Source organism: Perissodus microlepis, chromosome 2 (assembly GCF_051167445.1).
Source record: "Perissodus microlepis isolate ML-2025 ecotype Zambia chromosome 2, ASM5116744v1, whole genome shotgun sequence".
Taxonomy (NCBI): Eukaryota; Metazoa; Chordata; class Actinopteri; order Cichliformes; family Cichlidae; genus Perissodus; species Perissodus microlepis.
Window position 1 is genome coordinate 2941250 of NC_140462.1, and position 68840 is coordinate 3010089.

At 42.0% G+C, this 68840-nt stretch overlaps 7 protein-coding genes across 8 annotated transcripts; 3 read left to right on the forward strand and 4 right to left on the reverse strand.

Annotated features, from left to right (window-relative positions):
• Nucleotides 1-5776: 5776 nt before the first annotated feature.
• LOC146392007 (LON peptidase N-terminal domain and RING finger protein 3-like) lies at nucleotides 5777-17342 on the reverse strand. The gene is made up of 12 exons (XM_084940230.1): nucleotides 16459-17342; nucleotides 14358-14476; nucleotides 14128-14250; nucleotides 13868-13984; nucleotides 13541-13760; nucleotides 13367-13451; nucleotides 13072-13186; nucleotides 11907-12028; nucleotides 11299-11457; nucleotides 11041-11203; nucleotides 10317-10466; nucleotides 5777-10192 (listed from the first exon to the last, which is right to left on the reverse strand). The coding sequence occupies exons 1-12, from the start codon at nucleotides 17147-17149 to the stop codon at nucleotides 10034-10036; spliced, it is 2223 nt and encodes a 740-aa protein (XP_084796356.1). The 5' UTR covers nucleotides 17150-17342; the 3' UTR covers nucleotides 5777-10033.
• A 5421-nt stretch (nucleotides 17343-22763) lies between these two features.
• commd5 (COMM domain containing 5) lies at nucleotides 22764-26730 on the reverse strand. Its single transcript, XM_084940290.1, has 7 exons — nucleotides 26496-26730; nucleotides 26047-26207; nucleotides 25917-25945; nucleotides 25751-25801; nucleotides 25560-25655; nucleotides 25219-25294; nucleotides 22764-23565 (listed from the first exon to the last, which is right to left on the reverse strand). Exons 1-7 carry the CDS (start codon nucleotides 26617-26619, stop codon nucleotides 23464-23466), a joined length of 639 nt encoding a protein of 212 aa, XP_084796416.1. The 5' UTR covers nucleotides 26620-26730; the 3' UTR covers nucleotides 22764-23463.
• Nucleotides 26731-26740: 10 nt separating this feature from the next.
• Nucleotides 26741-38261, forward strand: fam199x (family with sequence similarity 199, X-linked). The gene is made up of 8 exons (XM_084940266.1): nucleotides 26741-26845; nucleotides 28900-29079; nucleotides 32145-32364; nucleotides 32536-32694; nucleotides 33129-33290; nucleotides 33394-33577; nucleotides 33713-33816; nucleotides 35430-38261. The coding sequence occupies exons 2-8, from the start codon at nucleotides 28913-28915 to the stop codon at nucleotides 35601-35603; spliced, it is 1170 nt and encodes a 389-aa protein (XP_084796392.1). The 5' UTR covers nucleotides 26741-26845; nucleotides 28900-28912; the 3' UTR covers nucleotides 35604-38261.
• A 1403-nt stretch (nucleotides 38262-39664) lies between these two features.
• Nucleotides 39665-43011, forward strand: smim19 (small integral membrane protein 19). The gene is made up of 3 exons (XM_084940304.1): nucleotides 39665-39973; nucleotides 40140-40264; nucleotides 41941-43011. Exons 1-3 carry the CDS (start codon nucleotides 39840-39842, stop codon nucleotides 42024-42026), a joined length of 345 nt encoding a protein of 114 aa, XP_084796430.1. The 5' UTR covers nucleotides 39665-39839; the 3' UTR covers nucleotides 42027-43011.
• Nucleotides 43012-43150: 139 nt separating this feature from the next.
• Nucleotides 43151-52007, reverse strand: pld7 (phospholipase D family, member 7). Of its 2 annotated transcripts, none has more exons than XM_084940233.1 (12): nucleotides 51643-52007; nucleotides 51059-51160; nucleotides 47911-48807; nucleotides 47494-47681; nucleotides 47207-47387; nucleotides 46989-47103; nucleotides 46774-46901; nucleotides 46002-46205; nucleotides 44769-44908; nucleotides 44294-44459; nucleotides 44099-44198; nucleotides 43151-43616 (listed from the first exon to the last, which is right to left on the reverse strand). In XM_084940233.1, the coding sequence occupies exons 1-12, from the start codon at nucleotides 51757-51759 to the stop codon at nucleotides 43420-43422; spliced, it is 2535 nt and encodes an 844-aa protein (XP_084796359.1). In that variant the 5' UTR covers nucleotides 51760-52007; the 3' UTR covers nucleotides 43151-43419. The 2 variants fall into 2 exon arrangements, with proteins under 2 accessions (XP_084796359.1, XP_084796364.1); XM_084940238.1 differs by lacking the exon at nucleotides 51643-52007 and adding an exon at nucleotides 51349-51590.
• Nucleotides 52008-52047: 40 nt separating this feature from the next.
• On the forward strand, nucleotides 52048-57764 carry gpr137 (G protein-coupled receptor 137). The gene is made up of 8 exons (XM_084940278.1): nucleotides 52048-52172; nucleotides 53248-53724; nucleotides 54259-54293; nucleotides 54398-54638; nucleotides 55433-55582; nucleotides 55678-55803; nucleotides 56402-56520; nucleotides 56635-57764. The coding sequence occupies exons 2-8, from the start codon at nucleotides 53344-53346 to the stop codon at nucleotides 56729-56731; spliced, it is 1149 nt and encodes a 382-aa protein (XP_084796404.1). The 5' UTR covers nucleotides 52048-52172; nucleotides 53248-53343; the 3' UTR covers nucleotides 56732-57764.
• A 1212-nt stretch (nucleotides 57765-58976) lies between these two features.
• On the reverse strand, nucleotides 58977-68425 carry syvn1 (synovial apoptosis inhibitor 1, synoviolin). Its single transcript, XM_084940252.1, has 16 exons — nucleotides 68224-68425; nucleotides 67394-67539; nucleotides 67218-67310; nucleotides 66933-67085; nucleotides 66490-66538; nucleotides 65717-65820; nucleotides 65056-65182; nucleotides 64857-64956; nucleotides 63467-63532; nucleotides 63235-63351; nucleotides 62882-63051; nucleotides 62484-62642; nucleotides 62248-62394; nucleotides 60354-60537; nucleotides 60061-60173; nucleotides 58977-59969 (listed from the first exon to the last, which is right to left on the reverse strand). Exons 2-16 carry the CDS (start codon nucleotides 67523-67525, stop codon nucleotides 59773-59775), a joined length of 1911 nt encoding a protein of 636 aa, XP_084796378.1. The 5' UTR covers nucleotides 67526-67539; nucleotides 68224-68425; the 3' UTR covers nucleotides 58977-59772.
• Nucleotides 68426-68840: the final 415 nt, after the last annotated feature.

The following is a 68840-nucleotide window of genomic DNA, read 5'->3' on the forward strand; positions in this document are numbered from 1 at the left end:
TGATCTACCTTCCTGTCCCCATCTATGCTGAAAATTATGTGTAGGGATTAGGTAGGGTCTCAAAGAGCAGCCGCTTCTTCCCCACAGTGAAAGGAGCCAGTGGAGATTGTTTGGGTTTGAGATCAGGATGTTTTCTGGGAACCTTCTAGGTACGGCACTGTGGGCATGTACCACCAGGAGGAGGACCCAGGACAAGCTAGAGAGAGAACGTCCTTCAGGTGACTTGACTTTCATCTGGAAGAGCTGGAGAAGTTGGGGAGGGGATGTTTGGGTGCCCCTGTTTGGACAGCTGCACCAACGAACACCACTGGTAAAAGAGCTGAAAATGGATGGATGGCATTTTACAATATTGCAAAGCAGTGAAATAACCTGTGAACACAAGATTTCCCTGTCATTATCTTATGACATTTGCAAATACAATGTTTCTGTCAAGGTACGGCTGTGTGGCAGGATGGAGGGCTCAAACAGGGGAAGCTGACTGAAAACAGCAGCTTTATTGCTGAAAATAATTCTACACGTTTACAGGAAACCAAACTGAAAACCAGGAACTAGAAATAAGAAACTAAAAGCAAAAAACTAAGGAACTAAACAAGGAAATGGAGAACTAGGAATTTAGTAGGAGCCCGCAAGTTACACACAGCAAAGAGGGTGTACGATGCAACAATGGACAGAGGAACGCTCAGGGCTAAAATACACAAGCGAGTAACGAGGGAATGGGAAACAGGAGGGAAACACAGCTGGGGCTAATAAGACATAATGAGACATAGCGGAAGCAAAACTCAAAACACTGAACACGGGACACGAAACTATCAAAGTAAAACAGGAAACACAAGACGGGCATGGAGACGCAGGCATGACAAGGAGGCGTGGCTGACTGGGGAGACAGGGAACATAGAGACAGGGACGACTAGACATGAAAAGTGGGACATGAGAACAGAAACGAAACAGGCTAAGATGAACACTGAGGGAGGGAGAACTAAGATTACTGAGAGCTTGAGAAAAAGGATAAACAAAGAATATTAAACCAAAAACACCGTGAGTTTCAGGTCCAGAACACTCAGTTTTGGTCTCCACCAGCCAAGTTCTTTATAGTTTTTCCTGATCAGGAGTCTGTTTTTGTTGTTGTTGTTTTTTCTTCTTAGTAACTGAAATTTTAATTTAATTAAATTTAATTAATCATGATATGTACTATTGTCACATGGCTGTTTTAAGTGACAGTTAGATACTGTTTGCTTACCTTCAGTGTCTGTTATGCTAAAGATGCTGAGGAGCCAGCTGTTGACTCCTCTAGCACCATCCTACCCACGCAGCCTCAGCTGCCACCAGCAGGAGGAGCTGGCAAGCTGTTTGGGAACCTCTTTGTTGCGACCAGATCGAAAGCTGTGTACCATTGCAATTTTGTTTTAAGGCTGTTTTTCACTCGGCCCCTACCTCAGGTAATGTCACAGTTTTACAGATGAACCCTGCAAAGCAAGCTAGCTAACAGTACCATTAGCTAAAATAAACCAAATAACAAAGACTAAGACTGCCAGCTAAAGACTTAAAAAAATAGTTCACAGACCAGTGGGTGACATCACAATGGACAGTCTATGCTATTAAATCATGTTTATTGCTAACAGCTGCCTGATTTCAGTGAAATCATGCTAATGGAAGTGGTGATGTTAACCCAAAATGAAAACATTTACAGAAAAGATGTGTAAACACCCTCCAGCGTTCTATACAAACCTCTGAAACTGCGGGTTTGAGTAAAACTTTTATGAAGATTCATTGCTACAGGTACTTACGAGCTTTTAATTTATTGTTTATCTAAAAATATTAAAGATTGCTGACTGCAGACGTATTAATACTGCTGTTTACAGTTTTAAATAAATCTGATATTACTCTGAGATCGTCACATATAAGCTGATACATATTTATAACGTGTGTTTGGATTTGTCAGACCGCTCTGACCTCGCTCAGACTTTTGTGTGCAAACTGTAATGAGCCCAGTTTGCATGAGGTCAAATTCTCTAGCTGTCATTTTTTCCAGTGACCTTATATCTGAGAATTTGATCACCACTGTGACTCTGAATTTCAATTAACACAAGTATGACAATCCTGGCTGGTTTACGCTTGCAGGGAAAGCTGACCTGTTCTCCTATCAGTGAACTCTTTGTTTCCACTCGTGGACCGAGGAGGTTAAATTACCTCCCCTCCTTCCAGTTTCTGTCTTTTTTTTTCTTTTTCTAATCATATTTCATCACAAAAAAGCTGGAACACTTAGTCATTTATTCAGAGGGGCTAAATGAGCAGTTTAACATACTCTAGTGAACTTCAGAAGATGCTACTTATATTGATTCAGGTCTGTGTCATGCTATGTTAGTGGCAAAATCTATGAGTGGAAGTGGAAACTAAATGGTAAACATAGTACTGTATCAGCATAAACAAAGGCAAAATGCAACACAGGTTAATACTCACTTATCATTCACGCACACATAACATCCCAGAGGAATCAGTGCACCCCCACCGGACCAACACTGCTCATCCGACATTAAACTGCCCACCTTACTAACCGGATGATGTCACCAGACGGTGGGCTGGCCCAAACTGACAGAAGACTGAATATTAAATGACCAGTAGATAAACTTATAAACACCAATAGCATTATTGTATGAACTTTGGGGCCTTTTATACACTCTATAACCCTATATTAATCTTGTATGACATAGGAAAAATTGTAGCACCTGGGTATCCATAATAAAAGGGATGGTTGAGTGACATTTACATATGTAAAAAGCTTTACTTACTTCATTTCTGATCTTTAAATGAAGTAACTGTCACGGACCCGGTTCCAGGGACTCGGATCCGTGAGCAGTGTGGACTATAATTATTATTATTATTATTATTATTATTTTGTGATGTGTGTGTTTAACCGGTGTGTTCCCCTTATTGTAGGTGTAGGCAGGGTGTGTGTGTATATATATGTGTGTGTCTGCGGGTGTGGCTATTGGATGGATGACAGGCACCTGCAGGCCTAATGGGTGTGGCCCTGCTGGAGGACTGGCCACACCTGAAGTCCCTGCCACACACCTGCTGCTGATCAGGGCTTGTCGGGGGAGCTATTTAGGAGAGTGTTGGAGCTCCCACCTACGCGGGATCATTGCGTTACATGCCAAGTTAGTGTGTGTCAGTGTACGGTAGTGCAGATCGTGTATGCCCGCGGGGGTCAGTGTTGACGGCTGCTTCTGTTGTTTTCCTGCAGGTGGAACGTGGAACCAGAAGGACAGCACGCATAGGGTGTGCAGAAACACGACAGCGGAGAGCACACACACAGGAGTCTAGGAAGCAACGGGGATTTAATGTGCATTTGTTATTTACCTCAATGTAAAAAAAACGCACTGTCTTCACTAAAGAGTCCAGCTTTCAGGTCCTCCTTCCCCACATCCCCACGACTTGCCTTGGCAAACCGTGACAGTAACATCCCTCTGTGACCACATGATGACAGCTCAGGCATTGGCATGAATTTTCTCCTGTCCAAGATGGCTTTAAATATATCATTTATGCTTGGGAACCAAATTACGATATTTTAGAAATCTCTAGTGGGCGGAGCTAAGATCAAAGACACTGAAGATGTCACAGACTGAAAAGGATTTAAGTTAAAACCGAGCCCATAAATACCCGTCTGTAACAGCGGATTTTCAAACGCTAGCTTTAAGAAAGAGACAATTTATCAGCAAACAAATAGATATTAAAATGGGCAATAATTCATCAACTGTCACCAACATGCAGTCAGGGACACAGGAGACAGCCCCTGAACCTGAATCCAAGCCCAAGAATCAAAAATGCAAAAAATTGCTTGCGTGCTTGTGTCCGTGCTGTGTGGGTACAGACGACTCTGACACAGAGGATACGAACCGTGGACAACGTGTTGTTTCACAACAAAACTTGCAGAATGCGAACAACATGGTTGTAAATGCCACTGGTATCACTATTCACACCCAATATAAAACTACTGCCAGTATTAATCAAACACACATCTTAAACAACCTGCAGATAAAGCCCCCATTGGGTTTGATGTAGTTTGTGTTAATCCTGGAAAACTAACTGGGACTTTAATTGGACTTTAATTTAATTTAATTGGCTATTCTTAAAATTTAAAAACTTCTGAAATCCCTTGGAGTGGTAGATGCGGCAGATGGCCGCCCTTCATTTAGCCTGGTTCTGCCAGAAGTTTCTCCCTCTTAAAAGGGAGTTTTTCTTCCCCACTGTCGCCTAGTTCTTGATAAGAGGGGTTTGCCTGTTGGTTTTTTGTTTTTTTTAAATAACTTTAAAAAAAGTTAACCTCAATAAAAGTTTTTAAATTTTACACTTATTTCTGTTTGTTTTCATTGTCTGTAAGTTATTTGTTATTCAGTTTAAACTGTGGGTAAAAAATGCTGTGCTGTCGTGTCATGTGACCTGCTCTCTCGTGTGTGTATTTTTCTTGTTTTGCATATATTTCTCCCCAGCTACAGGAATTTATATTGATAACTGCAACATGTGGAACAAACATGTGGAACAAATCAAACTGTGAACACAGTTGGTCACATCTAAACGCAGGCGCCTCATTGGTCAGTTCTACACGTCTGCGTGTAAAGTGATCTCAGAGCAGCAAGCTCTGCACCCGCACTCAGACACCTCCGAAAACCCAGTGTTTTATTTTGTGCAACTACTTCCGGTAGTTGCACAAAATGCAACTAACAGAAGTAGTTGCACAAAATGACAGCAGTTGAAATTACTGCAGCCATGTGCAATAAATTTGCACTGTTGTTGCCTACTAAATAGTCATTTTAAAGAAGGGCTTGCTCCACCTCTTTGAGACAGCCTTCTCTTACTTGTAATTACTTGTTATCTGTTTACAATATTGTGGTAATTAACTGTGATAAATCTGTGAAAAATCACAAATCTTTTCCAGGATGAAATAGATCTGAAACAGAAATTTGGGAATTCCTCCACAAATGGTGACAGAGTTGCTGCAAGATGCCGAGTTTAACTTCAAATTTATATGAAAATGACTCAGGCGCTTAGCAACCCTTCTTATATATATACAAATTTAACCATGTGGTACCAGCCGAGTTGAGTTCTGCTATTAAAAAGACATGTATCGCGGGTGAGTTGAGATCATTGGTTCAAAGTGACTGATTGGAACAACTCAGTGCAGCTACTGGGCAACCAGTGACTTTTCCCAGTTGCAGGAAGGTTGCAATCATGTTTTTACTGTAGTGTGAGTGAGCTAGTAGGTAAACCAGACAGAGATGGAAATTTATTTAGTTGAAGTGCTACTTTGTTAGGTTAGCTGTTGCTCCTGCTCCCAAGCCTTGTTATAAGTTACTATTTCACACTAGCCAGACTCACCTCTCATTTATACTTAACAGATACTCGAGACTTAGCTCTCTAAAGAAACCAGAGGAGCTTATTTTTTCAAAAAGCATATTCTTTTAGAGGGACTGAAAGCTGGAATTGTATGTTTTATGTCCTTCCAAACAATCATGGTTTTAAAGCAAAGCTTCTTTTTTTTGTAAAAAATAACTTTTCCCTATAATTTCCAAATTGTAAAAATTGAGCTTGAGTCTGATCACGCGGCCTTTGCTGTGTGTGCTCCTGCTCTGTCGCCCTCTCTTTCCTCCTGAACTGTTGACTAAAAGCGACAAGCCTCAGAACAAATCTTGCCATGTAACAAGTAAACTGAACTGCCATTGTCTAAGAATCACAGATGCGCACACACACACACACACAAAATAAAGAGACGTCAGACTTGTTGTCCTCACCAGAGTTTGTTCAGAATCAAGAACAAAACCTTTTTTAGTTTAGTCACGACTTCCTGCTTCAGACTGTACCTCTGCAAATTATTACATACTAAATTTTTACTATCAGTAACTGACGTGAACAGAAAACATCAAAGAAATGTCAAGACATACATACATTCATCTTGCTTCACCTGGACAAATTTAGAGGTTATGAAGTTCTAGTTTGACAACATTTGAAAGAAGTAGGCCATAAAGTAACTGAAGTCTGTTCGTACATTTGAAAAGCGAAGGAGGGCTTGAACATTTCTTGAGGTTAGCAACAGACAGGATACCAAGACAATGATTTCCTTCCTGCCCTTTTTTTCTGGACACCGTCTGTGTTTTAGTTCACAAACAGCCTCAGTAGCCAGGTATTTTTCCAAGAAGCTTTCGATCCATTAGGGAAGACCAATTAGGTGCTACTTAAATCAGACCAAACATTTGGAATCACTTTTCAAATACATCACACAGAAACCTTTGATATTACAGCTTTGTAAGCTAACATGTTTCATGATCTGAAGACTGATGGGCACAAATAAAAAAAGAGTAGACTACTGATTAAAGTCTCACAACTGTACATGGAAGAAACAACATTGTTAAGAAACTAGGAAGCATTTTTCTGCCTTTCTGCCTTGTATTTTCTTCTACATGTTGAGAACCATTTCTGAGCCTACAGGATAGGCCTGTCTGCTCTGTTAAACTAGTAAAAAAAGTTTTTATTTGACTGGTATAATCACAGTTTTTGGATTGCTACAATATATCAAAGTGATACAGTTAAACTCATCTTGACCTTTAAGGATTCAATCCCTGACAATGGGACAATGTAACCGGTGCTGTTCCATCTTTTCTCATTTCGCTTCTGTGAATGACTGAGCGTACAGAATCTCCATGGTGACAAAACCATCATTCAATTTCAAAATGTTCAAAACCCACAAAATATTGTAATAATTTGAGTACCTCTAGTTAAAGTTAATGTGGCCATGAGGAAGCTGTGTGCTTTAAAAATAATAAATTGGGCTGTAGCATTTAGCTACTACTGGCTAAGTCACAACAATTACCCCATCACTGACGTTAACCTCATTTAGACATTTTTTAAATATATTTTATATTTGCTTTCTTGTCATGACTCGTTTGAAATGTTGTTTGTGTGTTAAAAGTTAAAGCTAGCAACAGGTCATCTTAGATTTGAATAAAAAGTAAATGGTGGGAATAAATTAATCAGGGAGTGCTCAATTTATTGTTAAAATGTGTGTTTAACACAAAGTGTGAGGCATATCAGGAGGGGGGGTTGTGTACTGCTAAGCTAACGGTTAACTTTGTAAATAGCCGATTGCCAGAGGAAATTGTCTGGTTTCACTGAACACTCAGCAAGAAAGCCAAAATATACATTTGCCAAAGTATATAAAGAAAATAGAAACATAGCCCACATGAGTAGTTATTGCTAGTTGGTTGGTTTTTGTATGGACAGACGAGAAATGTTGGTATTACATCACACTAAGTTCTACTAGATGCTAAAAATCAGCCGTGGAGCCAGTGGTTGGTTTGCAGAGCTTTTCACCTCCAGACACCATCAGTGGGGCAGCCTGCTGAAGAAGCTAAGTGACCAAAAACACCAACAGAGATTTGCCCTACTCAGTGTACCGTCCCAAGGTAATGCTACAAACTGCCTTGGCCACTCTTCTTTGTTCTTTGTATGGGAATAAATTAGCACAGTGCATAGCATTATCTCAAGTTAAATGCACCAGCTGTTGAAGGTTTTACTGCGAAGTGATACTTCAGTTTTCAGGGTGAGATTTACAACAACATATGCTATGTTATCAAGAGAGACCCAGGTTATTGCACAACACATCACCATAGTTGCCACTGCAGTTTAAGTAAAAATGGAAGAATTCAAAGTTAAGGCACTAAAACTGCTGCCAGAATGAAAGAGCGTTCAGAGATATCAAACCAAAGACTATGTTTCTGTGATTTTTGTTTTAATGTTTTTTAAAGAACTGGCTCCTCATGCTGTTTTAGAATATGTGGCTTCATTTTAGGTCAAATTTCCCTTTATTTAAATATTCCAGACTGATTAATGTGAAAAGGTTCAAGCATGACACCTTCACACAAATGCATGATTATATGATGACTATTCCCTTTCCTGTCCAGTTTGAGCTATCATTTTTAGTAGTTACCATTCATAACAGAGGGTCAGTCATTAAACATGACTATATGTTATATCTGTTTGTACAAATATCTGTTCAGTCTTCTGTAAGAATTAAACATAACATATCACAATGCCAGACACAACACACAGCCAATTATTGCTGTTTGACTCTGTCATATTGCAAGTGTTTCAACGCCTTATCGACAAATTATTTATCAGCCACATCGTATTAGCCTCATGACAGGGCTTAGGCCTTCCCAGTGCTCTCACACATGAAACGCAGAAACATCGGTAAGTGAAGAAAATCATCAAATACAACTGACGTAAAAACATGTAGAAATCAAAACACACGTATAGAAAACAAAAGAACCTAAAGGCAAAGCTCGACGGTCTCCGGCGTTTGTCAGAGACCGGCTTTTGCCGTGTAAAAGCAGTCGCGTCGCAGAGATCAGCAAGGCCTCGATGTTCGTTTGTTTTTCAAACAACCTTTTTTCTCAAAAATATGATGGCGGGTTTCCAGACAAGCTTTTTGCTTTGTTTTTTTATTTTATGCTGCTGTGAATTTATTATTTGGAAGCAACAACTTTCCATTAAAACTGGTTTAAATGGTATACAACTGGATCCACACCATCGTCTTTGTGTGCGGATGGAAGGCACTGGCCTTTACAAAAAACATCAGTTGTGTTTTGTTTTGTTGCGTCACCCTTTACCAAAGAAAAAATTAATAAAAAAACAAAAAAACAAAAACAGAGAACTTTGCTTTTTTCTGCCTGCACTGTTCGTTTCCCTTACTTGATGTAAAAGTGCAAATAAATACTGAATAAATACATTTAGCAGATAATGGCATCAAACTCCAAATATTGTTGGTAATGAGTCCATGATGCTGAATGATGCTTCTCACAGCACGGGGATCCAAATATGTTCAGGTCAACACACATAATCAATGTGGATCACCAGCCATCATCTAGAAAAAGGTTTGGCTTGAGGGCGTGCCAGCTTCACGTTGGTGCCATTTTGATTGTAAAAGCTGCGTATAGGTGGAGTTTTAAAAAATTAAATTAAAAAAAAAGGAGGACTTTGGAACGTGAGCAGCTCTCTTTTTGGGAAATGTAAACAACGTCACTGCATGCATAAATAAAAACTATGAATAAATAACGTAAATCAATGTCAAAACATAGAAAAAAAAATGAATAAAACAAAACCAAAAAGCTTTTAAAGCACACCAATGTAAAAGCTGATTCTCTTGTTATTCGTTTGAATGAGAGAGGAAGAAGGGAGGAGCCATGAAGGAAAGACGGAAGAGCTGATGGACTAATTACTGCAAGATACACTAAAGGTGGTAAGAGAGAAGATGAAGTAAACAGAGTATATTATGTACGGAGAGTACATTTTTCATATTCATACTAAGGTTTGATCTTTCTTCATTTGTACACTTAAAGACAAACATGGTCGGTTAAATGACTCGCCATGTCCAGCTATGATTTGATTTGCAGGCTGTTTCGTTGGGAGGATCATTTGTCTTTGCTCTGTAGGCGATGTTCAGACAGGAAGCACATATATGACACTCGTATTGGGTTTTTCTGACAAATCTTTTTAGAAGACGCTCTGACCAAACTGCAAAGTGTGGCAAAAGGAAGAGCAGAGAACTGCAAACATGGCAGACAGACAGAAAGGTGAGAGTGGCAATCTGGGCAGATTAAGAGATCGCAGCACAGCGGCTTTTTCTTATACAAAAAAAAAAAAAAGTACACCTAGCATGTGCATATTATCAACGAAATACAGCGATGTAACAGCGTGACGACTGATGGTTTCAAACAGACAATTGTGATGCCAGACTCCCCGATCTGTCTGAACACAGCTCGAGTTGGTGGGTCTGCCAGGACTGCTGCTCTGTGAAAGTGATGACGGAAGGCGTCTGTTATTCATTCAGATCCACGTTATCTCAACTGTTGCTTAGTTAAAGTTTGCTGTTGATGCTTGGATGACATCGGCGGGGAAGGTGCGACGCCATCAGCGTCAGTTCTTTGTGCATCAAAGAGGAAGAACAGCAGGTCAACTGCTGCTTTAGGGTCAGGCGCGCGCATCACCGGCTCCTGTTCTGCGACATGAAGAGCAGCACCTTGCGGATGCCGCTGAGACGGTCTCTCAGAGACGTGAGGGCGAGGAACGGTAGCTGAGCTCGGCCCTCTAAAGGAAGAACTGCTAGTAACCACCAACACCACAAGGGACCGTTAGGGCTGGCCTGCAAGCAAAAAAACACACAAGTGAGATGGTTTTAAAGGGCAAAATGAAGTAGAAGAAAAATTTGGATACTTTAGTCCCACTATATAAAAATAGAAGCTATAAAAGAAACAGACTTTGTGTACCTGAAGTTCAGAGTCTTTGTCAGGCATTGGTCCGAAGTGGCCTTCAATGCGAGCTTTCTGCTCAGCTTTCAGAGAGTTGACCCAATACACCGCCTGCTCGTACACCACGTCATGCAGACACTGCAGCTCGCGCTCTGCTACGCCCTCCACCTGCGGACAACAACACCTCTGAGCTTTAACATCTTAGCAGCAGCTCACCGTCCTTCTCTAAATAACTCTCCAGGTGGAAAACTTCACCTTTGCTGCATACATCTATAGACTAGTTCTTAAAACCATAAAATCTTTTGAAAGCAGATGCAAAGCTTGACTTGTGCTTCTGGCTGAGTAACGGAGGGACACTGCATGCTTGAATAATCCCAAAGTAGCCACAGCATACTGTATCCTGCTTTATCATCTCTTTTTTTCTTGTAAATGAAACTATATTTTAATAAATGAGCATCACACTGGATTAAACAAGACTTGAAACTTGCAACTGGGGCTCTGAAATAATCGGAAAATGTTTACTCAGGTTATAAATCAATTATGAAATTGGCTTTTCTTTTTCAGTTGGTGTTGGTTTTGCAACAACATGTGTTGCCCCCTGCTGGCCATTAGAAAGAATGCTAGTTTCAGACACTTGTGCATCAACTTGTTTTCAGACCGGGATGTTAATAACACCTTATAAAGTCTAAGCTCATCCTGTCATCTCTCACTCTCCCAGCCCACAACCCCCACCACCTCATACCTTAACATCTTCCAGGTACTCTATGTCAGCTGTGTTGTAGCCGTCCCTCTCGCTGTGCTGAATTACTTTAAACCTCCGTTTGCCTATCGTGTCCACAACCGAGCGGCCGTCGGAGAAGAACTTGACATCGCGGATCTCCAGTAGGCACCCGTAGTCGGCAAACCTGGAGGGCGAAGGACAAAGCGCAGGGAGCAAGTTAACATTATGTGCATTCATAGTCCGACACCAACCCCACACAGCTGCAGTCAAAGTACTAACCCTTTGAGGTCATCTCCCAGACACATGCCAAAGCAGTTGGTGCCCGTCTCCATGCATCGGCGAATCATCAGTCTGTAGCAGGGCTCGAAGATATGGAGAGGGCACGGCACAGTAGGGAAGGCCATGGTGCACACGAATATAGGCACATTCTTGTTAAGACTAAGGGGAGACATGGAAAAAAAACCTCTTTATTTTCATTAAGGAGGAGATATCGTGTAAAAAAAATCCAAACAAAACAACAACTTTCAATTAAAAATTCAACATGAATGAAAATCTTTTGTAAAAAAAAAAACAACAACAAAAAAACTTAAACTCCAGGTGACCTTTAGGCCAAATGTAAAAGACACTGGTTAACGTGAGAGTGAATTAATTTATGCATCGGTCGTCAGGAAAGTGACACTTGAAGCCTGAATGACCAACACTCAGAGCTCACTGTGTCGGACACGTGTGCCGTCAGTTGTAGGTCAGTAGGTCAAACAGCCGAGGATATTATCAAAATGTTAATGTCACACATAAGCTGCAATCCATCAAAAGACTTGCTGGGAGAAAGAAAGATAAGCAGAGCCTGATAATAAGACAGTGGAGAAGAGCGGGAAATATGAACTTACTTGGAGAGCTCAGCCATTTCCTCCAGGTGGATTTTCTGTCTTTCCATGAGCTCAGAGGGAAGATACTTCGATATCAGGTTCTCAGTTATTACCGTCTTACAGTATTTCCTCTGGACCAGATACTGGAGACAGACACAATGAATATGTTAACAGCAGCAGAATGACACAATAAGGATGTCTCCTGTGGTTGTTGTTCCACAACCTTGTTAGTCTGCCTGGTTTCAAGGGATGCACAAATCAAATATGCTCAAAGCCCTGACAATGACATTATTACTGGAGCATAAGAAATGAACCAAACTAAATAAAACATGGTTTCTACAACAATATTATAAAGACTCAACATTCATTAATATGCTAGGTTACCAACTCTGTATCTATAACAACTCTGGAATCCACCTTAGATCAGTAGTTTACAATAAGCCCCAAAGACTTGTGGGATAAGTTGACACCACCTTCCCCAACATCAAATATCCTTAGCAGAACTTGTTTTAGACAAGATCTCGAGCTACTTTCAGCTTTAGCCTTAGCAATTATATTTAGCAGACCGTTTATCAGTTAGCATTAGCATAACTGTCTTTTTTTTTTTTTTTTTAACCCAAATACGTTAAGCATCCATCCTCTATTTTTTTTTTTAAATCTACTATTACATTTACCATTCATTATGTGAAATGATCAGTTTCTGCAGTTTATTTTCAGCTGTGATCAGAAATGTTTATTCATTTACTAGCTAACCATTTCAATAGCTAGCTAAACGTCTACCAGTTTTCCAACTTTTTATTTCATAATTTCAGCTAGCTAGTTTAAGCCACATTTTATTTATCATGTGTAGCTAATAATTACTTTTGTTTATGCCTACTGTTAAACCCCCCCCCCCCCCACACACACACAAAGCATATCTTTTAGCAAACTTTAACTGTTAGCCATACCTATAACATCATTGCTTATCTATACAGTTACTTTAAATTCTTCACAAAACCTTTTCAGAGCTCATAAATTCTCTATAATTTCACTGTTTTTTCTCTTTATATTAGGTAATGTATCTTTCCACACAGCACCTGGCTACTGCAGAGGAATAATTATACCCCTGGTTGGTAATCATTGCTTCAGGCCTTATTGAATGTGGACGGTCAGTCTGAAAAGTTTATTGAATTCCCGTGCCACCTACCTCAGACATATCCTCTTTACAAAGGGGACACTTTGGGTTATGGTCCAGACATCTCTCCAAACACTGAAGACAGAAAGTGTGCCCACACGGTGTTGTCACTGGTTCATAGAACAGTCTAGATGGGAAACACACAAACAGTGAAAAACCACAGACAAACAAGGGTAAGCTACACTACAACAGCAATAAAATGCCTTATTTAAAGCGTAAGATTCAGTGTGTTTGCATTCTGGCCCTACACAGCCTGCGTGTCCAGTGTCAGTTGCGTAAACCTAGCTGTAAATCAAACTGCTCTCACCTCATACAAAGAGGACACTCCAGATCTGCGGGGTCAAAGAGGTCGTCATCCACAGAGCTCAAATATTCTGGCTCCTCGTTTGGCTCTAAATGTAGAGGTAATCAACAATAAATACAATGCTGAAGTTGCTAATAGTATATGACAGCGTATGATTGTGCATCGCTGTATAATCACCAGATTTGGATCTCTTGTGATCGTTGTTCTTCCCCTGAAGCTCCACCTTTGCCTCCTCTTCTGAAATCCTTCGTTTCCGTTTGGTAAGGAAGCACTGGTCAAACCTCCTGACCTCTGTCCTCCCCTGACATTTGCTTTGATTCTCCTTTGTTGACCTCTCTGGTGCAGGGAGAGTCGAGGTAAGATAAGACTCTGGAGACAGCGATCCGGGACTAAGGGTCTGAGGATGGAGAGTAAAGATGCAGAGAAGAAGAAAATAAATTAAAGAGAAACTTCATGTGGACTTGATTTGGATTGGCCGACTTCCAGACGTGGAACATCTCTTACATGGAAGGGAGCACTGATGCTGTTTTTGATGTGTGCTCTGGAAGACGGTATATTGGTGTAGTCAGAGATGTGTTCAGGGACCTGATCTCTGACTGGAGCCAGCAGATCACTCAGGATCTGAAAGAGGAAAATAAGCCATTATGTCATTATTTTGATGACACTGCAAATACACACTTAGTGTTTTCCCTTAAAACATTAAATGCTTTGTTGTATTTAATGTGCAGTAGGGCAGGTCACAAGATAACAATGGTCATATTTACCTTGTAAGCCTCAGTCTTAGCAAGTTTACAGTCAGGCTCTATGGACAGACACACTAGGTACTCTCTTAGAGCCTCCTCACTCCTGCCCAATGACACCAGGGCCTGGCCCTTGCGAATGTGACCCTGTACACAAAAGAAACATGCAGCATGTTGCAGCTTATTCACTTTGCTACTACACTAGGACAAGTGTTTAATATAATGAACTAAAAGCTACAGTTTCTCTGCTGTACCTTGGACCAGTGAGGCATCAGTCTACAGGCCATCTCAGCGTCCATCAGAGCCTTTTCGTGTCGTTTCAGGCTCGAGTGGATCTGGGAGCGGTTACTAAACAGTATGTGGTCTGTTGGTGCTGGAGAGAAGAACCCGAGCAACCGTTAGTTGTACAATTTTAGGAATGGAGCTACGTGTTTTCCACTTTCTTTTCTTCTTCTAATAAAATATTTTTTTTAAACTGTAAAAGAAAAGGAAACGTTTCCAGAGCCCAGAGTTATGAATTTAAATGGCCTTTCTGTTCAGCCAGCAATTAAAAACAGTAATGATTATTTGACAGTTATATGGAGGAGCAATCATTTAAGGAACAGACTACTGACCAGTTATACAATAATTTAAATAATTCTTCTGACAAGCACTCTATATATTCTAGTTTTAGCTTCTAAAATAATAAAATAAATTCTTTTAATCTCTTCTTTTAAAACCAACAGCCCGACCGATAGATTATTCTTAATACCCATATCTATATTTGGCAGTTTAAAAATCAGATATTCCGATACATCAGCCGATATTTTTTCATTCAGACACACAAAATATAAACAAAAACATGTTAACATGACAACATAACACACACAAACATCTTCCGACTGCTTGTTGACTGATATCAATTTACACTGAGGTGACACATACCGCATATATGAGCAGCCAGCATGCTTAATAAAAGGCTTGGATAATTACCCGTTTATTAATATATACCCTTGTTCCCTGTAAGATCTGAGCCTAGTATAGAATAGAAATAAATAACGACCACTATATTTTCCCTTTTCAAATGTCTTAAACAGTATCCGCTGGCATGTTATAACACCGAGTGAATGTTTAACATGGGTTCGTTTCCACATTACAAAACGTGTTAAGAAAAAAAAATGACTGCCTTACAAAACCATGCAGTACTATCAAGGTCACCCACATTGTAGGTTTCATAACGTGAAAAACTTATGCAAATACCACTGATAGCCTTATGGGAACCGGAAGGAGATATTTCCCCGGCTTCGCTACGGGCACAGGCAGAAAATCACTCAAAGAAACCAACACAGGAGCCCCAAACATGACAGAACGAGCCAAAGTAGGGCCTGTAACTGCAAAGGCGTCAGGCACAACACAAGCATCACAGAAGGAAGATTGATTAGCACTGTGGTTAACTGCAGGCAGCCTTATCACACAGACCTGCTCTAATTATAACTCTTTAGACTGGCATTCACTCTTTGGAGACCATCTCCAGGCTTAACTGCAGCATGCCTAAATGCAACTTTGGGCCTGATCTACGTAGCTCCAAACTTACACAACTAGCCTATTAAGTGACTGAGCTACAGCGGCACACTGCTGTAAAGTCAAATGAGGACAGGCTAAGGATCCAAGACGCAGAGGGCTGTAGTTTGATCTCTGCGTTAATCACTACATTTAACTGATGAAATAGGAAAACAACGAAGGGGCATATGGCTCTTTAAATGCTACTTAAATTAATACATGTCAGGAAAATTGGGGATTGCCCCTAGCTCACTGCCAGTGATTCCTGTCTGAAGGTCACAGTTCACCTATGTTATCACCATCCAAGCTCTTCCCAATTAAAAAAACCCCCACAAAAACAGAAACTGAGCGCTGGTGTGCCCAGCGGTGACCTGCAATAATACCCTTGACCTACATTTGCCTGATCCATTGTTTGACGTTACACAATGAGGGAGCGGGCTGGGGGGGTGGGGGGGTTACGTGCTTACGCAATGTTTGGTCCACTGGCCCAGCCCACATAACCCTGTTATCCAACACATGGCGATGTGACTCTCAGATGCCAGCAGAGAGGTGGCTAGCTACTGTGTCACCGCCACGATTATGACACTAATAAATGTGGAACAGCTCGACCTTGTTATTTTACTGTACTTTTCACATAAACACACCTGACATGCTGTTATGGAATAATAGGAAAGTTACAGAAGTAGGCTACAAGCAGCCCTGTCACACACACACACACACACACACACACACACACACACACACACACACACACACACCCTTTCTTTTTGCTTCTTAGTAATAATAAGAATAAGAAGCAGCAGCTCGGTGTCTTACCTGCAAGTATTGCTTGGTTATACTTCTCCAGGGCAGCTTCCATCTTTTTCTCGGCGTACAGTCCGTTGCCCTCCCGCCTCAGCTGGCCGGCCTGGTACTGGGTGGGGAACCACTTGGCCAGCAGGTTGCTGAGGACCACATTCACCCTGAGACCTAGGCTGTCGCTCACTGCTGAGACATTCTTACACTCCTTACACACCACCGGTCGCTCCTTCTCTTTCCTCTCCCTCTCCAGACACTTTTTACAAAAGCAGTGACCGCACGTCAGAGTCACCGGCTCGAACAGAAAGCTCAGGCATATCCGGCAGGAGAAGTCTTCATACCCGCAACCTGTGGCACCCGCTCTCGGGCATACAGTCGCACCTGCCTCCTTTGCCCTACACGGGTTGCCCCGCTGCCTATCACCCCCGTCTTGCCTCCGTATAGTACCCGACAGGTACTCTATGAGGTTGGCCAGGTGAGTGGGTCTCAGCCTCTCTATCTCCGAGGCTTGCCGGTACACATCAAACGCTTCCGTGAATTTCCCCCCGAACGCGAGCGCGTCAGCCCGCTTCACCATCAGCTCCCGCCGGCTCTGCGGATCTCCGAGACACGCCAGCTGGCACTCGTAGATGTCCGCGGCCAGGTCGAAGTTTTTCGACTTGAAAGCCTCTGCTGCGAGATGCAGCATGCTCTCACTCTCCGTCCCCATGCAGAGCAGGCTGTCCGAAGCGTATCAGCTCATCTACGTGGTGCATGTCTGCACCCCAGCTGCTGCCATTCACGTCTGTCCCCTCCGCTGCAAACGACTGACAACTCTGCACGTTCATGCCCTAGTCTAGGAAGGACCGATATTATTCTCAATGGACCATGGCGAGGAGGTGAAAAAAAAAAAACTGTTATGTAAAAGTTGTGTCACGTGATGCCGGCCAGCTGTTCTCATTGGACGAGTTTGGAAAACTGTTACAAAACAATCTGCCATGTAACAGTTTCAGTGTTGGGGCCATGGGGCGGGATGTCTGACCTGCATGCCGGTTTCTTGTAAACAGTGACCAGGGTTCCCAAAGAATGACACCATTTAGTGGGACGACATGTAATCGATCTCAATTGACCAAGAGTATGAAAATTTGTTGTAGTGTCACAGATTTGACATGGTTCAGCATGTATTTTAGTGTGTCTCATACTATCTCATACTAGTGACAATCTGAAAAGAGAGCATGTCAGGCTGTTTTTAAAATGTGCTTTAATTTGTTCAAGTTTTCAGTAACATTTTCTTATAGAAAAGATTTCTTCATTTGGGCATTCCAAAGTAAATAACCCATGTGTGCGGAATTTTATAGAACATTACTTCCTGTTCCAGTTGAGCTTACACAAGAAACTGTCAAATGCATGCCCTGCTAACAGCTGTTGTCAGCATCTTGTTATGTGTCTAACAAAACTGAGTTACATAAAGATTCTTTTATTTAACTTCTGGGCAAAAAAAAGAATAAGAAAAAAGAAATGCACATATTCCTTTTTTTTCCCATTACAGAAATAAAGGAAAAACAAAATCCAAAATATTAAAAAAGAGAACAAAAGAAAACACAATATCTTAGCCATCACCTCCTTACTGCGTGATTTTAGTGGCTGCAATTACCCATCCCACACACTGCCACCATAAAACAGATAAGATATGGAGGTTTCCCACGTGTTACCAGCTCCAAGGTAACCATTGGTCATGGAATCGTAACTAAAAGGTACTGACCTCCATATTTTGCAAGAAATGCAGACGGTGAATGTATTTTTTGTGGTCTTTTGGAGGAAGGTAGGATTTTGCTTTGTAAATTTGATGTAAATGATCAAAACTGGTCTTAACAACTGTGGTCGGTTGTATCTCAAATGTAAAAGCCATTTAAAAAAAACTACCAACACTGAGGAGCAATAAGAAACAAGGGGCGCAGGGACATCCGTTAACCAGTCCAGACGAGGGACGATTTCCAGATACAATAATTTTGGTCTTGTTGACATTAAGGGGGAGAAATTCAGTGTTAACCAGTGTTTGCTATCTTATAGACAATCAAACAGAAGCCTCAGTGGGATAGAGGCATCAAATTTAATAGGGAAATATATTTGGATGTCATCAGCAAAACAATGACAGGGAATGTTGTGTTTCCTGAAAATTTATTCTAAAAGCAGCATAACATCATAACCACCTGCCTGTTATTGTGCCGGTCCCCATTTTCTGCCAAAACAGCCCTGATCCACTGAAACATGGACTCCACTTGGTCCCTGAAACTGTGCCGTGGTGTCTGGCATCAAAATGTTATCCACAGATCTTTTTAGTCCTGTAAGCTGCGAGGTGGGGACTCAATGAATCAGACTTGTTTGTCCAGTACATCCCACAGATGCTCAATTAGACTACGATCCTGGGAATTTGGAGACTGCGTCAAAACCCCAAACACGTTGTTGTGCTCCTCAAAGCATTCCTGAACCATTTCTGTTTTGTGGCAGGACACAATATCTTGCTGAAAGAGACCACAGTCATCAGGAAATCCTGCTTGCATGGTCTTCAGAAATGACATGTACAGCCTTATGTAAGTTGTACGTGTCAAATTTACAGCCACAATGATGGAAGGGCCCGAGGTTTCCCAGCAGAACATTGCCCATTGTCCAGTTCTGATGCTCAAGTCCCCATTGTTGGTGGATAGGGGTCAGTACGGGATCCTTGAATGGTCTGTGGCTATGCAACCCCATACCCACTGTGTATTCTGACATCTTTCTGTCAGAACCAGCATCAACTTTTTCAGCAATTTGAGCTACAGTAGAACGTCTGTTGGATTGAACCACATGGGCATCAGTGAGCTTTGGCATCCCATGACCCTGTCGCTGGTTCACCTCTTTCGATAGATACTGACTGCTGCAGAATGAGAGCTGCAGTTTTGGAGATGGTCTGACCCCGCTGGACACTGTTACCACAGATTTGCATTGAAGGCCCTGTCACTTTATACTAAGTTGTAATTCCATCTCCTCTTCTAATTTTTCTTATCTTAAACTTGATAATGCTCCATACAGATTGGAAATTGGATCCCTACTGTGACCTCTGACCTGAATCTTTATTAAGCACCTTTAGATAGGTGTACCCACATATTTAGACGCGTATTTAGAATGTTTTTATTCCCTAACACGTGGTATTTGTATAATTGTAAAGTCAAGATATCCATGACTTCTGTCACTGATCTGGAGGAGTTGGAGTAATTTTAACTATACACAGAGTTCTGACAGAAGGCAGTCTGAGAAATATGTAGCCTTTACATGTTGTCCAACACACGGATCTCAGGGAGACTGGGAAATGAATGCTTTCGCTGAGAAGCACTTTGACTATGTGAGTGGACTCTGTCGGCTGGCACAGATGTGAAGCTCACAGCACAATAATTACTGCGGGGAAACCGCTCGGCTCTGACATCTGATGACAAAGCTGTTAATTATTATTACAACCCCGTCACATCCTGTCATTGATCCTCAGATGGTGACACAAGGCGTAAAAGAGCAGATGTTAAGATATCAAACTGTGACACGGCCAAGATGGGTTGCTTTGATAACTGTGACAGCTCGCCAAAGCTTTGAAAATTAGCCAGAGATTGTTGCATAAAAGTGTTTGCACAAGGACAAAAACAAGGCTCAGTAGCACCTTAAAGTGTTTTTGTACTGATGCACATTATTAAAATGTTGGCAGATAATATTCTACTACTGTATAGGTCTGAAGAGCATGGCAGGTTCTTTGTGACTGCAGGTGTGTAGTATTATATCAGCTCACTCTTAAAGACAGACTACATAACTTCTGATGGAGGAATAAAAGACACCTTTGGTTATTTCAGTCTACTAAGGGGCATTTTTCATCATCCTCTAATCATGACTTCTGGCCAGTGTGGGTGGTGTTCAGAGTTAACCATAATTAGAAGTAGGTTAAGGCTTGAATTTAAAGACTGTAGTTAAGGGATTGCCTTCTGCATGTTTTTGGATACAAGCCTACGTGGTATTATTAGCCTCACCTGAAGCCTATCAGCCGTATTTCCTGTAGGGTTGAAATAAAACTTGTGTGCTAAAAGGCGTTTAGAGTGTGTGTGAGCAGGGATTAGCGGCGAGCGAGCCAGTCAGTGTCGATCTCAGTAGGTCGGCCAGTCTGGCCTGTGAACTCAATCCCGCACACAGACAGAAACGCAGGCTGACATGGGCCTGCACACCGCAGCAGACACAGACACGCTGACACACATGCAGAAACAGACGTTCTGACATATATGCAAACCAGGACACGGGCAGAATATTATGCAAGCACGTGGACATATGCTTACTTTGCCCGGACACACACACACACACACACACACACAGTAGTGGGAGATTCTCTTGCTCCTTCTCACCTTGAATTGTCATTGGGTGCCTCTAAATAGGCCAATAGTCAACCCCAGTGCAGACCGTCTGGACGTTGGATAGCCTGCTCATTTAGGACACAGTTATCCTCAAAGTCACCTCTCCAGACTTTTAAACAACGTCTTGCTCGGATAGAGAGATAGCTGGATATTTGCATGATGGCTGCCAAGTCTGCACTTTGAGAGTTTCTAAAAGAGTCACTGTTCATTTGTTGACAGTGAAAATATATTATGAGGTATTGGATCATTTGGGAAAGAATGCATAAACACAGACTAATGATAGGCATGAGAGGACCGCTTGTAGCAAACGTCTTTAATCTGATTTGATCTTGGAAATGTGAAGTTGAGGTACTGGATGTACTGAGACTTGTGACTATGAAAATAACATTTTTGATTATTTTTTCTTCTCAAAATGTTTTCCTAAGAAGAGAAATGACTTTTCAGTGGGTCTGTTTGTTGGTTAAAGATAGAATTGTGTTTGTAAGGATGAATTTGTGGTCTTTTTTTTATTAGAAATCAGATGGGATTGTTAAGAACAGCCTTGTTATAAAGAATATCCCCATCAAAATACTAAAAACATAACATCTGCATAGTATTTATTATTAACTGTAATTATTAAAGATGCTCTGTGTAGATCTTTTAATGGGACCTGTTATGCTCATTGTCAACTCCACATTTTTATTCAGTTCATCCACTCTTTGAAACAAGCCACTCTAGCTCCTCCCACTTTAAGCCAGCTTTCTTCTGATTGGCAGCCCCTCATAACCAGAAGGGTTGATGGGGCTACTGTGTTCAAAGCCAGAGCTGTCTGACTGAGGATATCTGCCCTCAGTGATGTCATACAGAGCCAAAAGATTTTTAAAAAGTGAGTCTTTAAAGCACACAAGAATTAGTTGTGCACATGCTGACTTCATTATCTCAAACTTCAGTATAATTCAATATCAGCATCCACCATCTTATTAGTATATATGTATATGAGGTGAAAGGGAAATTTAATCTCAATTTTTAACATTCATCACTTTGTACAGTGTGAGTTCATTCCCACAGGGTGTAACCGTCTACATGGTGTTAGGGCTCAGAGTGAGTGTAACAGTCACTCACCAGTTCCACTACTCAGCATATTTGCCTTCATTCAACTTTGTCTGTTTTAAGTTTTCACTCACCGGAGGAGATCGAGCAGGCGAGCAACTACTGGGTTTCCCTGTAGTTGCAAAGGCAACTACAGGGAAACCCAACAGGACTTCCAACAAAAGACCTAAAAATAGCATCTGCACTGAAAATGATACAGAGGCATTCAAGGAGATGAGCTTAAACGTACAAGTTTTCATTTAGCTCGCCAATGAGATTAGTTTATCCCAACTGAAAAATAGTACATTACAAAGCATTTTTTCTTTATGTTGCTTAGACTTAACATCTGTTTTAATGTTGCCCTGAGGAGACAGCATGAAGTTCAGTCTGTCGGTCTGTTAAGGAGAGCATCCTTTGTGTTAGCATCGTGATCCCGATCAATCCAGCAACTCATTCGTTTTATAGTCTAATATGAAGTTAAATGATCAAACTTACAAAGCTAAAGCAACTCCATATGTTACATCACGCATAATATTTTAGCCTAAATGCTTTGCTGCCTGCAGCAAACTTTAAAGACACGCCCACTCAGAACAACACCAAATTAACAGAAAAGCACAGACTAAAGCTGTACTTTCCTTCCTTCTATGTTTCTTGATCGTGCTTAGTAATATTTTGTTTCCTTTTATAATACTTTCAAATTGGGACTATCCTATTATTCCCTCACCATACATTCGTTCACTTACATTCATGTTGTCATTGAAAGAATAGAAATAAGTAGAGTGAAATGATACCGAGTTCCACTTAATCTACAAAATAGCTTCACTTAATCAAAAACATCAGAGTCATTCACGTAAAAAGATGTCACAAGAACACATAAGATTTCTTTGTAATACATTTCAATGACTTTCAGCATTTGAAGTTTACAGTTTATCATCTAACTCTTATTTCTGTGACACAGTTTGAATCTGAACAGATCAAACATTCCTTACAAATTTAGTGACGGACAGATGTTATTACAGAAATGTGGTTCAACAGTGAGAAAAAAAAATCTCAATGTTATTTTGGAAAACAAACACATAACAAGACAAACTTTTAGTTAAAAGAAAGTTACTTTTTACACTTATGGTTGCGCTTTTAGCCAAAAGACTTGTAAATCATTTTTTCGACCTCTTGTCACATCGAGTCCCAGAGGCGAGGGAACAAAACGTTCTGTTTCAAAGAGGAGCGTGTATCACATGACCAGCGTGCACGAGCGCCCACTTGACTTTTTTTGTATTTTGGCACAGGTGTGGGATCGCAGGACTTTCAAATGTGACACAAACATCAAAGACTAATGCACAACGAGAACAAAAAACTTTATAGATTTTTAAATACACGGTAGGAGGTGAAGTGCTTGTCTCGAGTATGTTGGATGCCAACACCATCAGAGCATACGATAATGACGTGCAGAGCGTTATCTTACATAACATCGTATGGAAAAATGTAGAAAAGCTCCACTGAGTTTTAAAAACTGAGAAGAGATGAGTTAGCATAAACATCAGCTCCGGATGGTGTATTAGTTTTGGATCTTAAGAATGCTCCTCTTCTCCAGATCATTCATTTCTTTGAGAATCAAAGCAACGTTGTAACGAAGCTCCTGGAATTTAGACACGGGTACCTGGAAAAGACCACAGAACATGTAGCACACCCACAAAGTGTTCAGCATTAAAAATAACCACACAGCCACATTCCACAGCTGTTTACTGTGTGTCTGAAGGTCTAAAAATGCAAGAAATAGTCATTAAGGTCATTAAAAACCTGAATTTCTACCTAAAGGATGTAGATGGACTCCTTGCAAAATGCTGTGCTCTAATACTTAAGCCCAGAGTTTCATTTGCTGCCTCCCTAATTTCTGTCCCTGTCATCCCTGTGTTTAAGTCTCAAGCTGCGTGTGAGTCACCATCTGTTTGCAGCGGCCAGACTGCAAACAGACACAAGTGCTAAATAAGAAGAGTGTGCTGAAGGAGGAAGAATTCATCTCGTCTGTTTGCTGTTCATCCTCCCTTCACTTCCAGAGAAGCATGCGTCAGGTGGAGATGAGCTGCACCCATAAAGAAAAACTGCACATCGAATGTTGCTGCTGCTTATCTTCTAATTCTGCTGTAATCTGATTACGTAATCGCTGCACATCCGTAGTAGGCGTCCTCGTCCCTGCTTCTGCTCCGACCACACTGGTAGTCAGCTTTGAAAGCAGTTGTGGATTCTAGTTTGTCAATGTGAGGCTGATGCAGAGTATGGCGCCCCCTGCTGAATAAGACGTACTATAGCATTACACCGTGGCAGTGAGGCTGCTGCACATCCTGGTGGAGTGCATCTATTTATTCTTCATTTTTTCTGTTTTAAAAGTGACACTTTTGCATTTATGTGAATGGATATCAGGCTTTTTTTTTTTTTTTTTTACTGTAGTTTTTTTCTGGAAGCTAAAAAAGAAAAAAATAAGACTCAGAAATGCAACTGTTTTTTTTAGCATCTAACAAAACAATATTTGTAATAAGCACAAGTAAGCTGACTAGCACAGAAATAACACTGCAAACGTATCATTAAGAGCCAACAGTTTTTACAAGGCTCTATGCAGTCCCTTGAAAAACTAAGTACATCCCATGATTCACCCTCGGGAACAACCACTTAAAGTTTTTTTTGGGGGGGTGAATTTATCTATTTCAGCCCACTCTTGACAACACTGCTTCAGTTCATTGAGGTCTGTGAGCATTTGCTAATTCACAGCACTCTTAAGATCCCACTGAAGCATTTCAGTCATGCTCAGGTCTGGATGTTGGCTGGACCATTGCAACTCCTTGACTCGTTTCTTTGTAGTTGTTCTGTTGGAGATTTGCTAATGCATAAGACATTTTCAGGAATTTAAAAGGCATTGTTAAATCCATCCATTTTCGTAAATACTTAAAGACAACTGCCCATACTCATAATTATCCCTACAGCGAAATTAGTACTGCCACTTAACCTAACAAGCATGTCATTGCTAAGAGAGAATCCATGCAGGCACTTTGTCTTGCCAACATCTGGATGAGTATAGAGGCGAGGAAACCGTCAACGTCTTCTGAACAACTATTACTTTCAACAAGACTCTTAAAAGCCAAAAGACCAAGAGAAAAAAACCCTCTGAACTGTGGTTTTATGCACAGAAATTTGGCATGTAGATCTATACTGTGGTACTGGTATCGTCATTAAAAGTAAATAAAATGAGAATAAGAAGGGGACTGTGGGTCAGAATGTATTGTGTGTACAATCAGAAACAGGTTACTTGTTTAAATACCTCAAAGCGTTGAAACCTCCCATCTGAAAGTTTCATCTGCATGAGAACAGAAGGCTGCAGCGCTCGGGCTAAAGAGCTGTTTCGACACAGAAAAGCAAAAACATCATCACAAAGTCTAAAGAGTAGGACTTTAAAATTAGTGCAGTAGAATTTTTTGTAATCTTTCACTAAACCCTTCTTCCTGACTTATTTCTATATTGCAAGTAAGAGACGGTGGTAAGAGATGGTATTGTTCCAGGAAAGCTTTAAAACACTGTGTTAGTAGCTAGTTAACCATTAACAAAGATTTTTTGCACATATTGCCAATGTAAACAGTTTTTGCAGTTCGTTTAGTATGTTACCTTGTAGAAATGGCAACATCCACTCTCCATTTCAATTCTTCAAGTGTGGGGAGATGAGGATCCTTCTGAGAGGCGGCCGCTTCTAGAGCTGCACGGCTGAAAACACAAACAGCACAGAAAATAGAACCTGATTGTAGCACTGCTCTGAGATACCGATCCTGGACATGCCCGAGGTTGTAAAATCAACATACCGATTTCCAAAAACCACACTGGAGAAATCTGTGATGAAGTCTTCGGGTATTCTAATAAAAGAAGAAAAAACACAACAGAAATAACCTCTTCAGAATCTGGGGGGTGGGGGTTGCGGAGATAATAAATGAAAACAAAGAGAGGTGTGGAAAAAAATGATTCCCTCACCTTAGTTCCTTCAGATCTTCCTTAAAGATCTAATCAATGCCCCATCAGGCACCACAGAAGAGGAATGAAGATGTTAGTTAAGAAGTCTGTTTCAGTGAATATAACTTCCAGTGCTTTAGCATCAGCTCACCTCCTGTTTAAGTAACGCTGTGGGGATGCGGATGGCCTCAGACAGCAGTCTGTGGATCCCAGCTACGATGTGACAGAGCCTCTCCTGCGGGACGACACTGCTCTCTGCTATGGACTTCATCCCCTCTGTGGAGTCCTTCCCCTCCAGGGCACTGACCACAGCTGAACAGGGAATCATTCACAGTCACATTAAATACACTTATCCGGCATCTTCAACTGCTAACACTTGGTCCGAATATCAGCAGAAGATCTTATCACGACATAAACATCCTGGGAGACTAAGGAGGTCACAGCTCTACTGTGGATACTGTTATTGGTCCAGTTTTACAATAAACTTCACCAAAAGGCGTTCAGTTTTATTGTTTCATGCCCATGGTACGTATAGAATAGACACAATATAATACAATTATTTAGTTCTTGCTATTTTTTTCTGTTTTAGACTTTATTTACCTTTCAGTATTTTTCGGAACAACTCTTGGTCCACATCCTTCAAGTTTTTTGACAATGACTCGACTTCCGGTGGTATTCTGCCTCCCAGAAAGCTCAAAGAGTCCTTTGAATGGCTGGAAGACATGCCTCAGTGTTCACTAACATACAGAATTAACAGATAAAAAGATGAGAAATTAGTGTTAGAGAGGGGTTTGTCTAGCTAGTTTTGTATTTGTGCGACAGCTTCCGCCTTAATGTCACATGACTCTCATTCCGCGGAGTCTCGCGGTGAGAGCTTAGCTCGTCGTTTAGAGGAAAACGGATTTGCAAATGGAGGTGATAGAAGTGGTCTCTTTTTGAACAACCAAAAGGTAGGATTTTTAATATCGATAGCTTCTTAGTTACAGCTTAGACCTGTTCACATAGCGTTCACACATGGCATTTGTTGGGAAATTGGAGTTTCAGATCGTTTTGTGTATTAGCAAACGCTACATAGATATTTCGGAGGATTAGCAGCAAGCTAAGGATGTTAGCTTGTGTTGTGATGTCAGAGGCTTATGCTCGCGTTTTCTAAACACGATACTGTTTATGTAAGTTCTACTCAAGCTAATGGAGCTGGCTTTATCAAAGCTTTTATATATGTGTGCGAGCGCGCGCGCGCTTTTAACGCGTGGGGTTATGTTTACCGTAACTTGAAGTATTCAGGCTGTTTACCAGTTACTTTGAGTCTAAGCTGTGCCAAATAACAGAGCCAGCAACTGATTATGAGCTTTATTATTAGCACAGTTGCTAAGTAAAAAGCATTCATAGTAGGTAGCCTAACTAGTTTTTCCATTAAAGTAACTCGGTAGATGTTTCTTCTTACTGATGCTTGGACGAAAAACAGGTTTTCACCATTAGTGACTTTTTTTTTAGTATCTGAACAATAAGTTAGATTTATTGACCAAGTACATGTACACATACAAGGGACAGACGTCCGTTTTTTTTCTTTGATCCCAGTATAAACAGAATAGACATGCACAGTACAAACAATAAAAATCGTGTGCAGTGGAGCGAAGATGTTAGAATAAGTTATAGAATAATTTATTAACTCGAGAGATGAACCAGTATCACATCACAATTTGGGAAAGAAACAATTTTAAATTGTATCTTCAGGCACTTTGTTACTAGCAGCCTGTTACAAAGACATGAGCAGAACGCTAGTCAAAAACCTGGCATATCTCGCAGTGTTTTAAGTAGAGATGGCACTATACCACTTTTTTTTTTATGTCCGATACCGATATCATAAATTTGGATATCTGCCGATACCGATATGAATCCGATATAGTGTGCTTTTTAATCAATAAAACAGTTTTTTTTTTTAATATCTTGCTGAATTTTGTATAAGTTCATACTCAAGTTTCAAAAAACAACCCCCCCCACCCCACTAAAGCTATTCTGTTATACCTGTATGCAAATATTTCATAGTTCAGCAGTACTGATCAATTTAATAAACTTAAATCCTCCATCCTTCCTATTCTGGTATTTTAAAGAGGACTTGGCAGAAATATTAAGCAACTTAACTAACAGGGTTGCCAACTCCCAGCAAAAGAAAAAAAAAAAAAAAAGAGACTTAATAGTTACTATATAAATAGTGGACTTCTATACATTTTACATGGGATTAAAACTTTGGGTGTAAGATTCAGATAATTATTTATTAAAAGCCAGACATTTTAAATGAGAATAAGAAAGAAAGGTATTTCTTTGTGCCCCCCTTTTCCCTGATTCGTCGAAGACGTCATTAATAAAAATATGTTCACGCAGAATTTTATCGTCGACGCGTCATATGCGAAAACGATGTAAACGTGTTTTTGTAACTGCAATACACTACAAGAAGTTATGGGGGCAGTATCGCTTATATGGTCTGGCCAGACTGCCCGCAATACTAACGAAGAAGAACGTAGCCGCGATCCGCAAAACAAGTTAGCTTACCTGTCGGAAGCTTCTAAGAATAATTCTTGCGAAGCCAACACATTTCAGTTTTGTTAGCTAATGAGTGAAATACGATAATAAAACATTAAGCAGGAGTAACTACACTGTCTCTTAGTTTATTAATATTAGCTGTTATTCTGAATTGTACACACCTTTCACCTAACGTTAGGTAGTTAATCTAGGTTTGTGTATTTTTGATGAATGCACCCCCCCCCCCCCCCCCCCCTCCCCGTAAACTACATAGCGAAGAAGTCAAAGAGAATTTTTGCTAATATTGGGGTTCGGGCCAGCATTGTGTTTATGTAAACAGTGGCATCAACAGTTGTGTTCACAAACAAGCCTTATGAAGGTTAGCACATGTACAGTCCAGCATAACGACCTTGCATAATGTATTTATTTTAAGGTGTATTGAAACATAGCCCTGCCTATTTATTACTCTCCTCCTTTATTTCAGATACAGATTTACCATGTCTGAATCTTTGTATGAGAAGTTTTTGGCCCCGGAGGAGCCTTTCCCTCTCCTCTCCCAAAGGGCCAACCTGAGTGATGTGGGAACTCTGGATGTCAGCGATTTTGGCTGTCAGCTATCATCGTGTCATCGAACGGATCCTCTGCATCGCTTTCACAGTAACAGGCAAGTACAGAATGACTGTATTTGTGTTTGTACATGTATCTACTGTGCCCGTATACCCCTATTTTGGAGCTCTGTAGTGGTGTGTAGCCTACAATGCTGAGGATACAGACCTGAATGACATCCCTGTTGCCTTTAACACTCTTGAGTTCAATTCGATTCAGTTTTATTTATACAACACCAAATCACAACAACAGTCCCCTCAAAGTGCTGCTACTGTAAAGTGCCTATTGTTAGACCTCTATCTGTGTAAGAAGAGGAAATTCTAAGTGGCTTGCTAAGCTAGCAGTCAGTCTTGTTGCTGGGGGACTGGAGGAATCCCAGCAGTGAGAGGTTTCAGATTTTCACAGCTCATATTTACGCCTCAGTTTTTTTAAAACTACAAAAACCCTTAAAGAGTAGACACAGGATCTTTAATGTTACTGTGTAACAATGATGGGATTTCAGTATAGTTTGGTAAATTACCACTCTTGGTGGTGCAAAGTAATCCTTGGCTGATAGATGAAGTATCTGTTAGTTGTCGCTCTTTTGGGACTATCCAGATTCTTTTCTAAAGGAAGTAAATGCATCAGATAAACTCTGTGTGCCACAGATGTGCATCAGTGGTATGCCCTGTAAATGCAGAAGAACTTTAAATTGGAACATCCTGTTGCCTGTTTCCAGTCTGCTTGGCAAATTGGAAGAGTTTTGTAACCGTATGCGGAAAGTTACAGATTATACTCCTCTGCAGCCAAAATGCTTCCACATAAATGCAGTCAAACCTGACTCATTTACTAATGCTAAACTTGTTTAAATCATTCTAATTGTTTAATTTGGAGTAGGTGCTAATTTTCTGACAGCACCTCTTCATAAACTACAGAGTTCACACATTGTTTATGAAATTTGCTGATATGAAGCATAAAATGCAATTTTCAGATTTCACATCATATGATGTTCTCTTGGATTAGACACATTCCCAGTAACAGGAATTCTATAATGCTGCAAAGTAAAGTTAAATCTTTTTTATGCATATTAAAAATTCACACAAGTAATATATTTTTTTATTTGCATTTCATTCGCAATATGCCATTGAAAGTACTGTGACTCATATAATGTGCACCAGTAAAATGTGTATAACCTTTACATTTCCTCTACTGCTGTCCTGAATTATTAAATGATGGAATAAGTCAATAGTCAGACATGTAGACATGTCATAAAACCAGAATGTCTACATATGATGACCTGCGCTCCATGTCAAAACTGATTCATGTGCTAGTGTGTTCTAGTTAGGGCTGCCACAAACGATTATTTTGATAGTCGACTAGTCACCGATTATTTTTGCGATTAGTCGACTAATCAGATCATCATCCATTGAACGTAAAACGTACAGCTTATTGCACCAGCAGCATCTGCTCTTATATAACTATCATTAGCTTACAGCTTTAAGTGTTTAAGGTCTGTGCTAACTAAAAATAAAGACAAGATGATAGTTTATTAAATTTTAATTAAATTTGCAGATTGTTTCGGTGAAGTTTAATAAACTCCCTGCTATCTAAAATATAACAGGACACCGGAGTAAATTCTCGAGCATCTCACACTTCTGATAATCAGTTTTCTGCTTGACGTTTATTCAGCTGTGTAAAAACTATAACTTTAATCTCAGCCAAACCGATTTACTCAGGAACAAATAAAATACAAAAAAAGCCAAACAATAACATTTTGAAGTTATCTAAGTGACTTATATATGTTTAACCTGAGTAGCGAAAGACGGCGGTGGGTTTGGAAACGATTTGCCGGAAGTCCGGTGTTCTCACGGCTCTAGTGAGCCTTGCCCCCGGCTAGCTATCGAGCTAGTGGGTAACAGACGTCTCCGAAAACGTCGGAGCGCTTTTGAAAACATGTGGTGTCTTGATAAACTGAGCAGATATTTGAGGTTTACACAGCTACATTCTCGCCTGAAAATATGTTAAATGTTTATTTTGTGACCCAGAAAGAATAATAAGAGTAACATTAAAACTAACTAGCTGCCGCCATTGTTGTAAACTGAGCTGGGCTGCGCTATGAATTCTGGGACAGAGCTTCTTCTTCTTCTTCGGGGTTTAACGGCAGCTGGCATCCTTGTACATGCAGTGCTGCCATCTTCTGTTTCAGTCCGTTATTACACTCTTAAATCCTACTACTTATTCCTGCGTCTTTTGGGATCTTACAAAGCTTCAAACGACGCGTCAACTATTAAATCAGTCGTCGACGATTTTGATAGTCGACGTAATCGTGACTAGTCGACTAATCGTGGCAGCCCTAGTTCTAGTACTAAAGTTGGAAAAGCACGAAAAACAGGATCAGTTGTGCGTCTTAACAATTTGGAGCCATTTATGCGTCACATCTACAGCACAATACTTGTGATTTTTTTTTGTGCTTAAGAACACAGCAGCAGCACGTTCATTGCTCTTTGTATGGTTTATTTAGTGAGTCGCAAATGCACAACAGTGACGAGACACATCTAAAGTTTTACTGCTGTCCACTGCTTGGATGGTTAGTTCAGGGCTGGTGGGGCTGCTTTGACTTTGACTTTCACGTTAAGTCTTCTCTATAATGAAGAAAGGTGAAATATCATAAACAAGTGACCATAAACAGATGAAAAGACATAAGCTAACAGTTCATGATTAAAACTTATGTTAACAGTGTGCATAGGTATAAAATGTTAAACATAAAATATCTTGGAAATTGTAGCCAATCAATTATTTGTACTGTCATATTAGGATTTAGCAAATTAAACACAAACATAAGAAATAAAAGTGTTTTATCTCCAAATCAGACAGTAGCTGAAACATTGTTGCCAAGTGTTACAGCCTGAAACTGTGCAAAATAGTTTAATTATCACCTAGCAGTGGCTGCCAAGTGAACAACTGTTGGAGCAACGTTTTATTATCTTAATTTGAAGGCACAGACGAACAAAGGTCCAGCTGTTCTGTAATCCTCCCCAAATCCTTCATCTGTGCTTTTCTTTTACCTTACTGGTCTAAAAAGAGAGAACAACTTCTAGAAGTCACTTAAAAGATTCATTTTGATGTCCACTCTGTTCTCCTCAGGTGGAACCTTACTTCCTGTGGTACCAGTGTTGCCAGCTCTGAGTGTAGCGAGGAGCTCTTCTCCTCCGTCTCTGTGGGGGATCAAGACGACTGCTACTCCCTTCTGGACGACCAAGAACTCACATCGCTGGATTTGTTTCCTGAAGGCAGTGTTTGCAGTGACGTCTCCTCCTCTATCAGCACGTACTGGGACTGGTCTGACAGTGAATTTGAGTGGCAGGTAGCTTATTAGTCAGTCTGATTTTTAATTTTCTATAGGTGCTCATGTTTAGTAGGAGTTGTAAGTCATTTGAACTTGTTGCTTTATCTGTATGAATGTGGAAAATGGCTTTCCTAAACAATCCTATCTTGTCATGTCCTAATCTAATTGTTTCCATTGTTGTTTTCCCAGTTACCAGGAAGTGACATTGCAAGTGGCAGTGATGTCCTCTCTGACATAATTCCAAGTGTGCCAAGTTCACCATGTTTGTTTTCCAAGAGGAAGCCGAAGCCCCACCCTCATCGCAACCTGGATGAGCTTCCTTGGAGTGCCATGACCAACGATGAACAAGTAAACAAAACAAGCTCGTTTTTGTGCTGAGTGCTCAGAATTAGCATTAAAGCTAATGAGCCAGGTGTTTTCTGTCTTGCGTGGTTTTGTTTGTTGCAGTGTGTCATCTATTATTTATTCATTTGTTTGTCTATTTTTTACCTGTTATACATTTCGATATACAGTCACTGGTGTGTTATTCCCCCAACCGGTCGTGCAGATGGCCCCGCCCCTCCCTGAGCCTGGTTCTGCTGAAGGTTTCTTCCTGTTAAAAGGGAGTTTTTCCTTCTCACTGTTGCCAAAGCGCTTGCTAATGCAGAGTCGTATGATAGTTGGGGTTTTCTTTGTATTATTGTAGCATCTTTACCTTACAATGTAAAGTGCCTTGAAGCAGCCATCGTTGTGATTTGATGCCATTTAAATAGAGCTGAATTGAATTGAATTTCCACTTCTAGGTGGAGTACATTGAGTACCTGAGCCGGAAGGTCAGCACAGAGATGGGCCTGAGAGAGCAGCTCGACATCATCAAGATCATTGACCCCTGTGCTCAGATCTCTCCCACTGACAGCGAGTTCATCATTGAGCTCAACTGTCTCACCGATGAGAAGCTCAAACAGGTGAGCAGCAACAACAGCTTTGTAGCTGCTGCATATTGAGGAGCAGCGCTGTCGAGAGTTGTTCAGAAACTCCCCTTTTAATGGATCTGTGTGACGTCATCAGGTGCGTAACTACATCAGGGAGCACAGCCCCAGGCAGCGAGCCAGCAGCACCAGGGAGGGCTGGAAGAGGAGCAGCCACAGCAGTGCCAGTACAGGCGGCGTCAGCGGAGCCAGCAGCAGTAACGCCAGCATGGTCAGCTCTGCCAGCTCCTCCACTGGATCTACTGCCTCCAACTCTGTAGCAGGTACGATGCTGCCTGGTTTGACACCGCCACAGGAGTCTGTGCTTATGTTGGTACTTCCAGCTTTTGCCAAGATAAAATTGCTCCCCTGCATTCTGGTCTTGATGTTTCTAACAGTGTCTGTGCCTTGTGTTCCAGGGGGTACAGCCTCTGCCTGTAGTGGGAGCAGTGTTGCTAATATTAGCAGAGCTCACAGTGATGGAAATCTTTCCAGTGCTGCAGAACGCATACGAGACTCTAAAGTAAGAAAGATGAATGTTGAAAAATGAAAAACAGTTTTTATTTTCTTGGTAAATATTTTGCTCTGCAGAGTCCGGGCCAATGGTTGTAATATATATCTCTGAAACACTGGAAGAACAGTTGCAGATCTTGATTGTTCTATACAGAAGGACATTTGGCGTCGTGTTAATAATTGTTACACATTTTCTGCCCTTGAAACTTGAGTGAGAGTTTTCTCTAGACGAACGCTTGCTTGAAAGCCTTTCTTGGACTTATAACAGACGACCAAGTTGTTATCAGCTCCAGTCTCCATCTTCTCTTTCCTCCGTCTGTCTCTCCCGGCGGGCTGCATGCACCGCTCCTCCCCTCACCCTCACACTGTGGTGTAGCAGCAGAGGAGACTGTGTGACTATAATACCTGAGCGCAGAGGTGGGCAATTAATTTACCCAAGGGCCCACGTGAGAAACTGGGACTCTTGTGGAGGATCACTACAGGCGTATGAGTGTGGAGACTCTCACTGTGAATCTAAGGAAGTGAAGACTGTGGTTGGTGTGATTATGAGAAACCACTCAGCATTTCAGAACTAGGCTTTGTTTTTAAACAACCTCATGAACTTTGTCAGACAGCAGAGTTTACATTTCTTTAAACTGCTGTTAATTTCGACTTTAAATATTGACATCCACTGTGATCTAAAATGATTATGATCTAACTGAACTGCTGAGGAAAAATAATTGATTCAGTGAGTTAATCACTTTGGTGAACTTTGCTGTGCTGTGTTAGAATAGAGCTCATCGCTTGTGTGATCTTTGATTGTTTTTTCCTCAGACGCAAACACCGAAAGTCTCAGAGTGCAGTCTGAGTGTAATCAGGGGGCAGCACGATGGGGATCACACAGTAAAGAGAGAATAGATTCTCAATGGTTAGATTTTAGCCTGGATCAGCTGTGAGTTGGCTCGTTAGGATCGGTTAAGTCACAAGATGTAGGAAAGCATCACAAGACCAACAAGAATGTCTTTGCAGCCTTGTCTCTAAGCTTTGATCCTGAGGGGAATTGTGTGTTTTGTCTTGCGTTGTGTAACTGATAACATTTTCCAGTGCCAGTTCTGTTGCTATACTATGATTCCCACAGTTGTTCTCAACCAAAGAAAGTCTCAGTTCAGATCATTGGTATGTGCTTTGTCTCTAGCTTAAATATCTCTTTCATTGTTTGTGGAGTACACTTGAGCCTTTTCAGGCTTAACAAATTGTAGAATCAGGTTCAGTTAACAAGAAAACTATTTGTAAACTGCAATCATAAAACAGAAATCAGCCTTTTTTGGGGACATATGAGAGAGCAGGTGTCACATCCAGCTTAAGCTGGTTGTAGCTGACAGATGGCGGAGCTGGTGAAGCAGTGGCTGGATGTTCACAACAACAGCTGTGAGAATGTGCTTACACAGTTTTAGATGAAATGCTCTGATGGATTGTTGAGCTGTGAAATGCAAATTACTGACAGGGTTGAAGTCGACTTGTTGCATCCCTTTCTACAAAATGCTGCCACACTGCTGACGTCTGCTCACATCAGAGCATTTAGACCCACGATTTATTTATTTATTATCATTATTAACTCCTCTCTCCACACACCGTCTCTTCCAGAAACGTTCAAAGCAGCGAAAGCTTCAGCAGAAAGCCCTCCGCAAGCGACAGCTCAAAGAGCAGCGGCAGGCCCGAAAGGAGCGACTGAGCGGGCTGTTTCTGAACGAGGAGGTGCTGTCGCTACGGGTGACGGAGGAGGACGATCACGGAGACGACCTGGACATACTGATGTGACACCAGTGAATCAATCAGTGCTCCCTCTACGCCTGCTTTCACTCCACCTAGTCACTAGCATAGAGCTTATAGAACGCGCTAATCCACATCGCTGCATGCGTTAGCTCCGCATATGCTAACATGCTTAGAATGCTTTTTGTAAGAACAATGTGATGGCCAGTAATAGCTTCTTGCAGCATATAACTTAGCTCGACATATTGTTTGCTAATACTAGTGTTACCTGCTGGTGTGTAAATTGCTAAGTGCTGCAGTCACTACTGCTCTAGTTAATGTAGCAGTGATAAAGCGCTGCTAATGCTTTAATAGCCACAGTCTCTCCTGCTTACAGCCAGAGGTTAGCGCTGCAGCTCCTTAGAAGTTTGCAAATGAATTCACACTACTAATGATGATTATGGCATCTTAATGCAGGTAATAAGAGGTTTGCTTATAGATGCTGTAAGAGGATATATTCACTACTACCTGTACAACCATGTCTGGCAGAAGGACAGATCAGACGAGAGGGTGGACTTTGGCTACATTTGCTTCAGTGGGAGCGATGGCAAAGGCTTTATTCCCCACAGGGAGCTGGATCCAAGCTTTGGAGGATGATGTAATTTGATCTGCTTACAAATATGTTCATAATCAGCAGGATGAATTGGTCTCGTCAGATTTAAAGTGCTCATACGTTTCTCCTTAACAGCCTCCTAATTTCATTTTGGTTTTTTACAAGAAAAAGCATTTTAATGTTCAAAAACTCTGATTATGTTTCCTCTGACCTTCTCCTGGCTCTTTAAGGCGCCCCCTGTGGCGTTTCTCAGTATTACGATTTAGACTCGGCCCTGTCGGCATCCTACCATTGAAGCTAATGTTAATGTATGCGACACATTCTTTCACTTTTAAGTTCCTCTTAAATAGAAATATGGCCCAAATCCTGGAACAGCTGCAGTCTTGTGTGAAATAAGTTGGATATCTTTGCTACTGGAACATCAGGATTTTCAGCAGTGCTCAGCTGAAAGATTCGGCTGGTTCACATTAGACTTTAATGTGCTCTATGGATTTTTTTGGTTGTATTTAATGCTGCTTGGTGGAGCATTATATCGTTGTGTAACTGGAGTGAAGATTGGACTATAAACTAATCCTTTAAGGCAGCTGAGCAGCATTTTTCCTGGACTTTGATCTTTTATAGGTTTGAATAAAAGAAGGCAGATAACAGGCTAAAAGACGCAGAGATCCTTTAAGCATATTATGGGCAGTTTAACATGTCTGTAAACTTACTGTAAATATAATCCCTCTCACACTGTGTCGACACATTCTTGATGCTGAATGAACTGCACATCGATGCACCCGTTGTTGTCTTTAGGGGAAAACATGAATCCAAACTACGATGGTTTAGGTGTGGAAAGTGCAGCGAGCTGGTCTGTCTTTCTCTCTGCTGAGCTTTGTGGTCCCATTTCACTTTTAAGGCTTAGAGGGAGCACTGAAACACTGCATGTTTCAATCGTCACCCACAGCGAATCCCCGCGTGGACCAGAAACTAACAACTTGCATCATCGTTTGCAAACACCTGTTGAAATAGCTTACCTGTGTTGTAAATAAGCGATCGGTACCATCATATTTACTGCTTGTTTTCAAGGTTTCCTCGGTGATAACGTTTCTTTCCTTTTGGGTGTGTATGTAAATGATGGACATGGCAAACTAACTGGTCATTGGGGCTTGAATGCGTTGCTAGGTTGCCGCCGATCCTTTCAGATATTTTCAGTCATATTTTGATGTGTTTTGTTGTTTTCATCACTTTTATTTGGTCTTTTTTTGTTTTCTTGAACTCCTACTTGAATATTTGACCCTCATTGTTTGTTTGAGTGATTTTGGGAATTGTGGACGTTTTATAGGACTTTAAAGACCACACTTTGCTCAGTGGCTGGTATGGTTTTGGAGCTATTCTTCAGCTTCTTATTTGAGCCGTCGACATCGTTTCCAGAGATGTGCTCACTTTGCTCTGAAGATTCAAATCCCAGACAAAGTGCTGATGAAGCAGGACAGCGTTCTGTGGAACTACCGGGATGTTTTCGTTTTGCTCAGTTTTTTCTTTTTCTTGTTAACTTGTAGAAAAGATTTTTTTTTCCACAGCTTCTCGGCTGTAACCTGATGAACCACTACAACTGTCGGCCTAAAAGTTGCCGTTTATGATACTTGATGTGGACTGAGCCGTGGCTCTTGTTTCTGTCTTGTGTATAAAATAATTACAGCAGTCATGTCGGAGGGAAAACAGCTTTGTGTATTCTGTAGCAATGAATTAGTAAAACTCTATTTTGAAAAATGACATAATTTTGAAATAAAAATAAAATAAAAATAAAATAAGTGATGCAACAGAGTAACTTCAGCAGATAAAATGCCATTAACTGCTGAAAATGAATGATATTAAACTTACAAACATACACAGGATGTTTTGAAAGGGAAGCCCACTGTGGTGGTGTTATATTATATTACGCAGGTGAAAATGTTTTCATTGGCTACTAAAGCAAAGAGTGGATTTACATGCGTTAACTCCTGATTAACAAATGATTCTGGAACAGTGTTATTGTGTTTGAATAACAGAGGGTTGAAGGGAGACTGAGCAGTTCACTCGACGCTTCCTGTTTATCGTGAACTCGACAAATAAACATTCAGTGTTGCATCTTTTCTACACGTGTGCTTATTTTGACTTGCAACTTCTGTAGAGGAGAGCATGACTCATTAAGTTATTCATCAGTTTGCAAATTCCAAGCACTTTTTATTGAGCGCTAAATCACTGTGATTTTTATTTTCCACAATAATTAACAAAGAAAAGCACACTTTGGCTTTTCACAGCTCATCAGCTGCTCCTTTGTGTAGTAAGTTCAGGGTGGAGATTGAGATCTTTTGGAGGGAATCCCATCAAGAAGAGGGATCAATGGACTTAGCTGTTTTGCCCGGCCCCAGAGCTCACTGGAAGAAAACCTCTGCATTAAATTTTAGTGCATATTTGTAATAAACAAATATACCTTTTAATTAGGTTATTCCAAATAAACAAGGATTCGTTATTCTGATCATGGTACAAAGTCAACCTATGAAAAGTTAAAAATGAAAACTAGTGTCTTTCAAATATTGTACGCTCAGACTGGATTTCATACAAGCAACAAATTTTTACCCCTCAGCCATGAAAGGCTCATGTTGTCACCCCGCCGGTGAGGTGGGTGTGTGGGAGGCGTGGACACTCAAGTTTGTGATAAGTTGCGAATGAGGCGTTTCAAATTAATACCACACATGTATCTACTAAAAAAAATCTCCAATGACTTCAAATGTCAGTGATGTCATGTCAAGGTCAGAGGTCAGGTTTTCTGAAGATGTTGTCAATGCGACGTCACATACCTTCTGTCATCTACAGATCTGTATGCCCTAAATGCCCTAAAGTACTTTCATGCTGATTGAGCCATGTTTATGATGCTAAAATGAAATTTTACCAAGTTGGTGCCGTGCAGCAGATTGGTTTAATTACAAATGGATAACTGATTTTACATGATTCATGATTACGTGTGAGACATATTAATCATCCCAGTTTACTTTGCATTTGTTTAAGTCACTTATTTGGTCTCAAGATTCAGAAAAGAGAGAAGGCAGGGCTGAAAAATAAGAAAATCCCAACCTGTGACATCACATAAATGGATAAACAGATTGGAGTTTGGAAATCAGTGTGCTTTTACCTTTAGTAGTTCTCATTCGTTATTTGCTTCCTCCTGTTGCAGTTGTGCTCATGAGTAAAATAACATATGTGGGTAAGATATAGCTTTTACTGATTTGCACATTTGGTGTGATGCTGACCTGATTTTCACCAAAATGAATCTGAAATATAAAACAAGTAAAAACAAATACAAGCTTGTAAAGTTCCCTTCAGGAAGAAGGACAAATAACAGGAAAGGACCCAAAAAACAACACAGAATAAAATTAAGCATTTTTTGCTGTAATAATTAATTTAATTGTCCAATCAAACCTGCATCAGTGAATTAATTTCAGAATTGATTTTTTACTGGGTTGGTTAAGATTTGGGACTGTAGGGGGCAGCAGTACGTCTAAACCGGAAGAGGAACAACGAAGAAGAAAAGATAACGGATGTGACGTAATAGTGTTTACACTACACAGTTGATTCGGAAGGACGTGTAGGCTAACGGGGCTAATTTAGAGGATTTTGCTTCAAAATTGGATGTTTCTCCGTGTAGTTTGGTGGCAGTTTCCGCATTTTCCATGGGCGCTCACGGGGTTTTGGGGAACGAGCCCGACTCTATAGACTACTCTGTGCACGAAGCGTGGAACGAGGCCACGAATGTCTACCTGCTGGTGATCCTGGTCAGCTTCGGCCTGCTCATGTACGCCAGAAAGTAAGGACGCGTTTCTTAACCTTACCTCATAACGACTGTAAATAACTGGTTTGGCATCAAATCACCCACCAGGTTAACGTGTTACAGGTCGAACCGTGTGCTCGGTGATGATGTTGTTTGCGGATAACGAGCACAGACTGACGCTGTTTGTTTACGTACACTTTAGAAACAAGAGGAAGATCATGCGCATCTTCACTCTGCCTCCCACCGCGGGCAGCAGCCCGGAGCCCAACTTCTACGACAGCCTGCAGAAGGTCCGCCTGCGACAGCAGCTGGAGATGTACTCTCTGGGTGAGGATGCATGTGGGCTGATGTGGATTGCAGTGAAACTCGATTTGACGCTACAGTACTGTGCAAAAGTCTTGAGCCGCTTCTAATTTCCTCTTACTTTACCAGGAAGATGGGAAATAAGGGTCGGGTCTGGTTTTTTCCCTTTACTTTTACATACTGTCCATACTTTTCACTCCCTCTTCTGCTTGTCAAGATTCAAGGACCCACTCCACACCATGCCGAGATATGCCATGTTTTCAGCTAACCTCGCTGTGGGAATCGCCTCGTTGTTGCAAAAAGACTATTTTATGCCGACCACAGTTATTTGTAACCTTTTTTTCTTAGATTCAGCTAAAGAAATGAAAACAAGGATGCTCCTAACACAGATACAATTAAAATTTGGTTCTTTGCCAAGTGGTCAAGTGGAGTCATCCATGAGTAAGATGCCTTTTTATATGCTTGGATCATTCATAGGTCAGTGTTAAGTCGCTTAACAAAAAAATGAATAAATAAATACACGATATGGTACAAAGACTGGACCAATGCAAGTGATGTCCAAGGAATAGTGTTTTAATTGGTCAAAACAACTTTAAGAAATTACAAGAAATTATGTCTCCATTGAAGCAAAACGGTAGGTGGCTCAAGACTTTTGCACAGTACTGTAGATGCTGCCTTTATTGAACTAAAATAACCTGTAAGGTTGCACAGCAAGTCAGTGAATATTGTGTGGCAAACCCTTTAACATTACACTGGGTTGTGCTTGCTGGTGAGGCTGTGGCTGGACGAAACCAGACGGAGGTTTGATATTGAGTTTTGGCGTGTGTGTGTGTGTGTGTGTGTGTGTGTGTGTGCCACTGTTTTTCAGCCTTAGAGGTTTTGTTTTTCAGGTAAAACCTCTGCAATCATGCCTCCCCTACTTGTCTACAGTGAGCCTCTGTAGCGTAATTCTAAAACACACCCCAGAGTTTAGATTCTATTGAGCTGAGCAGACTCATTTTATTGATTTATTGATTAGCATTCAAATATCTCACTGAATACAGAATAAAGATCTACCACAAAGCAAGAAAGCACGAGACAAGGCTAATCAAAAGGTATTGGCTGAATATGCTTATTACGCCAACCCTTTTAACAAAAGATCTTTTAGCATGCAGCTCATGTACAAAACAAAACAAAAAAACCTTTCCACCTTAGATAAGTAACTACATTAAATTAAATGTCATTAATATAATCAAAGCAAAACAACCAAGAGTTTCAGTATTATTATTTTGCTCTTTTCATTCTTGATTTATATATTTTTCTAATACTCTATTTTTAAACAAGGAAAATGAACTGCACCTGTTCCACCCGTTAACTCCTCTAACAGAAACACATCTCTGCTTTATCTTTGTCCTTATCTTGGTTTTTTTTTTTTTTTTTTAAGAAATCGGTTCCCCTTAAGTCGTATTTACCAAACAAAGAGCAAATAAGTAACCTGAAATCAGACTGCAGTGTGAAACCAGATATTTTTATCTGGTGGCTTTTTTTTTGTTTGTTTGTTTTTTTGTGTAATGTTTTCCTTCACATTAATAAAGACATTAATTCAACATTTCAAAATGGTGCATAAAATATTCACAAGAGTGGGGAAAGCCTGCTGGACGACCTATAGATCTTCTGCTTATTGTAATAACTCTCCGTCTGTCTCATGTCTCGCCTTCTAGCCAGGAAGTTTGAGCAGCAGCAGCAGCAGCAGCAGCAACAACATCAGCAGGGCCAGTCAGACAGTGTGCAGCTCTCCATGGAGTGAGAGCAGGCGGCCCGTCTTCAAGCTTCTCCTGCCCGTGGATATGAAAGGACTGGGATGGTTGCAGAGTTTGTGTAAAAAGAATCTGCACCCATCCTTGCTGCTTCATTCACCGTCTAACGTTTCATTTGTGCACGTGGAGCTGCTCCACAGCTACAAAACAAAGCTGTGGATGCTTTTGTACAGCTGGCAGCTAGCAGGTGTGCTGTCTCACACAACAGTGACACTAAGCAGGTGTGAAGAGCTAAAGCTGGAACTGCAGCGTTCGACACTGACACAGGCTGTACGTGTTTCATTCCATTTCTTCTTTTTTCCAGATGAAGGCACATAAACCTGAAGTTACTCAGTAGTTAGATTATTTGTAAATGCATCATCTGGATCTCTGTGGGTTTTGCTTTGAAATAGCTGCTTCAGTTCACGTATATAAAGATTTTTCCTTCTAGCATTGAGCTTAAGACAGCACAGATTCACTGCTGCTCTGTGAATCCCCCAGTCCTGTAAAAAAAAGAAGTACACTTACATGATTCTCGGGTCAAATGAATCGTTTGTCTGAAACAGGCTGTTGGTGCAGCTCCTTGTTCATCCACTGAAATAAACTCTCTCTGCTAGCTTTCATCTGATTGGCTGCCCCTCATAAACTAAAAACAGCATGAGGGTGGAGCTTTGGCACTCACAGCCAGAGGTGTGATGTCATAAGAAAGAGAAAGGGCTCTTGAGGAATTCAGAAAGATTACCATATTAGGTGTGTCCCCTCTCTGACATCATACAGAGCCAAGAGTAGAAAAGCCTGTTTGAAACAGAGTGTTTAAAGCAGCCTGAAGCTCTTTGTTTGAAATGGCTCCAGGTGAAAGCTCGTACGTAATACCAAGCTAATTGTTTTGAAACTGCAATAGGTCACCTTTAATTTTGTGGAACACCATTATGATTTTGTGGCTGATTTCACACAATCATCATTATAATAAAATGATTCTATGTTGATGGCTTAAAAGTGTGCAACGAGTTGGAATATTACTGCTGTGCTGACAGCTCTCAGTTTATAAAATAACACGTGTTGGTTATGTAGTATTCAGACTTTTTCTGTGTTGTAAAAGTTCCGATTTTGTAAGAAAATCCAGAGAAAAGACGTCTTAAAGGTCTCCAGCATATTGTTTTATTTATAATGTAACACACTTGTCACATTTGTCAGCTGCTGACAGAATATTAAAAACACCACAGAGAAATTAAAAAAACAAAATAATGTGCTCTGAAAACGCAACTATATACAGAAAAAAGGCAGCCAGTCGGTAAACTGCAATAAAACAAACAGCCAGCGGATTCTGCATAGATGCAATAAAGTTCAAGTAGTAGCAGCAAGAAAGCATGCGGCTCATCTAAATGCGACGCGCTTTTGATTCCCTTAATAGCGTGGGCACACGTCCACGTCTTCAACGGGGAGCGTGGAGGCGTACTCGGACCCCCAGTCTCTGAGGAACAGCTCCTCTGCTTGGCTCTGCAGAGTCTGCTGGCCCGGTTTAACAGCAGAGCCCGTCTGGTTCACCACCAAGCCCACGCCAGCCGTGAACGCAAAGTAGTTTTCTGACCAGTTGGACGTCCCTGTGAAGAGAAACAGTTTAACAAGCTGGACTGCAGGAGACTCTGGGTGAGAGCTGCAGTCTCCATTTATCGAATGCTTTTCTATACTTTCTGTCACACGTACACAAGTTTAAAACAATGTGATCAGACAGTTTTTTACTCTTAGATCTGTATGTTGTGACAGAGATTGGAAATACCTAATATGGTCATTTTAGAAGCTCCGCCCACCTGGTGTTTAAACCGTGGAGGATGGCTTTACATGGAGAGCAGCAAAAACAATTAGAGGATGAAGCGCTGCACTAAGACTCAATATGTGATGAATGCAAAGCTACTTTTGGAGAGTCCAAGAACAGAAACAGAGCTGAAATTGAGTATAATCGTTCCACTTTACAGACATTACCTACTAAATGTTAAAAGCTGGACACCTTACGCTGTTAAATTTCGCCTTTCACAGTTCAAAGGAGCTAAAAAGTGTTAAAATGTAGCCAGTGCTGGCAGCATACCTATATAGACCACTCTGTCTGTAACCATGTACTTGGCATGGTTGACTCGTGCAAAGGGAATCTTCTTCTGCTCTGCTGTTGAAGGCACTGTAAAGATTTTCTACAGAACATACAAAAAACGTTGCTTTAGAATCCGCCATGTCATCGGTGACTTAAGACGTTTCACGAAAAGAAAAATCAAATCTTCAAACGTACCACGTCAATGCCGCACGTCAGCGGATGCCTCCTGAGCACCTGCAGGGACTGCAGGAAGATGAACATGTCAGGAGAAGAATGCTCCCAGCAGCTGACCAGCAGTCGGACCTGCACGCCTCTGGTGCACGCCGCAGCACGCAGGGCCGAGTCGATGGCGGGCCAGAACCTGAAAATGAGAGACCAGGACATATTTTAAAGCTCTACAGCTTCCACAAGACACATCAGCACTGTTGCTGTTTGATGCAGGCAGGTAGAAGCAGAACGAGCAAATTTCTTCCTCCTGAAATGCTCTCTAAGCGTGTGTACTTTATCTTAAGGAGAGGCTGCTTTGTAAGCCAATCTTTTACCTTTTTAGTAAGTTGACATTTTTTAACAGCATAACAGTAATTTCTGATTGTGTCTTGTATTAAGGTTGACTGACTTAAGAATTGCTATTAAATGACATGAACAGTGCAGCTGTGTGAGTGGAGTGTACCTGAGTGGCTCCGTGAACTGAGACAGTGGAAGGAAGTCCATGACAGAGATGTAAACGAATCCCTGAGCATCGTTGATGACAGACAGAATAGTGGACAGATCGTCAGAGCGGCCACGGGCTGAGATTTGTGGAGGGGCGCTCTGCAGAAAACACACAGCAGAAGCAATGAGGATCAACAGAGCCAACACAGGAGGAAGAAAAGCCTGTGACAGCGGAGTGATGTCCTTATCTTGAGATTGGAATGGTTTCAGACAAACATACAAATGTTGTTTAGCTTTACACCAAAACATATTCAGGGCATAGTTACATTATGAAGTTGAATTTATTTCATGGGGCTAAATAAAAGTAAAAGTCCCAGAGTGCAATTGGTGTTTCTGTGAACCCACAACATGCAGCTAAAGGAGCTCTGGATACAAGAGCTCTATCAGAGACCTCGGGAGTGGTGAAACCTACACTTTTTTACATTCTTACAAAAAAATAGTGCCCTGGTGATTGCAGACTCCTTTTTCATGGTAAAGAAAACCCGAGAGCACATCAGTCTTAGAGGGGTAAGCACAGAAGTAAGCATATCATTATCCAAGTCGAACATAAGAGGAATCTTGCAGAGAGTTCAGTACACCATGCAAACCAGCTATCATAACAAAGACAGAAAGGGGAGATTAGACACAAACATCTACAAAAATCTGAACGAGCCCCAGAAATCCTGGTCCAGCATTCTCTGGACAAAGGAAGCTCAGATCATCCTGCAGCCGAAGGACAAAAGAAAAGAAACTGGAAGAGAAGATAAAACCACAGAGAAGGTTTAGAATGGTTTATGAAGTATGATGGCATGAACAGGGATGGCTTCCAGTGGCACTGGGCCACTAATGTGTATTCATGATGTAAAAGAAGGCAGTTTAAAGACACACTATCTGTACAGATTTAGAAAAGAACAGCAAATTAAAATAATAATGAACAAAGATGTTGGTTTTAATGTTTCTCTCACTGAATAAAAGACTCCAAACAAACCACAGACAGCAGCTATCTGTCTTTTTTATTTATTCCTGATCAAATGTTAGGATATTCCCATTTGTTCAGTGTTGGGAATAAATCTGTTTGTCATTGAGCATTTAGTATGATGACGTCACATAGACTCATCTGCCTGTGTCTATAAAACAAATAGCAATCGATGCAACACAGTTCCTGTAAAATGACAGCAGAACTCAAAAGGATTCCTCCTGAAAGGACACTCACAGAGAGGTAGACCTGAGCAGGGACCCCGTTGAACTTCAGATGCAGGGGCTTCTGGGAACTCGACAGGGCAGAGAGGCGAGCGGGCCAGTACGGAGGCAGGGAACCGTTTATCACACCGCCGATGCTCCAATACACCCCAAAGATCCGAAAGGCATCCTGAGCCAGGCAGCTGCAGTCCTCCACTGACAGACCCACCTCCTTCACCTTTGTTCAAGAGAGTCCACAGTCTGCATTAGCTCTGACACAGCACAGCCACTGTGCTAGTATGCACGATGTGTGGGCTGATCCAGGGATGTAATTACTTCTTCTAAAGGGAAATGTATCATTTTCAGGTTTTAAAGCTGGACTCTGTATTTTTATTCATGGACTCCAGTAAAGCAGCTTTGCACAGTTCATGCTGGGCTTTGGTGCAGCTGCTCTTTTAGGGCCTCTACCAGTTTACGTCTAACTGGCTGCCCCTCACCAACAGAGGGTTTAAATCAGCAGCTGAGCGGGGCTTCTGTGCCCATTGACAGAGCTGACCATATTAGAAATATTTCCTCTCTATGACAGCAAAGAGGAAACAAAAACCATGAGACATCAGTCCTGCACTCTGTTGACACTAATGTACTTAAGCTGGGACGGATCTGTCTCCCTGCTCCACTTAAAAATGTTGTGTGGAGACTTCTTACTCGACATTACCCGACTAAAAACAGGGGGATTACTGAGGATATCCATCTCTTATACAACCTATATATAATAGTTTAAGGGGTTTCCTCTGTTTTCACCATACCTGGCTTAGAGAGCGCCAGTCCATGTTAGCACTGCCCACATAGAAGTGCTTTTGGTCAACCACCCACAGCTTGGTGTGGACGATGCCTCCAGTAACGGCTTTGAGGTCCACCTCTCTGACCTCTGCACCTGCAACGGAAAAACAAAATAGCATGGGAAATTAATGCTGAAATTCCTTAAACGTCCTATTCTGAAACACAAACCTGGCACTCTTACCTGTCCCAGCCAGGTCAGCTGTGTCGTGACTTGACTGCTGGGGGGCGTTGACAGCGATCTGGAGCTTTACACCTTTGGATTCAAGTTTCATCAGCTGCTCAAAGACCTTTCTTCCCTGAGAATCATGCGAGGCCATTAGCTCAGAGGCTTAAAGCTTCAGGTACAACCACCTGATGTGCCGCATTGTGAGACCTGAGTGTGCAGGTGGTTGTGCTCACCTGAGAGTCTGAGGATTCGTGCGAGCCCAGATCGCTGTCCCGCAGTGTGAAATAAAAAGCGGCGATGTGGACTGAGCTGTTGGCTCTGTCCAGCAGGTGCAGCCAGCTGTCTGCGATGCTCTTTCTGGACGAGGGGGAAGACTGGTAGAGACCGACAGGAATGCTTTCCACCAGGTGCACTCTGAACAACAAGGACCACATTACAGTACATTAGTTAATCCTGACAGGTGAATATAATATTTCTGACATAAATAACTCAAAGATATCCAGTTGCTGATATCATTTACCGACAGTCAGTGCTACAGGGCTCTGGTAACAATCCAAAGCCCTCCAGCCAGTGCAGCTCCAGCTGAGCCGTGAGCTGGGACACGGACATGGGAAGCCCGTAGTGCCACACGTGGTGAGAGAACCCTCCGAGAAGCAGCAAGGTGGTGCTCAGGAAGCAGAAGAGGGTAAAACTGGGACATCCTGACCTCTGCAGGATGATAAGGGGAGAATTTATACACTCCAACAGGCTACATCACACTCACAGCTTAAGCATAGCACAGCATACTGTGCTGCATACCAAAGCTGCTACTGCAGGGAGTGGTAGAATTCTGAAGAATTCCTGAACAGGTACACATGTATGTGTATGCCTCAGCTGAGACGATCAAGGAAACAGACGTCAGTGGAAGCTCTCAGTCTCAAACAGTGACATAACTCACCTTGGCTGACTTGGTTGCTTTCACTTTAGCGGGCGTCTTTGGTGCTGCAGCAGCGTCTGAGTCGGGATCTGCTTTTTTCTCTTCGAGCTTTGGGAACTTTGACTGGCTTATGAGCGGTTCACGATCCTCCTTCACTTCCTCTGATCTCTCACCAGCCAACTCATCCTCACATTCAGCTTCTGATGAAGATATACTGTCCCTCAAACCAGCTGTGTTCAGTGGCTCTGTCTCCCACGGAGGTTCTTCGTCCATTATAGCTTCCACTTGGCTGTCCTCAGGTGCTTGAAAGATCTCTGCAGACTTTTCAGAGTCTCCAGATGGAGTGAGGAGAATCCTGTCTTTAACTGCGGGGTCGTACGTCTCCGCTGGCTCCTCCCGGGGTATCTTGCTGGGGAAGCTCTCGCGTGGCAGATGGGTTGTAGGCCCATCTGGGGTGGTTTCTGAGGTTTTGCTCTTGACTTGCTCTGATCTGAGAGCAGGCCGGGGGCTTGCAGTCAGAAGAGGGGAGTGAACAGGTTGGGCAGCAATCAGAGGACCGTGAGCTGTCGCAAGAGCCACTTCTGTCCTGCTGAATGTAGAAGGAGCCTCGAAGCCAATTTTGGGGGTGTGGAACAATGGCGCGGGGAGCGCTGTTTCTCTGACATCAGGTGGCTTGGACTTTGAAGTTTCCAGACTTCCAAATTTCTCAGGAGGCTGAGCGTGGACTGGAGTATCCTTTCTGGGAACCGGCAGCTCCGTGCCCTGACTGGCTCCAGCGGGTCGCTTCTGGAAAGTTGGGATTCTGGAGACTGGTTTCCCACCTTTGCGGTTCATGTCTTCTTTCTCCTCGAGGTCTTTTTTCAAACTCTTTTCGTCAGCTTGGAGACGGTCCAGCACAACACTGCAATCCTTCAGATCCTGAGGAAGATGAAATATCTGTTATAAATCTGTGTAATCATGTAGCACACACACACACACACACACACACACACACACACACACACACACACGAAGCAGGGATTCTGAATAGCTTCATGGCACACACCAAAGGAAACGTAACACCTACGGCTATCTAAAAAGCTAGCAGTGAATCACTGAGAGACTTTTCCAGTCTTAGTCTTCCTGCTCCCGCTGGCTCCCGTCAACATCAAAGCTCCCACACTGACTAGCTACACCCATTTAAAGCAGCTCTCCTGACTGGTGCGTGGCTGCTGTTGACTTGTTAATATTTGTTTACCTGCATGACACGAGCCTTACCGTGGCTACAGCATTGTTTGACCTGATATTCTCATGGCAGTCAGTGCTCAACGTTAGCCTTGCTCTGCTCCACCTCTGCCTGCTCATTTTCATAAATACACTGACAGCTCGGCGGTCCAAAAGTGGGCGTGGCCACTCTACAGGTCACATTTTATGGATGCTACATTAACTTGCCAGTAAGATATATAGCAGTGCCCCTACAAACAAACAAACAAACAAACACTTAGATAAGTACCTGCGTTTCCAAACATACTTCATATTACACCCGTCATCACGACATTGAAACCCCTGCACTGATTTTAATGGGTCACTTCATTGCACTGGGTCATTGCATTAATGTAAACGATACTTTGATACACTGTTGAAAGCCAAGCACATCTGCAAAACATGCTCAGGAACAGCCGCCAGGCTCCCCAGATCTACACTTCCAGAAAGATCCTCACTTATTAAAGACAATGAAGACAATGCCAAACCATATATGCATTCCTGTATAGTAAGTGAGACCTGGTGCTAAAGTGGCCCAGCTGTAGTTAATCAGTGTCACCCATTTCATGAAAACTGGCACATTATGAAACAAAACAACCCCCCAAACTGTTGAGCACAGAAACTGTAAAACAATCACGCCTGGAAGAACGTTTCTGTCTTAAACAAACAGCAATTTGTCTCCTCCCTTTTAACAAAAGAGCTGACGATGCACAAGTGGTAAAGACACGTTTTTAAAATGTGCTGCTGGCATCAGCATCATCATGCATTTTGTTCTGCTAATCCAATTTAGGGTCACAGTTGGGTAGGAGCCAATCCCAACTGTGAAAGGGTGAGAGACAGGGTACACCCTGGACTGGTTGCCAGTCTATGGCAAGGCTCACACACAGAGACAGAACAGATTTGCACTCATATTTGCAACTACGGCCAATTAACCCAACATGCATGTCCGAGTATCCAGAGAGACCCCAGGCTTCAGCTTTTGGAGATATATTTGAACCCAGCAAGTTTCATGTTTTACAGTTGCCTTTATTTTAATTACAGAAATACTATTCTGCAATATTCAATTACTTTAAATTCAACTGTATTCATATAGCGCCAAATCACAGCAACAGTCACCTCAAGGTGCATTATACTGGGGTCTTCTCTCTACAATAATACAGGGAGAACCCCAACAATTAGTCGACCCCCTATGAGCAAGCACTTGGCAACAGTGGGAAGGAAAAACTCCCTTTTAACAGGATGAAAATTCCAGCAGACCCAGGCTCAGGGAGGGGCGGCTTCTCTGGTTGGTGGTAAGGGGAAAAAGACGAGACAATAGGCATGCTGCTGAAGAGAGCCAGAGACTAATAATAACTAAAGATTAAATGCAGAATGGTTTATAAACACAGGTTGAGTGAAGAAAAAACACTTGGTGCACCGTGGCCCCCAGCAGCAGAGGCCCATTGCAGTGTAACTAAGGGAGGGTTCAGGGGTCACCTGATCCAGGCATAACTTTTAGCTTTATCAGAGGGAATGTTTTATAGAGTTTTAAGGAACCACAAGAATGCCAGCTGTCTGAGAACAAAGTGCTCTTTTGGGGTGATATGAGATATTTAAGAGAGAGATGAAAATAAATATAAACCAGTATTGTGACTATTCAATCTTCTGTTTATTACTAAATAAGCAACAGCTCTCTTCTCTGCCAGCGGGGCAAAGGAGGTTAAGACATTTCCGCACTGGCCTGCCAGTATTTCCTGGAAGCGGCTTTATGCAGCTGCAATGACACAAAGCAGGATATTTATACTGCAGCGCTGTGCAAATAGGAGCTCAGCCACACCCAAGAGGCCTCACAGGTGGCTCTGCTTTTCTCCCCCCCACATCATGCGTGCACAGAACAATATCTGAAAGTGAGAGAAAGGGGGGTGTTTGTAGGTGAATTATAGCCTACCGTCAGATCTGCCTCCTCAGCAGCTTCCTCCTCCAGCTCAGCCTCACGGCTCTCCATCTCCTCCTGGAGCAGGTCAAGCTCAGAGTCTGACTCGTCTGACTCCTGACAGGACATATCGGTAACACCGTTAACGTTAACAAGCGATGGAATAAAGCACTAGTTGCTGCGTGCACTCTGCATTAAGTGTGTTAACCATTAAAGTAACAGAAAAGGGGAAGGAAATAATATGAAAGGTATTTTTTTGTTATTAACCACATATAAACATCCTAAGCTAGTTAAAAAAAACTTACCATGATTAGAGACCTTTAACTAAGTTTTGGCTCGCACGCGGAGTTAGCTAAAACAATGCTAGCCGCTTAAGCAAATATTTATTGCGGTAAAAAAAAAAATACTAAAGCAGTAAAGCTGGATGACTTAAGAGCAGTACGGCCTCTTTATAATCCTCGCTTAAGTATTCTGCACGGATTAGCCAACTAACGTCTTCGCCGTTGACGTTAGCGAGCGAGCTACGTGGCCCACGATGAAGTTTGCAGCAGCGGAGGAAGAGGAGGCGGAAAGGAAAGGCTGAGTAATAGAAATCCCACCTCGTACGTAGCCCTCTCCTGCCTGCGCCTGGAGCTTCTCCTGGCTGTCGGTGTCGACGTCGGTAACTGTACCTCGCCGGGGCGGAGGGACTTTCTGGATCGCAGTACCATGGGCATCTTGGAGCACTTTTTTTTTTTTTTTTTAATAATGCAGCACCTTCGTGACTCGAGGCTTAACGGACGCTGCGGAGCGTTAACAGCGGGCTCGTTTGTCTGCAGTGCCGAGGAGAGCTCAGCGACATACCCGCTAAAGCTACGCTTCAGTTTATTTTTTGGGATATACTCACATTTATTAAAAACAAATCGATTGGGTCGTGTAAACAATCTTTAAATTGATTTGAATGCACCTACCTTCACGCCATACGTAAACAACAAATTGAAAAAACCGCGATTTCCTGTCTTCGCTGATTGGCGGTTGAAATCAAAACTGTGGCTCCTCCCACAAGTCTTTACTCACGTCACACAATGCGGAAACCAAAAAGGGATTACCGTCGTCGGCTGCACGTCCCAGGAGTCCTCGCTCGCGAAAGGTAAGCGCTGTCTTTGTTGTTAATAAATTATTGCGGGCGTCTTGCGTGTTTCATGGTTCTAATGAGGAAGCAGACGGCCTCTGACCGCTGGCAGTACCAACACTTCACATTAGCGCTGGCTCACAGTTACTTTCAGTTAGCCTGGCTGTGGCTGAAGACCCTGAGCGGAACAGCCGGTTGTTTATGCTTTTGTAAAGCTCAAAGGAACCTCAAGAGCATAAAAGCAAATCAATTACATAACGGAAGTGTGACAGAATGTGGCCGATTGTTGCTGTTACCGTGTTATGCTGCTTTAATGTTCTGCTGTTATCATTAATAACAACTGCATGACTGATTGAAAATATATAGTTTTGTGGAAATCGCATTCGATTTTTCTATCGAGGTTAGATATTTTATATCACAGTACAATATGAATCAAAGGCTTGGACACTACTGACCACACAGGCCACTACTTGGTCGACTGATCTACTTTGCAGTATGTTGTCCTGAAAACCGAGGAAAAAAGAATCTTCCCATTGAACTTTTTTTGTGTTTTTCTGCCTCGTTGAAGCTAAAATAGGCAGGAAAACACATGAGATATTAATGGAAAGCCCAGGATGTCCTCTATTAAGTACATCAGGACTTAGTAGGGTAGCTCAAATAATCAAAAGATGTAGACCAAAAACAAATGTCCATTACAGAGGACATAAATGAATAAGCTAGTTCTCAGGAGGATATATGTATTTATTTTATTTTATTTTTACCACTTTCTATAGTGGTGATAACCTCGTAATGATTTCTGTTACAAGCACAGTAGTTGTAAACGTGCCTGCATGTCACCTGAGGCAAGTGATTTGCAGAGGGCCTGTTATCACATGAGAACACTGCGTGTGATAACATGCAGTGTTCTCATCATTCTTCTTGATCAAACAGCCCACACAAAAGGCTGGAGGTGTATTTTAGGCCACTGTCCTACTGTGTGAAGGGATATGATCAAGGTACACAGGGGCGACACTGAGGATAGGTCCTCTGATCACATTGGTGTTATCAAGATTGTTTTTTTCCCCATCTTCTAACTTCTTGTTTTTTCATTCAGGTCTCATGTAATCCCCTCTGACAGAGAAGATAAGCTTTGGTTCTCTAATGATGATGATGATGACAATGCCAGCTATTTAATCACATCAGTAGTCCAATGGAAGCCTCAGTTACAGCCACCCCTCCTCCCAACTCCTCCGATTCGCCATCCCCGGCCCCCCTGCATCCTGCTGTCGCCCCCTCGGTCCAGCTTAGCTTTACCATCCTCTACACCACTTTGTACGCCGGGCTCTTTGTGGTGGTGTACGTGCAGCTGTGGCTCCTCTACATCTATGGACACAAGCGATGGAGCTACCAGAGCAGCTTCCTGTACCTCTGTCTGCTGTGGGCTGCCCTTCGCACCACCTTGTTCTCTTTTTACTTCCATGACGCCCTGCAAGCCAACCACCTCCCCGTTGCAGTGTTCTGGCTCCTCTACTGCTTCCCCGTGTGCCTGCAGTTTTTCACTCTCAGCCTCATTAACCTGTACTTCACTCAGGTAAGGTTGAAGGGATGTGGATGGGGAAACGTTCTTAAAAATCTTGTGTCATTTAGAAAATGTTGCTCAGAATGTAAAAAGAGTTGCTCTGGTACAGCCGTGGTGATAAAAGCACAAATAAAACTGGTCAGAGGAAAACACAAGAGCCCCTTACAGTGGATCACGTGTCCTCAGCTACAGCGCCACATTTTTATTCTTGCTCTTTACATGATTCACAATTCAAAATAACCACTGTTCATTTTATACTGGAGCCTGGTGCAGCCGTTCAAGTCATCTACTGTGAAACATGGTGTTGTAGCTCCTTTCCCTTTCACGCAACTTCCTTCTAATTGATCGTATTAAAAAAAAGGCTAACAGCTCTTGTGACTATTATGCTCGTGCCACAGACTTCAAAGAAGTATAACAGGACTGACTACTCAGCCGTGTTACCTGCAGTTCTGCCCCAACAGATCTTAATCAAGCCTGTTGTGTTTTGAGCAGGATGCATTCTTTGTGTCTTTATGTTTATGTGGGTGTCTTTGTGTCTTTGTGCAGGTATTAGTGAAAGTGAGAGAAGTGGACAGAGGGCTGTAAGTTTTACATCATTTTCCTGTTGTTAAATCTAGAAAAGCGCCTCGTTACGTTATTGTTATGAGCCCTAATCGTCCCGATTGGACCCCTGTGTGTTCCTCAGGTGGGGAGCAAGGTGTTTGTACGGTGCGCTGAGCGCCATTTTCTTCTGCGTCAACGTGGTGTGCGCTGCACTCGGGGAACGAACCAGCGATGGCGAGAGGGGAGAGCGCACCTGGAATCTAGTCCTGGTTCGAGTTGTGGTCAACGACTTGCTCTTCATCCTGGAAGCAGTGCTGCTGGCCTCCACGCTGTTGCTCCTGACCCGACAGTCGCGGTCCGCCAGCATCCACCTGATCAGCAGGGTGTGTTCAACGTTGTTCCCCAGAGAGAAAAATAGGGATATGCTAATCTTGTACTCACTATTGACTTCACTGCACTGGAGTTTATACTCAGCGAACGATGCATCTGCAGCTCAGATGTGTCTAGACAAGCTAGCTGTTTAAGAAAGGAAATCTCATGGTATCTACTCAAAGTAGGTCAGTGTCAGCATCAAACATGAAGAAGTGGTACTGAGCCAGCCCTGATGAACCGAGCCAAGTTTAACAGCAGCACACACATGATTAAACTCATGTTTAGGCCTGAGCTGCTTGGAAAAACAATGCGTGTCATGTCTCCAGTCTGAGAAGATCACGGGACTGACATCACTTTGACATCATCGGGTTATCTCAGCTTGAGCTGCTACACTACATATCTCCAACAGATCGTTTTAGGTGTTGCGTTAAAGGCAGCAAGGCTCCTTTTTAGCTACACAAAAGACATTTCCTCAGGTGAGAGGGGAGACGTCTTCACGAGAGCCTACAAAGAAGTCCAGTTACCTTCAACTCAAGTGCTTAAAACTACCAGAACCTGGATCACGGACAACCTGCACCGATGTGTGTAACAGATCTGTGTAATAAGCACTGAGATGCATTATGGGAACTGTAGGATCCAGGATTACTTGAGTGATATAATGGATGAAAGCAATGTTGAGCATAGCCAGAAAAAAATGTGATGCTGGACAGAGAAAAGCCAGGATACTACCATAAAGAGCGATGGGGATGTCTGTATTTTGACAGTACTCCTGGCTAACTTTGTTTTTATTTTTTAACCTGACCAGGGGACCACAGTGTGGCGTACAGCAGCACTGGGAGCAGCAGTGATCTTCCTGTTTGCCAGCAGAGCCTGCTACAACCTGACCGTCCTGTTTCTGTCCCAGAAGTATCGGGTGGAGTCCTTTAACTATGATTGGTACAATGTCTCTGACCAGGTAAGGATCCAGTACCAAAGCCTTCATGTCAGGCTAACAACTTTGGACAATTAAGGTGCCCCTAAAGAGCACTTTCTGCACTTACTTGTTTTAAGGCGGACTTGGAGAGTGAACTCGGCGACAGGGACTACCTGGTCTTTGGTGCCATCCTCTTCATGTGGGAGCTGCTTCCAACTGGCCTCCTCATCCTTATCTTCAGAGTTCGCCGGCCTGCTCAAGAGGTAAAATTAGTGGATGTGAAAGTAATGTACCGAACTAAAAATCTACTAATGACACCTGAGACTGTATTAAATACAATTATTTACTGCTTTATTACTCAAAAACATGAATATTTTAATTTGTTTTTTATATATAGTGCAAAATCACAACAGCAGTCGTCTCAAGGTGCTTTATATTGGAAGGTAAAGACCCTACAGTAATATAGAGAAACCGCCAACAATCATATGACCCCCTGTGAGCAAGAACTTGGCAACAGTGGGAAGGAAAAACTCCCTTTTAACAGGAAGAACCCTCTGGTAGGACCAGGCTCAGAGTGGCAGCCATCTGCTGTGACCGGTTGGGTTCAAAAGTGGGAGACAGAACAGAAGACACGCTGTGGAAGAGATCCAGAGATTAATTATAACTAATGCTCTTCCTCCCATTCTACTTTTAAGTATCCCAGAACCCACAAGTAAGCCCGCAGACTGAGAGCGAAGTGCTCTAATGGGGTGATATGGTACACTGAGGTTTTTACGATAACATAGGGCCCGATTATTCAAGACCTTGTGTGTAGGGAGAAGGATTTTTAATTTGAAACATTATTTCGTCTCATTCTCACAGAACAGCATCATGGCCATAAACAACAGGGTCCTGCCTCGGCCGTACTTCTTTGACGACCCTCAAGGCAGCGATGAGGACATACCCGCTCCATGGGCCAATGGTTCAAATTCAAACATAAGGTACAAGCACCACAAAATCTGATACACGCAGGTCATTACCTTAAAGCTGATCACAGGGTTTCAGGAGTGTCAGAAGAGCTCTCATCTTCTTCTTTTCTTGCCTTTTCCCCACAGCTGGTATGGATCAGAGACCGCGCCGCTCCTATTTGCCAACAATCCTCCAGACCAGAACCACCAGCACCACACTCTGTATTCCACTCCTCAAAACTGACCCCCCCCTCCCCCGAGTTCTTGTTTCCTTGATGACATTTATCTCAAAGACAAGCCGCTCTCTCTCCTAGACACACTCACAGCCAGTAGTCCCTCACTGTGTGAGCAAATTTGCACTGAAAAGTCTCAGGAAATCATCACCAAACAGTGAATATGCACCTTCTATTTTTCTAAAGAGACTGTATTTAAAAAGTTCTTCCTCATTTAAAGGGAACAAGCTATGTAGAAACAGATCAAACTGACTTAAACTGGCCAGTACTGCTCTCTCATGAAGGTCATACTGAGCTACAGCCACAGGTTGACTTCACACACATGCCATTGTTCAATTTTGGAGAGACCCTTGCCATTTCCAAAGAAGAGGATGGCACACGGGGCCTCATTTGCATTCCTGTCGGTGTGATGTCGATGCTAAGTTCAGTGAAGTTAAACGGTGACTTTTTTTTTTTTACAGGCTCACATGTGATCGTTTGTCTTGTAGACAGACTGTTTTTTTGGTGTTTGCAGCTAAGTACTGTTTTAAGACCAGGGATGTCCTTGACCTGTACACTGCTGCTGCTGGTATAGTTTTCTTTCATCTTTTTTAAAGGCCAGTGTTTGCTCCCATGTCTGTAAAAAGTTGCATCGTTTAAATATTTCTAAGTTGACTGAGGTCCTTATTGGATCTCTAAGTTTAACTTATTTTATAACTGTGGGTCTACCTGTAATTGGAGCTGGAAATCAAACGTGACTCACCCTTTGTGACTTTTATGCAAAAACAACTTCCTCATAGTCGGTCACTCACCTGTGATTTGGACTTATCCACGTGACAGGTATGTACTGTCCATACTACGGACCAATAACAACATCAGAATAAACCTGCTGGGCATGTTGCTGAGCAGAAAATATATGTGGTAGAAATTCTGTATCTACAGTGGTGCTGTTATGCATTTTAGCCCTGTTACTGTGAAGGGTATGTGACCCGCTCTTTGAAATTCAGGACTCCTTTTGTCTTTTATGTAATTGTTGACTGATAAAAAAAGAATAATCTAAAAAGACTCACTGTGCCACGCGCATTACTTAATCCTTCAGTGTAAGGGTCCGCAACTGCTTTGGGGTTTTCATCACAAATATCAAGTGCACATAAGTCTGAAAACACGACCAACACCTAACTAAAGATGCATGTTAAATAATGCTTCCATTAATTATCTGGATGAATACTGACCATGGACTGTATGAAAAAGAAAACAAAGCTGCAGATGAGTTTGGAAAGTGGAGTCAGCATTAGTGTTTTAAAACCTGCGTTCTTTTTAATGGCCAGCAGGGGGCGATGACAACGGCTGTCAAAAAGATGTTCTGAAGTCTTTGGAAAATGGCCCTCTGATCATTTTTGGGCTCAGTGACTAGTTTCAGCTAATAGACTAAAACATGAAATTAATTTAGTAAATTATTGGTCCTAATAGTAGAGGTGGATGGATCAATCCAAATATCTATACTATTAATACCAGTGCTGATATTGTTATTGGATTGATACTAGCACAATAGGATCAATACTTTATTTCTAGAGTCCCAGAACCTCGAGTAATGTCACTGACATGTGTCATTGTGGCATGATGGGTTGCTTTTTTAAAAATTTTTATAATCTTATTCCCTTAATAAATGGAACCATCCGACCTGCACCGGAGCAGTCTGGGTTTGCAATGATGCAGATGTTTCCCAGTACAAAGTAAAACCAGGGTTAACCCCAAATTTATCTGGATAAGCCAAAATTCTGCTTTGTAGTGCAGGCCTCTAGTTTCAAACCACCAAGACGTGAATCCAAACGCTTCAAGCAGCACTTTACAAGCTGACGTGTGACAGTACAGCAGCTATGTCCATCTTTCATATACAGTCTGTGCCTAACATGTATAGATAATGACTGGACACAATACCAGTGTTGTTAAACCTTCAGTCACTGTTATGTCGTACATGGTGGGGAAAGAATAAATGCCTGACAAGAGTTTGCAGTTGTACAACACACCAACTGCACATAAAGGACAAGTGAACCTTAAGATGCAGCGCTGACATCCGAGTCAGAGATTTTCCTCAATGATTGTGGCTAATGCCCGACTTTCAGATACCAGAAACACGAAAACATTTTAGCCTGATTGAACTCAGCGTTAAAAGAAATGTTGTACAGTAGTTCTGTCAATCTTTATTACTTAAGTGTAGCAAATGAGAGACGCTGGAATCAAATGCTAAAGGTGCTCACTCATAAAGACGTGATGTCATTTCGATCAGCATTAAGTTTTAATTAAACACCCCAATCTCTAGCTCAGAGGCAACAATGACGCACTTAAACAGAAACCCTGACGAGAGGTGCTCACGCTCACTGAGCTTCACTGTAACAATCCCACCTCTATGACAACAGTTTGCAAACAACTTCTGTACCACTGCAATTTCAGTCAGTTTATTCTGCATTATGTACAGATCATCCTATTAAAACTTTATACAGTATGTACACATTCAAATAAATCAGTATGTTACAGTGTCTGCAGTGGTAACATGTTGAGAATGCAGGAAACAGAAGAATGATGCATGTTAAATGAAAAGACAGCAGAGGAAGCTGATTGGTTTCATTTGATTTGAATTCACTGGATTGGTTGATGATCCATGTCCTCTGTAACACATCGATGAGCAGCGCGGGACCTAATGTCAGACGAATTAAAATAGGAAGTTCAAGCAAAGACGTCACTGACAGTAAAACTACCAAACACAAACCCAGCACGGCCTCTCCCACACTGATCAACCACAGCTTGGTTTGAAAGGACATTTCTTCTTCTGTCTCAGTAAGCTGACAAATGCCTGCAGTACTACTACTGCAGCAGTCCTTGATGATGCAAATCAAAACAAACAAAAAGCAGGTGCTATTGCTTTCTGACGCAGAAACAGTCCACAAGCATTTTCTGACAGTCCAGTTAGAAACCTGAACCTGTGGAAGAAAACTAATGGAGAACCAAAGCAACCGAACACCAGCTCAGAGTTCCTGTTGGTCCAGAGTGATATGTCTGAGTCGGGACAAGTGGATCAGTTGTCTGGAGGAGGAGAGGGGGGCGATGACGACGATGACGGTGTTGTCTCTAGCTTACGAAGGCGGCGGCGTCTCAGCTCAGCAGCATTTGGCTCTCCATCCTCTCCGTCCTCCACTCCTTCGTCCATCTTCTCTTTTCTTTCAGTGGAGTCAGCGGACTGAGAGGAAAGCGTTGGTCCGTTCACCTGATCGGCTGGAAACAGAATCGTCATGGTTACTGAACTTCTCTCCACTGTTAAATCCTATGAAAAACAAGACTTGAAAGGCGATAACCAGTTACTTACAGACGGACGAGTCCCTGTCCGTGCTGGGACTCTCTGTGTTACTGCCAGCTGTGGAAGATGAGGCAGTGTGATTCGTCCCGCTGGCTTCTCCAGTGCTGCCAGCCTGAGGAGGACTGTGGAGACATCGGCAGAGGCACAAATGGTCAAACAAGCAATAAGCTCAAAAATTCTATGTAGGAAACAGCATAGAGGACCAAACCTGGCACATCACTGTATCTCTTGAAGCACTGAACTGAGTTAAATAGTTACAGATTCCTCATATCTAATCAAAAGTAAGAGAATCTATCCATTACGTGAGTGTTGCGACGGTGCTGAGGTAGTGGTGGATGTTGAGCATGGCAGCGTCTAGCAAGGTGTGGATGTTTTGAAGACACTGGAGTCGGGCCTCAAGGCCCCGCCGACCCTCTGCCTCCAGCTCCCTCAGCTCCTCTTCTGACAGCCGGGACAAGGAGGGAGGGGGAGGAGGCATCGAGGACACTGTAGGAGAGAGAAGACAAAATAAACTGAACTGTAACAGCACTGACACGCTAACAAACACGCTTAACCAAGAGCTGCCAGAGCTTTGGGACACATTTGCAGACACTCAGTTAAATTCAAGATGTTCCTACAGCCGTCGTGGCCAAAACGTTTGAGAATGACACAAATATTGTTTTTCACAAGACCTCTACAATTCACCCTGGCATGCTGTCAACCCATTCTTTCATAATCAGTGCTTGGAGTTTATCACAATTTTTATTGTGTTTGTCCACCCACCTCTTGAGGACTGACGACAAGTTCTCAATTGGATTAAGGCCTGGGAGCCACTTATGACGCATTGAGCCCACTTCCTTGGGTGAGAAGCAGCCCCACAGATGAATTGTCTCAGGATGCTTTACTGTTGGCATGAGACAGTAAAGCGGACAATCCTTTTTCCAGATGCCCCAAACAATCGGAAAGGGGCTTCATCAGAGAAAATGACTTTACCCCAGTCCTCAGCAGTCCACTCGCTGTACTTTTTGCAGAATATCAGTTTGTCCCTGATGGTTATTTTGGAGAAAAGTGGCTTCTTTGATGCCATCCTCCAAGTCTTCGCCTCACTGTGTGTGCAGATGCACTCACACCTGTCTGCTGCCATTCCTGAGCAAGCTCAGCACTGGTGGCACCACCAATCCTGCAGCTGGATCATCTTTAGGAGACGTCCTGGCACTTGCTGGACTTTCTTGGGCACCCTGAAGCCTTCATGGTTGATTTAGGTGCGCTCATAGTAGCAACAGCATCCTTGCCTGTGAAGCCCTTTTTATGCAACACAATGATGGCTGCATGTGTTTCCTTGCAGGTAACCACGGTTAATAGGAAGAACAAAGATTTCAAGCATCATGCTGCTTTAACACATCCAGTCTGCTATTCTGACTCAGTCATCATGACACAAAGACCTCCAGCCTTGTGCTCACCAACATTCTCACCTGAGTTAACAAGAAGATTATTGAAATGATCTCAGCAGGTCCTTTTATGGCAGCGATGAAATGCAGTGGAAACTGTTTTTTTTGGGATTAAGTTCATTTTCAAGGCAAAGGACTTTGCCCTTCATCGGATTACTCTTCATAACATTCTGGAGTATATGCAAATTGCCATCATAAAAACTGAAGCAGCAAACTTTGTGAAAACTAATATTTGTGTCATTCTCAGAACTGTAAGTATGGCGATGTATCCAGTTCGCATCATTCATTTACCCTTTAGCTTGAATAAAATGGTAAATGGCTTGTATTTGTAAAGCGCTTTTACTAGTCCTTAAGGACCCCAAAGCGCTTTACACAACCAGTCACCCACCCATTCACACACACATTCACACACTGGTGATGGCGAGCTACATTACAGCCACCCTGGGGCGCACTGACAGAGGCGCCCCAGAAGTTAAGAATGCTCATAAAAACTCTGATGCTTTACACAAAACTGCCACAATCCAAATACATGTTTGAAAAGACAAAACAGTCAGGCTATGAGAGGTCTGACAGGACCGAGGCACCTTGGTGTGACAAATGAACCAACCTACCCAACGTTTAGATCATAACAGAAAAGATGCATTTGTGCAGAAAAAAAGTCACAGATATTATCATCACCAGTATCCTTGAACAGCAGCCTGCTCAGGCAAAAACTCTAAGTGTGAATTTAAGGATAGACCACAATATTTGGAAAACTGCTAACACTTACCAAAGGGAGGAGGTGGTGGCATGGGGAGCCATGGTGCAGCAGGGAAGGGAGGAGGGGGGAAAGAGAATGGGAAGCCCGGCACTGCTGATCCTGGAGCTGCTGCCGTAGCAGCAGAATCTGCAGTAGATGTTGTGGGCTGGGTGGTGCCTGAAGGGAAAAACAAAAGCAACAAAAGCCCAATCACTCAGAGGTGTCTCTTTCATTTTACATTCAGGAGCTACAGGAGGTGTCCTTACTAGCTGTCTGAGTGGACTCTGTGCTGCTTTGTGGAGCATCAGTAGCACCTGGAGCTGGAGCTGGAGGTACAGCTGCTCCAGCAGGAGGAGGCACTGCAGGGAAGGGACCCCAGAAGGGGAAGATGCCGGGAGGAAACCCTGGTAACATGCCTAGAGCCACTGGAGAAATTACAAGGACAAAAGAACACAGTTAAATTCTCACATAGGGGAATATTCCTATTGCATAAGCTGCTTTAAAACCACGTTCCCACTTCAGTTTACTTTTATCCAACGGCTGCTTTCAAGCTGGGAGAACCCACATTACTGATGCTCTGCAGTGTAATGTGGGTGACCTTCATGTACCACTGAAAGCAACACAAACACAGGGGTTGATCACCTGGTCTTGTTTTTACTCTCACCATTAGGTGGTTGGCCTGCGGGGGCGTTTGCAGGGGCGTTGGCAGGGGCTGCCGGGGCTGGAGGCGGAGCTTGGGCTGGAGCCGGAGTCTGGTTGTTATTCGTAGCACGGAGTACGTCCATGCGGCAGGTGGGACAGGTCTGCTGTCTCTGGAACCAAGAGCGCAGGCAGCTGGAAGGAGGACAGGACAAAAACACAAACCTTTCAAACACAAAGTCATGTTCAGTCTGCCACACTCACTCCTTTTCTGTTTAAACGCAGGTCCTGTGTTTAATGCTGACATGGAACTGTTTGCTTTCCTTTGCAGGCTACAATCTTTCCTTGCTGATTCAGACCTTTTACCACAGAACTTACCTGGAGTGAAAAATGTGATTACAAGGCAATTTCTTGGCTCCAGTCACCATTTCTTCTCGACAGATGATGCAGACGTTGTCTGAGGCCTGCAGATCTTCAGGAGTAGCGTCGGGGTATCTGATCAGACAGAAGAGAGAGGCGGACGTGAACAACGTTTCTGGCCAGAGGACACATTAGTCACTCCATTATTCTGGGCCTTGATTTCACATCTACAAACCAGACGTGTACATACAGCGTATTCATGTTGCGGATGGCTCTCCGGGACATCACAGCATCTGTTACAGCTTTTTTGAACTGCCTGCAAGATACAAGAAAAGAGAAGCAATAATCACAACATATTCAGTGGAATACAAAAGAGTCTCATTATGTAAAATGTCATTTTAATTAAGGACAAAAAACCCAAGTGTCCTCTATTAGTTAACTTACTTATCCAGTTAGTTACTAGTTATCTAATTGGTTTAGATAAAGATTTTAAAGTAACTGCTATTGTTGGACTCTACTTGGACAGCTTTGCATGATTCACAGTCATATATATATATATATATCTATCTATATCTTATACTGAGGCAGATGCTTCTCCCTGACTCTGGTTTTGCCCGAGGTTTCTTCCTGTTAAAAGGGAGTTTCCCATTCCCACTGTCACCGAGTGCTTGCTCAAAGGGGTCATTTGATTGTTGGGGTTTTATCTGTATTACTATAGGGTCTTTACTTTGCAATATAAAGCATCTTGAGGCGACTACTGTTGTGATTTGATGCGTTATTGAACTGAAATGAATAAAGCTCCCATCCTTTCACAGCAGCTTTCTTCTCGACTGCCCCTCACAGACAGGACTTTAGAACAGCAGGTGGGTGGGGCTGCTGTGAACACACCCTCTAACCTGATCTGGACACTAAATGACAACGACACAAGAGAAGGAAAAAAGCCTCTTTTTTGCTCTAAATGACTCCAGAATCAAAACCATATTTAACAAATTAGAATGTTATACAAATATGACATAAAATAAAAGCATCATGGGTCCTTTTAAATAAGCATTTTTTTCTTTTCTCAGCAATCATCTTTGTTGAACACTAAGGGGAAATTACACTTTGTCTCCACTCTAATAATTATTAGCACTGTAGGCAAATGTGTCAAACAGATATACAACTGGCTTTATTTCATTCATTCAAAAGGCTGAAATTAACGGTGACGACAGTCCTCGCAGTCCCATTTTTACAAAGATAACAGGACTAATGAAACTCAAGCAGGAATTCTGGTCACTGTCACGATAACTTTGCTTTCTAGTTTCTCTTTCTCCACATTTCCACTGCCTCTCTGGTCTGGTGCTGCTCTTTTCCCCGGTAGCACAAAAACTGTAATGTTTTCCAATGAATTTAAACTTTGAAGCCTAAGCTTCTTGCTCAGGGACACTTGCTGACACAGTCGTCCTAATTTGAAATTTTGGGCATGTTTAAAAAATATTTGGTGTAACATAAAAGTATATTTTCTGTAATTCAATAACTGTGTCTCATGTGTTTTAAATGACTAAATGAAAATCCTCCAACTGAACTGTGTATAAAGCCCAAAACATCATGGTAAAAACATCATGAAGATTCTGATCATAAGTAGTAAAGGAATCGCTCACCTCATAGCCAAATACATGGGCCGAATGGCAAACAGAGGGAAGGTGTGCACCTTTATCATGATGGTCATGAAGGCAATGTACAGGAACACTTTGACCACACCTGGAATAAAGACGTCAGATAACATTTAAGAACACCTGCCACCACAATCCCAGAACAGTTTCAGCATTTCATACTTTGAACCCCAACTGAATACAGCACCTGTGAAGAGGTCGGTGTAAAGCATATAGACAGCCTTGTTATCCCAGGGGTTCTCACTCTGCAGGTCAATAGTATGCAGAAGATACTTGATAAAGGTTGTCAGGACCATGGTCAGCAGGATGGCATACTGAGAAGAACAAATGCAAACATTTGTTTTGGTTGTTATGTGCACGTATCAACCGATGAGATCCATCATTTCTATCATGGGCCAGCAGAAGGAAAGAGTGAGAGGTTCACAGCAACTGGTTCAAATCTAAAGAGCAGACTTTAGATTTGAGCAGACTCATTTCACAGCAACCATTATGACACAGAGAAAAAACACTAATCCCATTTATTAAAGCTCTGATCCTTAATTGAACAGAATGTTTTTGATGTCAGTATAATACCTGTGTTTACCTACTATTTCATATCAAAAATGGCTGCTGTGATTGTGAGATTTTATCTCTCTATCTCTCGATATATAGATATAGATATAGATAGATATATAGATTGATAGATATCTATCTATATCTATATATCTATGTATATACACACACACACACACACACACACACACACACATACATATGAGGGAATGAGATTCAAACAGCCAAAGACGTGTCAAGCTAGCTTATTGTTTGCATGTACAACAGTTTCAATTCAGCTTCAGCTCACGACAAACCTCAAATCCAAACACAAGCTGGACCGAAGCGCCTCGGGTAATGATGCTGTGACAGGCATGGTTGACGAACAGGAAGTCCATGACACCCAGCAGTCCCATGAGAGCTGCAGAAAGTAAAGGAGCACATATCAGTATTTTTCTAACCAGTTTCTCAGCTCGAAGTTTGCATGCAGACGGTTGGAAGTCTAAAGAAAAATGATGTTGCAAAACTTGAATATGTGTTGGATTTGATTAAGGAAACCTAGCACGCTGACAGAGCTACAAACTGTCCGCTGTTCACTTACAACAGTTTGGAAATACAAATAAGTCATTAGCTTGTACATATTCCCTTATTCCTAAAGAATTTCACTTTGCAATGATGCCACCTGCAGTTAAATCCACTTATTAATATCAAGGCATCCTATTACAACACCAAGACTAAGGCAGACTGCATGGCTCAATTTTCTTTATGTTATACTTTAATATAATCTGAGACTAAATACATAGAGGTGGAAATGAACACAGCAGGTTTTTTGTAACAGACCAGCTTCCCTTGCAGTGTTCAGGAAACTGCTGTGGCTTGTTACTGTTATCCACTGTAATGTTCTGGCCTTACAAATAAACCAGAGCAGGTGGCCTGTAGTGCAAGTAGAAAAATTTGCATATAGTTTCACTTAACTAAAGATTTATGACTTCAATTGGTGGAAGAGACAGAGTTGCCCAAAAGGAGAAATGAAAGACAAAAGGAAAGCCGGCACAGAAGTGAGGTATGAATGATATTCCACTGTACTTACATAAAACCCTCATGTGAAAAACCCACGATATGTTGGGACTCCGCTCCATCTGACAGAAAAAGGATTGAAAAGACCCGTTAGCACATGCAAAGCTAAATACACTCAAATGCTACATAAGATTCAGAGTATCGTATGAATCTGTATGCTTTACATTCTGCAACTTACGGGTCTTTTTGAAATGGCAGTTTTAATATAGTTACAAGTCATCTAATTTACAACATGCTAAAGGCTCTTTATGTTTAATTTCTAATAAAATGATCAGTTATAAAATCTCCAATAACAATGACATCAATGCTCCACACCCTTAACCACGCACCATCTGTTCCACCCGGTGTCCCACATTTCCTTTCTACCTTTGAGCAATGTCCTGTACACAGATGCAGTAGAGTGTGTTTTATGTGCATTGTGTGAGACAAGGAAGCGCTTTATCATTCATCACTCACAAAGTCCACCCGGTCCTCAGCCAGCCAGTGAAAGCACTTAAGGAACAGGAGGAGGGTAAAGAGGGCGACGAAGCGAGGAGAGAAATCATCCCTGAACACGGTGAAAGCCAGGCATGTCTCGGTCACAGCGTACCACGAGCGTTCGATGAGATGCTGGGGGTAGCCAGGAAAGAATGTTCAAATGCATATGAACAAAAGAATCTCAGCAGTATTATTAAGACTGTGCAATAAATTCTAAATTAAATACGTCACGATGAATCAACTGAACATAAAAGATATCTCTACCTCCATTTCTGCAGCTCTCAACTGACCAAAAAAGACCTTCCTCATAAACTTTCCCAGCAGAAACACCAGCACAAATGCCTGGATGTACAACACCTGATACCAGGAGAGAAAGGAAAATTTAAAGAATTTACAGAAAAAACAAAACATGGAACATTTGACTTCATTTCCAATCTTACCGCCATGCTGGGACTGCTCTTGGTGAGGTAAACTACAGTCGGGTAAAACTGGTGTTTGAGTAAATAAGCATGTGCCACAACGGCCCCAGTCAACGCCAGACTGGTGACAGTCACTAAGGCTGCTCGCACCATTTTGGCCTTGGATGCTGTGGAGGGGAAACAGATGGAGAAGGAATGGAAGAACAGGTTAATGCTTGTGAAAGTTGACAAATACACTAAAGCAGAACGCAAATAAAAGTGATATGCTTGGGGGGGAGGGGCGTCTTTATGCCATGTTCGTTTTACTTAGATAACGACTTTTAAAATAAAATGTATTAGGTAGACTTTATGAGGGTATATGGTCAAAAGGTTTCGGCATTCATAGTGAAATATAGTTGTGCTGTTAAACAAACAAAAAAAAAATACAGAAACGTTTTATATTTAAACATCAATGATGCTTCCTTTTGGAGTTTTGGCGCTCACCACTACAATTATCAGGAATAACTTATAGTAAAGCTAGTTAAACAACAGCTACACTCCCTCTTCAGAAAAATCAAACAAAACCACGTATACAGATGCTAAGTAGCTTACTGTTTTTAAAGCTAATGGGCCAATGAAGTCTGAAAGCCGACTGACCTGCCAGGTTTTCAAGAAATATTAAATGCTAAAACCACAAATATAAAGAAGCTACACATTATCCAAATACCCGAAGATACGATTGTCTGGGTTAACAATGTTATCTGCTCCACAGACTAACTGTCAAACAATTAACTGTGTTAGTTAGCCAGTTTTAGCTAGCGTTAGCCTGCTAGCTGCTACCGTTGCAGCTGTCACTACTCTGCGGGACTCACCTACTCGATGTCTGTGGTAGACTTTCTCCTTAGTACCTTTGTCGGATGTATCCCTGCCTACTTGAACTGTATATTATCAGCAACTACTCCATTTCAGCTCTTTCACAACACCCTCCCTGTAATATTTATTATCCTCACCCCTTTCTGCCTGTATACGTGTTTATCTTTGGCTTGCTCACTAGACGCCACCTCACATCCGGTTGGTAAAATTATTTTGACGCAAGACCAATTTGTGTATCTCACGACATGCTTGTGTTCTTATGTCCGGTAATCGCTATAAAAAGCAGATAGAGGGACGCTTAATTTACAGTATTTAGTCACGACTTAATATTAGTGTTTGACCCCTATATCGCGTAACAGTGTTTGTAGGTGCGGTTTGTTTCACTCTACTGTATTGTTAAGCGACGCACCTTTTAGGATATTTACGGTAAATACCAACGTGGACCAATAGGAAGTTGACTGGCTGATGCGTCATTGGTTAATGCTTCAGGTCCGGCGGTGAAAAATTGTAAAAAAGGCAACTTGCTATTCTGTAACCTCCTGTACTCATTGCGTTATATCTATTTGTTTATTTATAAGCTCAGGTGGACATGTATACATACACACACACACATATA

What these genes read in the sequence shown, in the direction of transcription:
- commd5 (XM_084940290.1), bottom strand. Translation starts at nt 26,619, where the DNA reads ATGTCTTCCAGCCATTCAAAGGACTCTTTGAGCTTTCTGGGAGGCAGA. An exon ending in GTTCCGAAAAATACTGAAAG is followed by an intron (nt 26,208 to 26,495) that starts GTAAATAAAGTC and finishes TTCCCTGTTCAG; the next exon opens with CTGTGGTCAGTGCCCTGGAG. An exon ending in GAAGATCTGAAGGAACTAAG is followed by an intron (nt 25,802 to 25,916) that starts GTGAGGGAATCA and finishes TTCTTTTATTAG; the next exon opens with AATACCCGAAGACTTCATCA.
- LOC146392007 (XM_084940230.1), bottom strand. Translation starts at nt 17,149, where the DNA reads ATGGGGACGGAGAGTGAGAGCATGCTGCATCTCGCAGCAGAGGCTTTC. An exon ending in GTAAAGAGGATATGTCTGAG is followed by an intron (nt 12,029 to 13,071) that starts GTAGGTGGCACG and finishes GTCTGTCTCCAG; the next exon opens with TATCTGGTCCAGAGGAAATA. An exon ending in GAAATGGCTGAGCTCTCCAA is followed by an intron (nt 11,458 to 11,906) that starts GTAAGTTCATAT and finishes GTCTCCCCTTAG; the next exon opens with TCTTAACAAGAATGTGCCTA.
- fam199x (XM_084940266.1), top strand. Translation starts at nt 28,913, where the DNA reads ATGTCTGAATCTTTGTATGAGAAGTTTTTGGCCCCGGAGGAGCCTTTC. An exon ending in CATCGCTTTCACAGTAACAG is followed by an intron (nt 29,080 to 32,144) that starts GCAAGTACAGAA and finishes TGTTCTCCTCAG; the next exon opens with GTGGAACCTTACTTCCTGTG. An exon ending in CCATGACCAACGATGAACAA is followed by an intron (nt 32,695 to 33,128) that starts GTAAACAAAACA and finishes TTCCACTTCTAG; the next exon opens with GTGGAGTACATTGAGTACCT.
- pld7 (XM_084940233.1), bottom strand. Translation starts at nt 51,759, where the DNA reads ATGCCCATGGTACTGCGATCCAGAAAGTCCCTCCGCCCCGGCGAGGTA. An exon ending in CAGTTCACGGAGCCACTCAG is followed by an intron (nt 44,460 to 44,768) that starts GTACACTCCACT and finishes TCTCATTTTCAG; the next exon opens with GTTCTGGCCCGCCATCGACT. An exon ending in TGACGTGCGGCATTGACGTG is followed by an intron (nt 44,199 to 44,293) that starts GTACGTTTGAAG and finishes TATGTTCTGTAG; the next exon opens with AAAATCTTTACAGTGCCTTC.
- gpr137 (XM_084940278.1), top strand. Translation starts at nt 53,344, where the DNA reads ATGGAAGCCTCAGTTACAGCCACCCCTCCTCCCAACTCCTCCGATTCG. An exon ending in GCATCCACCTGATCAGCAGG is followed by an intron (nt 54,639 to 55,432) that starts GTGTGTTCAACG and finishes TAACCTGACCAG; the next exon opens with GGGACCACAGTGTGGCGTAC. An exon ending in GGTACAATGTCTCTGACCAG is followed by an intron (nt 55,583 to 55,677) that starts GTAAGGATCCAG and finishes ACTTGTTTTAAG; the next exon opens with GCGGACTTGGAGAGTGAACT.
- smim19 (XM_084940304.1), top strand. Translation starts at nt 39,840, where the DNA reads ATGGGCGCTCACGGGGTTTTGGGGAACGAGCCCGACTCTATAGACTAC. An exon ending in CTGCTCATGTACGCCAGAAA is followed by an intron (nt 39,974 to 40,139) that starts GTAAGGACGCGT and finishes CGTACACTTTAG; the next exon opens with AAACAAGAGGAAGATCATGC. An exon ending in GCTGGAGATGTACTCTCTGG is followed by an intron (nt 40,265 to 41,940) that starts GTGAGGATGCAT and finishes CTCGCCTTCTAG; the next exon opens with CCAGGAAGTTTGAGCAGCAG.
- syvn1 (XM_084940252.1), bottom strand. Translation starts at nt 67,525, where the DNA reads ATGGTGCGAGCAGCCTTAGTGACTGTCACCAGTCTGGCGTTGACTGGG. An exon ending in AGCTTGTGTTTGGATTTGAG is followed by an intron (nt 65,183 to 65,716) that starts GTTTGTCGTGAG and finishes TGTTCTTCTCAG; the next exon opens with TATGCCATCCTGCTGACCAT. An exon ending in AGCACCGTCGCAACACTCAC is followed by an intron (nt 60,174 to 60,353) that starts GTAATGGATAGA and finishes ATGTCTCCACAG; the next exon opens with TCCTCCTCAGGCTGGCAGCA.